Source organism: Tuber melanosporum (genome assembly GCF_000151645.1).
Source record: "Tuber melanosporum whole genome shotgun sequence assembly, scaffold_24, strain Mel28".
Taxonomy (NCBI): domain Eukaryota; kingdom Fungi; phylum Ascomycota; class Pezizomycetes; order Pezizales; family Tuberaceae; genus Tuber; species Tuber melanosporum.
Window position 1 is genome coordinate 151,571 of NW_003298908.1, and position 61,693 is coordinate 213,263.

Here is a 61,693-nt window from a genome sequence, read left to right on the forward strand (position 1 = left end):
CTCGTCATTTTCTGCCGGTGAATCTTCTGTGATCATTTCGCGGATGTTGCTCCTCTTTTAAGCTTGGAAGCAGTTGTTTTTAGCAGCCCTGGCTCCTTGGTATCCACTGTCTGGTCGGCTTCTGCATTCTCATATCTGATGCCCTGCTTTTCCGCACCTCCCTCAAGCAGAGTTTCCCATTCATTCTGCTAGCGTATTCTTCCTTTGACATGTTCAGAGCAGGTTCTGCCTTTCATTTATCCAGCTCTATTAGTTCTCCAGGTAGTAATGCTCTGCTTTTACCTCATGCTGCATGTGGTTTAAAGGTTCCATCTACGTTTCTGGATGATTGGGCCACCCTATGTGCTATGGTGTTCTCTGAGGTGTTTTGAACCATGTTTAGTTTGCTTTCCTTATTGATCTCCCATCTTGCAAATCATTCTGCTGTTGTTTATCTCGAGTCGGGGATTCCCCATGCCTCTCAGAGTCTCTCGCTACAGTTTCTTAGGAGGATGATGTAGAGGGTAGCATCATCAAATTCTGCCTCATATTCCAATAGTCGGCATTCATTCCGATATGCTGAAAAGGTTTGTTTTCCTTATTAGAGTTTCTCCAGCTTTCGTCTTACTGTCTCCTTAGTGTTTTGATCTCCGAATTGTTCAAAGAGTGTCATCTTGAATTCCTCGTACGTGACTCTTTCCCTCTGTTTCCTTCTATCTTGGAAGGGCATGATCCACTGTCCCGCAAGTTCTCTGAGTAGAGATTCCACATAGGGAATCTTGATCTCATCATGGTGTTCTCCATATCTCTTGACGGCAAAATGCACTTCGCATTGTGCCAGGAATATTAGTAGCTTATCTTCAGCTCCTTCGTATGTGTTGGGTTCTTTTGGTTTTGGTTGCTGGATATTTCCTTATCCTGTGTTTCGTGTTGCTGCTAGAAATGCCTGAAACTGATTCTCAGTTATTCCAAGTATGCTAGTGCCCGGTACAGTAGCAGTCGGACTGGTGGCACAGGTGCTGCTGATCCTGACATTCTCTCAGGTCATGGGGTTCCTGCAGGAGAACTATCAACTAGTGATCCCTGCTCTGAGGTTACTGGGCTTGCTGCCCTTGAGGGATCTGCTGAGACGTGATCTAGGGCGTCGGTAAATCCCCCTTGATTAAGCTTTTGATTGTCGATATCAATATCTCCTTCCCGATCTGGGTTGAAGGATGCCATCTTGTATTGTTTGAGGTCGAACTACGTGACGCTTTGTAATGTAACAATCCCTCCTCAGATAGTTAGTTCGTCGCGACGGAAAACAATACTTCTCTTCTCTTTTTTTTTTTTTCCTTTGTCTTATGATAGCACTAGGCCTCTGCCTATGTTACCGATAGTAGAAGACCTTTGTCTTCTATCAAAAACGCCTATCAGTAAGCTTTCTCTAACTTTTCTCTGTGAAGAGCTTTCCTTGATGTAACGATACCATTGTAATAAAGATAAAGATGGTAGTGGTGTTTTATATTCATTAAAGTAATATATAGGAAAAGTACTTAGAATTCAATTAAATTTTATTTAAACTCGTACCACCCACACTGGCATACGACAAGCCCCAGGTCCGGGCCCCCAAGTTGTCGCATCCCGGATACCACTAACAAAGAACTAACTAAACCTCTAACCCCATACCTCAAAAATGCTGGCACCATACCCTACCACGAACACTAAATACAAAGCCATCAAAGGTCAAGAAAGGTCTTCTTCAGCCCAGCCTACCCGCCACCCAAGTTACTCGTACAAAATACAAAAATTCCACTATCGCCACTTGAATGTGACCCCGCAAAAACCTCTACCACAGTAGAAATCCACCCAAGCGCCCCCACTCAATAATCCCGGGATACCCCACTGACCACCCCGGCACCTGTCTCTATTCCCCAAACAAAAGAAATATCCAACTCCCAAGCACGTAGACCCGAGAGAAAGCCAACTTACAGGGCGAAAGGCTCGCTAGCCGAGGGGGTACAAACCATAGTAGAGAATCAGGAGGGCACCGCACCGGCATCGCAGCCCAAAAACCTCGACGGAAGCAGCCAGAACGAGATAGTCCCCAAGCTACCGGCACTTGACCGAACAAGTCCAGGTATTCAACTCTTCCTCTAACTCCTCAGCTCACTCCGCAGGTGGTGAACCCACCACAGACTCTGTAGTAGCCAGTTTGCTACGGTGAGCCGGCGAAGGCGATGACCCTTCCAAGTCGGGAACAAGTGGCACAGGTGAGGTCTGGTCTTGTTTGACCCGGCGCTTCTTGTTCTTCTTCCTCTTCGCAGCCCCAGGTGCAGGTCTAGTAATAGGAGTAAACAGTCCACCCTCATCACCACCCACTGCCACAGGAGGGACGCCACCAGAGGCGTTACCCCGACCAGCCAGAGGCTCAGCCCCAGAGGACTCAGGCACCCGCCCCCATGAAGGGGGTGATACCACCGCAGCTGGTGTCACCACACTGGGATCCACTCCACCCAGACTAGGAGCAAGTACCTCAACCGGTCCTAACGAATCAGGACCCAGTCCACCCACACCACTAACCACAACCGAAGCTGCAGAAGAGGCCGGGATAACTGGCGGCACAACATTCCCCTGAGGAAGCTCCTCTGCTGGACCCTGAGAACTCACAGGGTCTAGCCCACCCCCTCCAACCGAGACTACCGTAGTAACCAAAATGACTGAGGGGACAGGCAAAGAGGTGATAACCTTGGGAACTTCAGCCACCAACATCGTAAGATAATCACGATTAATAGCATGTTTATTCTCTAAGGCAGTTGACAAGGCAGTTATCTCTTTCCTGGCATGATCAAATTGTGGAGAAAGAATGGAGATGTGATGCCGAAGGTGAGAGACTTCAGCCTCTAGGGCGAAGTTCTTCTTGACGGCACGAGACAGAACCACCGACGAACGTAGAGCAGACATAGTGCAGGGGGCGGAGGCTTGCTTAGCCATTGCGACTGTGAGGCGGTAACCGTAGTGAACAACCGAAAGGATAAGTAGAAGGAAGAAAAGACTTCCAGCAAACGTAGGAGGAGGTATAACAACGAAGTTCCAGAAAGGTGTTCGAAGTTAAAGACTTGAAGCCTATAGTGAGATAGAAATCAAGGGCTCTAATTGGAACAACACTGAACCTTCACTACTGACACGGGGTGAAAGAAGGAGGAAAAGTACTCCGAATTCAATCTAATTGTTATTTAAACTCGTACCGCCAACACTGATATATGACGAGCCCCCGCCGGCACAGGGATACCGCTAACTGATATATCACTAATCCCAAGCTAGCTAAGTCTATGGCCCCGCACCTGCCATTTCCGAGTCATGCCCACACAAGAACTGATTACAAGACCATCAAACAACCCAGCACCGGCCCCGGTCCAAGTCCATACCCCCTCTGGTATGAAGCCAACCAGCACTAAGTGTAGCTGAAGCCGAGCAAAAGATCAACCCGACTAGGTTCCTCATCCAACATAAAATCACTACTACTCAGTCCAAAAACCATCCCACAAGCCCCCCTTCATAATAGAAAACCAACAAAATACACACAAACTAATACTACAGGCGATACAATGGCACGGAGGAGGCAACCAACATGTCAACCTCTCACACACAGATGCCCGGCCGTCGACCCTATGAACCCACTTTACCGGTTGCCTTCGAAGAGTGTACCAGTGAGGAGGACCTGTACCAGCTACCTGTCCCCTAAACAAAACACCATCAACAATGGAAATACAGAGAGGTAGTAATAGACCAAAAAAAGAAAAAAAAAGGTCAGTGTGGCCTATCTCCCATCCATGGTGCCATGCCTCTTCCTGCCCAACCCATAGCCCAACTAAAGAAACCAAACAAACTCCACAAAACCCAACGCACAAGACTCAAGCAAGTCCAACCAGGTGGTCACAATGCGCTATCTGCACAGGTGGCCATCAGCCAACTGGTCTGTCAGGGAGCTTTGCAGCACTCAGCAGCTTCGCCCAACAGCCCAAGCCGGACTAGAAACACTTAATTAGACCTCACCCAACCTGACGCAGGCCCAACCGGTACTCGCAGATGCCTCTCCCCCCCCAATCAGCCCCCCCCAAGCCCCACATACCAGACGCCGCAGAGCCCATCCAGCACCCCAGCCCCTCAGACAGACCAATAATCCAACAGCTACAGGACAGCCTATAACTAGGCCCATCAGGCAGCCACTGGTCTTGGCCGCGCCAATAGAGCCCAACCCCCAACATCATATAGTCGAGGAGGACCCACCAGCTACAGCTGCGAGCCACAAAAGAGGCAGCACCAACACCCGACGGCATCAGCACCAGCCACACTGTAACGTATTGGCAAGGTACTAATCACGTTATCGGTAAGGAATACGATAGTTGGCAGGTGGCCTGCTCTTCCGGAGAGGAGGTGAGAGCTGAGAACTAAAGGAGGCTTCGAGTGTGTACTGAGAAACAAAGAAGTAACCGCTCAACCAAGTATATTGAAATACTGTCTGTCGAAGTCTGCCTTTTCTATCGTAGAAATAGGCGTTCTTTAAATACACAAATCTGTTCATGTCTAGCATGAACGAAACTAATCAAAGGTATCAATTGATACTCTTTGGTAAAACTAATTAAGTATCAAAGCGATACTTAAAACAAAACATAAAACAAAACCAAGTATCAAACGATACTTAAAACAAACCAAGTATCAAAGTGATACTTAAAACAAACATAAAGCAAAACCTGGTATCAAACGATACTTAAAACAAACCAAGTATCAAAGCGATACTTAAAACAAAACATCAAGCAAAACCTAGTATCAAACGATACTGAAAACAAACCAAGTATCAAAGCGATACTTAAAGCAAAACATAAAACAAAACCAATAACCAAGTACCCGTACTGGTTACATTCCCCAAAACAAAACAACAGTTTAAACAAACAAAACCTAATAATCATCAAAAGCGGAGTCTGTGAAACTAAGGGCATCAGTTTCCGCTAAAAATTCTTCATCATAGGTGTCGCACCAGGGGCAAGAAGAAACCCTAAGGAAACATTTAGACTTAAAGAAAGGTAAATCACAGTAGTCACGAATACCAGATTCGCGCTGTACATCAACCCAAGCGTGATCGCAATCAGGACAGTAATCTATCCAGAGGATTTCGAAATAGTCTTCAAGTTGGATAACATCGTGGTTCAACAACAGTCCAACAACCTGTTGTCACAGCCTCACAGTGAGCTTAACATAGTTTGACATCGTTATGGTATTCGAATGGTGATTGGTGACTAGATAAAGTTGTCGAGAGCCTGCTCCATAGCTTGATTCTCCTTATCGCTGCTTTCGAACTCCGACTCAAAGTGTGGTGCCCAAAATCCATCTCTAGTTTCGAGTTCCGCGTGCCATCGCTCAGTTTCTGGCATTGTAGGTGTCCAGCACATGGTGATATAATTGATTGTTGGGGGGAGGGATTCGTTTGGCATGTTGTCTTTCCACCATCCGTTCACCATATCCATAGCGTGCTCAAGTCCTTCCAGTGGTTCCCAACTGTTTTCGCTCGTTAGATATCCTTTCCATTTGACTAGGAACTGATCATTTCCATGCCAAAGGCGGTGGTCTCTGATTTCTTCAACTTCCCATTCATCCTTCTTATCGATGATGATAGGTGCAGGCTGAGAGTGGGTTCTTCCAGGAAACTTGGAGTCGTCATTTGGATGGAATCGCTTGACAGCTGAGGTGCGGAAGACTGCAGTATTGCGGCGGTACATGCGTCCATCCATCTGGACAGTGTAGTTCTCTGTATGCTCGTCAAAGAATACGACTTTGAAGGGTCCATGCCATCGGGGTTGCAGTTTCTTGCTACGTCCGACATTGGTAATGAACATGTTACCGTGTACCATGAGCATGTCTCCTGGTAAGATGGGGACATGTTTGCGTCGTCGTTTCTGGGCAGTAGTGGTGCTTCGGAATCGGGCAGCCTTAACAGCTTGGAAGGCATCGTTCCGAATTGCTTGGTGGCGGTTTAGATGGTCATCAGAGGCAGGGACTGAGGAGTTCTTAAATAGTGTTGTAGGTAGGAGGGGGTATTGACGGCCAAAGACTGCCTTGTATGGTGACATCCCCAAGGTATCTGAAAATCCGGTGTTGATATATGCAGCGAGCTCAACAAGGGCTGGTTCCCAGTTGGTTTGTCATTCATTGATCATATTCCTAATTCCGGTCTTAACTTCGCGAATCTTTCTTTCTACTTGGCCATTTGTCTCATGATGTCCAGGGGCAGCCATAATGTGGTTTATTCCGAGAGAGGTCAAGGTTTGCTTCCAGAATCTGGCGGTAAAGCGGGGATCAGCATCACTGACAATAGACAAGGGGTGCCCATGGGGGGTAAACAGGTATCGTTGGAGGTTATTCCAGGTGTCTTTGGAGGAATCGGTAAGCTTTATTGGTATGAGCTATGTGTATCCAGAGAATCAGTCCACAGCTACCAAGATGGTGTCATATCCAGTGGATTTATTGAATGGTCATGCAAAATCGATGGCATATGATTCGAATATTTCACATGGTAGTTGGAGGGTCTGAGCTTTTCCTTCAGGTAGTTGTGTTCGCTCCTTGTTTGCCTGGCAGAGTTCACATTGTTTGACAAAATCGCGGAAATCCTTACGCATCTCAGGCCAGTAAACATATTCTGAAGCATATTGAAGATTGCGGTTCACACTGTGGTGTCCTTTGTTGTGAATCTCGGATATGACATATTCTCTAATAGTCATTCCATTGAACATATGGCCCTTTGGTATGTATAGGCAATGTTCACCGTAACGGGTGCTGGTATAGACCATTCCGTTTGATATGTTGTAGGGAGCAAGATCTCCATGCCTGGAGCTACCCATGGCTTTGAAGTAAATTGGGTCATGGTGATATCCTGCTATCATTTGACTTCGGAAAGAGGAGGTTAATTCTTCTGTGGTTGATCTAACATCTCGTTCATCCTCGATTAGGGATCCTCTTGTTGGTTCGATAGGAGCTTCCTCTTCCTCAAAGGTTCCGTAGAGTTGATGCCGATGCTGGGGAATAGTAGGGGGTTTGACCGAGACAATGGTTTCATTGTTGTATACTCGTAAGGGTCCACCATATAGTGGTCGTGAATCGATTATGGGAGGAGAGGATGGCGGGGCTGATTGTGGGAAGTGTAAATAGGATATTGCATCCACGTAGACTGCTGCTTGTTCGAGTTCTTCCAGACCTTGGTATCGTGTTGGTGCAGGGTTAAGGATATGAGGAGATTGGGTGGACTCATTTTTATCGATCATCTCTTCTTCTCCTTCTGCGGTGTCTAAGCTGGCGTCTTTGGAATCATCAGCAGGCATATAGTACGGTCGCTGGTATCTGTTTCCGAACTTAATCTCAGTCTGGTGAAAAGGGCAGGTGTCGTGGTAACAGTGGGACCAGTGGAGTCTGCTTTGTTCAAGTTCGTGAGGAGGTGTACTGCAGAGCGTCCAATTGTCTTTCCATTCTTCATCAATGTCTTTTCCTTATTCTGTTCCGGCAGCACTGTACATGGTGTAAGAGAAAGGATTGAAGGGAGTGGCAGAGCTGGCGGTAGCCATCGATGGTTCTTGTTCATAGGAGGTGTCGTCAGGGCTGTCCTCGCTTTGTCTTGTGTGGTCGAGAACAAGAGGAGAGTTTGCGAGGTCTTGATTCTCATATAGGCGGGAGAGAGCATCAGCTAAATAGTTCGTTCTTCCAGGGGTGTAGATGATTTTTGCATCGTATTTGCTGATTTCGCCTATCCATTTTGTTCTTCTTCTTCCAGGTATTCTTTCTGTTTTAAGATTAGTGAGAGGTTGGTGGTCGGTAACAATAGTGAAGGTATTTCCCATTAGGATGTGGTTGAAAGTGGCAAGAGCATCAATCACAGCAAGGGCTTCCTTGTCTGTTGTTCTATAGTTCATTTGTGAATTAGGGAACTTCCTGCTGTGTAATGACGCCGGTCTTGCCGTTTCATGGGAGGCCCCTTGCCCAACCCATGCTCCAACTCCAACATCTGATGCATCAATAATAAGCCATATCGGTTCTGGTTTACTATAGTCGATAGGTTGGATAATGTTGGCGCTTTTAATTAATTCCTTGATGTTGGTAAAGGCTTGGTCATGAGTGTGGGTCCAGACAAATTCTGCATTGCCAGTAAGGTCTGTGAGCGGCGCTGTTACAGTCGCGTGGTGTGGGAGGAACTGGGAAATATAGTTGACTAGTCCTAGGAATCGCATGAGTTCCTTTTGATTCTGGGGTATTGACCATTCCGTTAAACAGGCTATTTTTCCAGGGGCTACGCATATTCCTTCATCATCTATAACATGTCCTAGGATATCGAGTTTATCGGCAAACAGAATTGATTTGTTTCTGCTAGCGTAGAATTTAGCTTCGCTTAGTTTGGTACAAACCAATCCTATATAGTAGGCATGCTCTCTTTCGGTGTTCGAGAAGACGCGAATATCATCAATGTAAACCCAAACAAAATAGTGGAGGTATGCGCTTAGGAGGTTTTCCATAATTTGCATAAAGATGGCGGGCGCATTCATATCACCTTACAACATAACTCGGCTAATGAAACTTCCGAAGGGTGTTTTGAAACTGTGGTACCGTTCGCTTTCTAGGTCTAACCTTGTTTGGAAGTAGGCATCACTTAGGTCAATCTTACTTCAGAATCTTGCCCGTCCAACTGCATTTAGAATCTGGGTTTGGTTTAGGATAGCGGAGCTGTCCATAACTGTGTTTTCGTTCCGTAGCTTGAGATCAACCCAGGGGCGGATTCTTTTGCCATCTGCTTTGGGTTGAACAAACATATGAGCGGCACCTGGGGCTTCTGCACGGTAGATGACTCCTCTTCTTTGTTGTTGGTTGATCCAATCACCAAGTGGACTTTTGTATGCGTCAGGAATAGAGTAGGTGGATTGGTTCTTGAGATTAGAGGGGTCTCAGAGGTGGATGTGGTGATTCACCTCTCTCATAGGCGGTAGTTCTTCCGGTATTTGATCAGGGAAAACATCAGAGTACTCACCCAATAGTCGTAGGGCAGTTGCTTCACAGACTGCGGCTCGGTACTCTCCGCTTGTTGGCTTGCATGAGACTCTAACCTTCTGCTCTGGGAAATCGATAGTTGATTCCCCACACCTGATTATAGCTTTGTGGCGATTCAGGAATGGCATGCCTATTAGGGCATCGTATTTGGCTAAATTTCCAACCAACATTTCCTGGGGGGGTAGGACTGCAGAACCAAGTCGTATGTTCGCACTGCAGGTTTTATAGCTTGTGGATCGTGATCCTTTTACTGCCATATTTACTGGTATGGGTTGGTTAAGGTCTCGAGTGGGGATTCCATGGACAGAGACAAAGGCATTACTAATCATATCTCTTCCGATTGCGCCAGTGTCGAATAGGACTCAACCCCTTTTGCCATTGATCAGGATAGTACCTTCTAGAGCGGTGTGTGCTTTGAACGTAGCCGGAGGTCGAGCACTGTTGCATTCCACATCGATATATCCGATATGGATCTCTTCATATTCACTGGATTGGGTGTTATCGCTTTCAACATTGTTGGCCGACGCCTCTTGCTTAATTGCCTTTCCTTTTCTTTTCTTCGTAGGACAGTTCTTTGCCATATGTCCTGTTTTTCCACATTCAAAACATTCTCCTTTTTGTCCTCTCAATTCTTTGGAGGATTTTGTTTTCTTCTTGAAAACCCGTGGGGTATCGTCTTCAGAGTTGCTGGAGGCTTTGTGTCGTGGCTGGCTGTTCCTACTAGAGGATGTCTGTGTTTTGTAGGCCTTGGTCTCATGGAGAATGGCGTCCTTTCGTTCTGCTCTTGCAATTATTACTGCAATATCATCGCCATCTTCCTCAAGTGGTTCTACTTCTCGCCAGAGGGTAGGGTGCATGGTGTCGTAGAATCGTCGCTTCAGGATGTATTTGGAGATACTTCCTCTCTCCATCCGGTCCTTATACATCATTAGGTCCGTAGCCACATCAGTGATTCACTTGACATGCATTCGGTTAACTTGCTGGAGCTGGTTGAATTTGTTGTATAGGAGGTCGTTAGTTATAGAGGATTGGAATCGTCCTTTCAGGTAATCGAGAACTGTAGTTCCTCTTAATCTTACATTCACGCCAAAATCCTTATAGCATTGGTAGTATGCGTCGGTTGCCTTTCCTTCGCAGAATGATCCAGTGATAAGTCCGGTTGTAGGATCTTCCACATCTTTTCCTTGTAAGAGTAGGAAGTGTGAGAGTTCCGTCGCCCATCGGTCAAAAGCTTCAGGTTTGAGGTCTTTTCCTTCTCCTGTGAATTTCACTGGGAGGTGGAGTTTAAACTTAGGGGGTTCAAATGCTGCGGGTACCTCCTCTTCTTCAGGCCTTGCCCAAGATTTCCCTCCTCCAGAAGGCCCTCCTCCTGTACTAGCCATATCTGATTCGCTACTGGATTCGTGGTCGATTGGAGGTTCAAAGGAAGGCTTCTTTGCTGGAGTAGAAGGGAATTCTCCAGGAGGTTGTGTGTCTTCGGTGTTTGCAGGATCGCCCGGCTCTTTAGCAGAGCGCCGGGGTTGTTTCTTTCTTGTAAGGTTTCGCCGCGGGATTTGCTTCCCACTCCTGGTCGTCAAAGACTCTATCTTGGATTTAAGATGAAGCCGAATGTGCCGTGATTCTGCCGCTTCTCTCCGCTAGGGTTCTGAGGTGGATATCGATAGGTTGATCAGGCCAAAATCCGGGGACAGATTCTTAACCACTTGCTGAGATTAAAAAAATGTAACGTGTTCGCAAGGTGCTAATCACGTTATTGATAATAGATACGATAGTTGGCAGGTGGCCTGCTCTTCCAGAGAGGAGGCGAGAGCTGAGAACTAAAGGAGGCTTCGAGGGCGTACTGAGGAACAAAGAAGTAACCGTTCAACCAAGTATATTGAAATACTGTCTGTCAAAGTCTGCCTTTTCTATCGTAGAAACAGGCGGTCTTTAAATACACAAATCTGTTCATGTCTAGCATGAACGAAACTAATCAAGGGTATCAATTGATACTCTTTAGTAAAACTCTTTAAGTATCAAAACGATACTTAAAACATAACATAAAACAAAACCAAGTATCAAATGATACTTAAAACAAACCAAGTATCAAACCGATACTTAAAACAAAACATAAAACAAAACCAATAACCAAGTACCCGTACCGGTTACATTCCCCAAAACAAAACAACTGTTTAAACAAACAAAACCTAATAATCATCAAAGGCGGATTCCGAGAAACTCATGGCTTCAGTTTCCGCCAAAAACTCTTCATCATAGGTATCACACCAGGGACAAGAGGAAACTCTAAGGAAACACTTAGACTCAAAGAAATCTAAATCACAGTAGTCACGAATACCAGATTCGTGCTGTACATCGACCCAAGCATGATCACAATCCGGACAGTAGTCAATCCAGAGGATTTCGAAGTAGTCCTCAAGTTGGATAACATCGTGGTTCAACAACAGTCCAACAACCTGTTGTCGCTGCCTCACATTGAGCTCCACATAGTTTGACATCGTTATGGTATTCGGATGGTGATTGGTGACTAGATAAAGTTGTCAAGAGCCTGCTCCATAGCTTGGTTCTCCTCATCGCTACTTTCGAACTCTGACTGAAAGTGTGGTGCCCAAAATCCATCTCTAGTTTCGAGTTCTGTGTGCCATCGCTCAGTTTCTGGCATTGTAGGTGTCCAGCACATGGTGATATAATTGATTGTTGGGGGGAGGGATTCGTTTGGCATGTTGTCTTTCCACCATCCGTTCACCATATCCATAGCGTGCTCAAGTCCTTCCAGTGGTTCCCAACTGTTTTCGCTCGTCGGATATCCTTTCCATTTGACTAGGAATTGATCATTTCCATGCCAAAGGCGATGGTCTCTGATTTCTTCAACTTCCCATTCATCCTTCTTATCGATGATGATAGGTGCAGGCCGAGAGTGGGTCCTTCCAGGAAACTTGGAGTCGTCATTGGGATGGAATCGTTTGACAGCTGACGCGTGGAATACTGCAGTATTGCGGCGGTACATGCGTCTATCCATCTGGACAGTGTAATTCTCTGTATGCTCGTCAAAGGATATGACTTTGAAGGGTCCTCGCCATCGGGGTTGTAGTTTCTTGCTGCGTCCGACATTGGTAATAAACATGTTACCGTATACCATGAGCATGTCTCCTGATGAGATGGGAACAAGTTTGCGACGTCGTTACTGGGCAGTAGTGGTGCTTCGGAATCGGGCAGCCTTAACAGCTTGGAAGGCATCGTTCCGAATTGCTTGGTGGCGGTTTAGATGGTCATCGGAGGCAGGGACTGAGGAGTTCTTGAATAGAGTTGTAGGTAGGAGAGGGTATTGGCGGCCAAAGACTGCCTTATATGGTGACATTCCCAGGGTATCTGAAAATCCGGCATTGATATATGCGGCTAGTTCAAATAGGGCTGGTTCCCAGTTGGTTTGTCGTTCATTGATCATGTTCCTAATCCCGGTCTTGACCTCGCGGATTGTTCGTTCTACTTGGCCATTAGTCTCATGGTGTCCTGGGGCAGCCATAATGTGGTTTATTCCGAGAGAGGTTAAGGTTTGCTTCCAGAATCTGGCAGTAAAGCGGGGATCAGCATCACTGACAATAGATAAGGGGAACCCGTGGGGGGTAAATAAGTGTCGTTGTAGGTTATTCCAGGTGTCTTTAGAGGAGTCGGTAACCTTGATTGGTATTAACCAGGTGTATCCAGAGAATCGATCCACAGCTACCAATATGGTGTCGTATCCGGCGGACTTGTTGAATGGTCCTGCGAAATCGATGGCATAGGATTCAAATATTTCACATGGTAGTTGGAGGGTCTGAGCTTTCCCTTCAGGAAGTTGTGTTCGCTCCTTATTTGCCTGGCAGAGTTCGCATTGCCTGACAAAATCGCGGAAGTCCTTTCGCATTTCAGGCCAGTAGACATATTCTGAGGCATATTGGAGGTTGCGATCTGCACTATGGTATCCTTTGTTGTGAATCTCGGATATGACATATTCTCTAATCGTCATTCCGTTGAACATATGGCCTTTTGGTACGTATAGGCAATGTTCTCCATAACGGGTACTGGTAAAGACCATTCCATTGGATATGTTGTAGGGGGCGAGGTCTCCATGCCTGGAGGCATCCATGGCTTTGATGTAAATCGGGTCATGGCGGTATCCTGCTATCATTTGGCTTCGGAAAGAGGAGGTTAATTCTTCTGTGGTTGATCTAACATCTCGTTCATCCTCGATTAGGGATCCTCTTGTTGGTTCGATAGGGGCTTCCTGTTCCTCAAAGGTTTCGTAGAGTTGACGCCGATGCTGGGGAATAGTAGGGGGTATGACCGAGACAATGGTTTCATTGTTGTATACTCGTAAGGGTCCACCATATAGTGGTCGTGAATCGATCATGGGAGGAGAGGATGGCGGGGCTGACTGTGGGGGTTGTAAATACGACATTGCATCCACGTAGGCTGCTGCTTGTTCGAGTTCTTCAAGGCCTTGGTATCGCGTTGGAGCAGGATTAAGGACATGAGGGTGTTGGGTTGGCTCATTTCCATCGATCCTTTCTTCTTCTCCTTCTGCTGTATCGAAGCTGGTGTCTTTGGAATCATCAGCAGGCATATAGTACGGTCGCTGGTATCTGTTGCCAAACTTGATCTCGGTTTGGTGAAAAGGGCAGGTGTCGTGATAACAGTGGGACCAGTGGGTTCTACTTTGTTCAAGTTCGTGAGGAGGTGTGCTGCGGAGCGTGCAATTGTCTTTCCATTCTTCATCAATGTCCTTTCCTCGTTCTGTTCCGGCAGCACTGTACATGGTGTAAGAGAAAGGATTGGAGGGAGCGGCAGAGCTGGCGGTAGCCATTGACGGTTCTTGTTCATAGGAGGTGTCGTCAGGGCTGTCCTCGCTTTGTCTTGTGTGGTCGTGAACAAGGGGAGGGTTTGCGAGGTCTCGATTCTCATATAGGCGGGAAAGAGCATCAGCTAAATAGTTCGTTCTGCCAGGGGTGTAGATAATTTTTGCATCGTATTTGCTGATTTCGCCTATCCATCTTGTTCTTCTTCTTCCTGGTATCCTTTCTGTTTTAAGATTAGTGAGAGGTTGGTGGTCGGTAACAATAGTGAAGGTATTGCCCATCAGAATGTGGTTGAAAGCGGCGAGGGCATCAATCACAGCCAGGGCTTCCTTGTCTGTTGTTCCATAGTTCATCTGTGAGTTAGTGAACTTCCTGCTGTGTAATGCCGCCAGCCTTGCCGTTTCATGGGAGGCCCCTTGCCCAACCCATACTCCAACTCCAACATCCGATGCGTCAGTAATCAACCATATCGGTTCTGGTTTACTATAGTCGATAGGTTGGATAACATTGGTGTTTTTAATCAATTCCTTGATGTTGGTAAAGGCTTGGTCATGAGTGTGGGTCCAGACAAATTCTGCATTACCGGTAAGGTCCGTGAGCGGCGCTGCTACAGTGGCATGGTGTGGAAGGAACTGGGAAATATAGTTGACTAGTCCTAGGAATCGCATGAGTTCCTTTTGATTCCGGGGTGTTGACCATTCCGTTAAACAGGCTATTTTTCCTGGGGCTGCATGTATTCCTTCATCATCTATAACATGTCCTAGAATATCAAGTTTGTCGGCAAACAGGATTGATTTGTTCCTGCTAGCGTAGAATTTAGCTTCCCTAAGTTTGGTACAAACCAAACCTATGATGGTCAGGCGTGTTCTGTTGCGGTGTTCGAGAAGATGAGAATATCATCAATGTAGACCCAAACAAAATGGTGGAGGTATTCGCTTAGGAGGTTTTCCATAATTCGCATAAAGGTGGCGGGCGCATTCATATCACCTTGTAACATAACTCGGCTAATGAAACTTCCGAAGGGTGTTTTGAAACTGTTGTATCGTTCGCTTTCTGGGTCTAACCTTGTTTGGAAGTAGGCATCGCTTAGGTCAATCTTACTTCGGAATCTAGCCCGTCCAACTGCATTTAGGATCTAGGTTTGGTTCGGGATAGCGGAGCTGTCCATAACCGTATTTTCATTCCGTAGTTTGAGATCAACCAAGGGGCGGATTCTTTTGCCATCTGCTTTGGGTTGAACAAACATAGGAGCGGCACCAGGGGCTTCTGCCCGGTAGATGACTCCTCTTCTTTGTTGTTGGTTGATCCAATCACAAAGTGGGCTTTTGTATGCGTCAGGAATAGAGTAGGTGGGTTGGTTCTTGAGATTGGAAGGGTCTCGGAGGCGGATGTGGTGATTCACTTCTCTCATAGGTGGTAGTTCTTCGGGTATTTGGTCAGGGAAAACATCAGAATACTCATCCAATAGTCGTAGGGCAGTTGTTTCACCGACTGCAGCTCGGTATTCTCCGCTTGTTGGCTTGCATGAGACTCTGACCTTCTGATCTGGGAAATCGATAGTTGATTCCCCACACCTGATTATAGCTTTGTGACGATTCAGGAAGGGCATGCCTATTAGGGCATCGTATTTGGCTAAATTTCCAACCAGCATTTCCTGGGGGGGTAGGACTGCAGAACCAAGTCGAATGGTCGCACTACAAGTTTTATGGCTTGTGGATCGTGATCCTTTTACTGCCATATTGACTGGTATGGTGTTGGCTTAAGGTCTCGGGTAGGGAGTCCATGGACAGAGACAAAGGCATTACTGATCATATCTCTTCCGATTGCACCAGTGTCGAATAGGACTCGAGCCTTTTTGCCATTGATCAGGATAGTGCCTTCTAGAGCAGTGTGTGTTTTGAATGTAGCTGGAGGTCGAACACTGTTGCATTCCACATCGATGTATCCAATGTGGATCTCTTCATATTCACTGGATGGAGCGTAATCACTTTCAATATTGTTTGCCGACGCCTCTTTTTTTATAGCCTTTCCTTTTCCTTTCTTCGTAGGACAGTTCTTTGCCAGGTGCCCTGTTTTTCCACATTCAAAGCATTCTCCCTTTTGCCGTCTCGATTCTTTGGAGGATTTTTTCTTCTTGAAAACTCGTGGGGTATCGTCTTCAGAGTTGCTGGAGGCTTTGTGTTGTGGCTGGCTGTTCCTATTAGAGGATGTCTGTGTTTTGTAGGCCTTAGTCTCATGGAGAATGGCGTCCTTTCGTTCTGCTCTAGCAATTATTACTGCAATATCATCGCCGTCTTCCTCGAGTGGTTCTACCTCTCGCCGGAGGGTAGGGTGCATAGTGTCGTAGAATCGTCGCTTCAGGATGTATTTGGAGATACTTCCTCTCTCCATTCGATCCTTATACATTATTAGGTCCGTGGCCACATCGGTGATTCGCTTGACATGTGTTCCGTTAACTTGCTGGAGCTGGTTGAATTTGTTGTATAGGAGGTCGTTGGTTATAGAGGATTGGAATCGCCCTTTCAAGTAATCGAGAACTGTAGATCCTCTTAATCTTACATTCCCGCCGAAGTCCTTATAGCATTGGTGGTATGCGTCGGTTGCCTTTCCTTCACAGAATGATCCAATGATAAGTCCGGTTGTAGAGTCTTCCACATCCTTTCCTTGTAAGAGTAGGAAGTGTGAGAGTTCTGTGGCCCATCGTTCAAAAGCTTCAGGTTTGAGGTCTTTCCCTTCGCCTGTGAATTTCGCTGGGAGGTGAAGTTTAAACTTAGGGGGTTCAAATGCTGCGGGTACCTCCTCTTCTTCAGGTCTTGCCCGAGATTTCCCTCCTCCAGAAGGCCCTCCTCCTGTGCTAGCCATATCTGAATCGCTACTAGATTCGGGGTCGTTTGGGAGTTCAAAGGAAGGCTTCTTTGCTGGAGTAGAAGGGAAGTCTCCTGGAGGTTGTGTATCTTCCGTGTTTGTCGGATCACCGGACTCTTTAGCAGAGTGCCGGGGTTGTTTCTTCCTAGTAAGGTCTTGTCGTGGGATTTGCTTCCCACTCCTGGTCGTCAAAGACTCTATCTTGGGTTTGAGATGAAGCCGAATATACTGAAATTCTGCCGCTTTTCTCCGCTAGCGTTCTGAGGTGGATATCGATAGGTTGATCAGGCCTAAATCCGGGGACAGGTTCTTAACCACTTGTTGAGGTTAAAAAAATGTAACGTGTTCGCAAGGTGCTAATCACGTTATCGATAATAGATACGATAGTTGGCAGGTGGCCTGCTCTTCCAGAGAGCAGGCGAGAGCTGAGAACTAAAGGAGGCTTCGAGGGCGTACTGAGGAACAAAGAAGTAACCGTTCAACCAAGTATATTGAAATACTGTCTGTCAAAGTCTGCCTTTTCTATCGTAGAAACAGGCGGTCTTTAAATACACAAATCTGTTCATGTCTAGCATGAACGAAACTAATCAAGGGTATCAATTGATACTCTTTAGTAAAACTCTTTAAGTATCAAAGCGATACTTAAAACATAACATAAAACAAAACCAAGTATCAAACGATACTTAAAACAAAACTTAAAACAAAACCAAGTATTAAACGATACTTAAAACAAACCAAGTATCAAAGCAATACTTAAAACAAACCAAGTATCAAAGCGATACTTAAAACAAAACATAAAACAAAACCAAGTATCAAACGATACTTAAAACAAACCAAGTATCAAAGCGATACTTAAAACAAAACATAAAACAAAACCAATAACCAAGTACCCGTACCGGTTACAATCAAAGCGATACTTAAAACAAACCAAGTATCAAAGCAATACTTAAAGCAAAACATAAAACAAAACCAATAACCGAGTACCCGTACCGGTTACACACACCGTCCAACCCAGCCGAACTGAAGTCCAACCGAGTTGGGAAAGAGTAAGCAGAGCCAGCTAAAGCCAGCCCTACAGGTCTCGCAACAGGCACGGACCAAGCGACGTGCAAGAGGCATCCCCAACTGATGCGACAAGAAGGGTGAGGGTGAATGAACAGAAGCAGACAAACAGAAGGCAGACCCCACGTGCAATGGGTGAAGCTACCAACCACAGACCACAACCAAACCACCCAAACGCACAGACAACGCGAGTATTTGGCAGCCAATCATCCCACACCACCCCAGGTAGCAATGTAAAACCACACCAGGGGGTAAGATTATTCAGGGTCACAGCCATCCCCACTGCAGTGAGGAGGAGACACCTGACTGAACCACCGTATATGCCGCGAAGACACAACTTCCTAGGGAACGGTGATAAACAACATAGTAGGATTCCGACTGTAGAAACGAAAATGTAACGAGGAGGGACTGGGCGGGTACCACCCTGCCACCTGAGGAATGATGTGGCCGGTACGACAAGTTGATATTTGGGAAGGTCATCAGTCTAACCCAAGGGCATTTTGTATCGTGAGAACTAAGGTCTCTGTTAAAACCCAACAAAAAACATGAGCTGGCCCAAAGAACAACACGGGTGATCACGCTATATACAAAGTTCAATCCTCCCCAATCGAATGCGAACCCTGCGAGTAGACGATAGACAGGAAGCCAAAGAAACTTTACCGAAAGGGGCTCATACGCGACTATGATGAAGAGCTCGAAGTGACAGCATCGTGAGAAGCCATCAGACCATGAAACGAGAAGCAAACAAGTAATCCGCCACGCAATACCTAACAGGCCTCAATACCAAAGACCCCAGGAACTACTGAGCAAACTCAGATATCTCCCCCACAATCCAAGGCATCAAGGCCCATCATGAGTGCAAAAGAAACGCTTGGGGCGAAGCGATGGCATGAAGTTGGAAAAGTACTTAGAACAAAGCGTGAAGAACCTATCTCCCTCGGCCACATCGGCCTCTTTATATAGTGTTCTTCGCTCCCGTAGTCATGTGATCCAAAGTGGTCACATGTGCAAAACCAAATCATAACAAACTAGTCATGTGACCAAAGTGGTCACCTGCTCGAAACCCATGACCTCATAGCGAGGTCATGTGCGAAAGCTCATAAACCAATCATAACACAATAAACAAGTCATATGACTCAACTCAGTCATATGCGTGAAACCCATGAACTTATAATGAGGTCATGTACAAAACATAAATCATATGCGCAAGGCATACCTGTAAGGCACACTCGCAAGGCATACTCGCCAGGGGTACGTCCCATGACTCATATTTGAGGCATGTGCAAAAGCATCATAAATCCCACACATAATAAATCATATGACTCGAATGAGTCATATGTGTGAAACAATAACATACCTGTAACTCATAACCATGTGTCACATGAAAACCTGTTCCATGCCAAGCCATGTTCGTGACAGACATCTGTGTTTGTAGATTCTTCTGGCTCTTTAGCACCGTATCGGTATTGTTTCTTCCTTATAAGGTCTTGCAGTGGGATCTGTTTCCCACTCCTGGTCGTCAAAGACTCTCCAGTACTGTTGAGATGAAGCTGAATGTACTGTGATTTTGCCCCTTCTCTCCGCTAGCATTCTGAGGTGAATGTCGATAGGTTGATTAAGCCTAAATCTGGAGACAGGATCTTAACCACTTGCGGGATTTAAAAACATGTAATGTGTTTGCAATGTGCTAATTACGGTATCTGTAATAGGTACAATAGTTGGCAGATAGCCTACTCTACCAGAAAGAAGGCGAGAGCTGAGAACTAAATGAGGGTTTAGAGGTGTACCGGGAAAACTTAAAGAGCAACTATTCAACTAAGTATATTAAAATACTGTCTGTCGAAGTCTGCCTTTTCCATCGTGGAATCAGGCGGTCTCTAAATAAACAAATCTGTTTATGTCTAGCATAAATGAAACTAATTAAAGGTATCAAGGAATACACTTTGGTACAACAAATTAAGTATCAAAATGATACTTAAAACAAAACATAAAACAAAATCAAGTATCACAGTGATACTTACAATACTTAAAACAAACTAAGTATCAAAGCAATACTTAAAACGTAAAACAAAACCAAGTATCAAACGATACTTAAAACAAACTGAATATCAAAGTAATACTTAAAACAAAACATAAAATACAACCAATAACCAAGTACTCATACCAATTACAAACAGTATTTACGGTTTCAACAAAGGCTTATAGGAGAACTTCCAGTCAGGAGACGGCCTTCCAGTACTCTACAAGTGCCATCCCCACTTGGTAGACCTCGGGATGACACTATTTTATTGGAATCCCCAGCCATTCCATCTGCATCTCCAGCAATTATGCTTGAGGACGATGATATTCTCTCACCGGAGGACTTTGAAAGGGAAGCGGGCCACTGGCTGAATGACATGCCCAATCCCATGTTACAAGATGAGCTTGATGAGTATTTTATTTGGACACTAGACGATTTGTTCGATCAGCATTCAGATTTGGTGTACAATCCCACCTGGACACATGGGCAAGAATGGGTTCAGGATGAGGAGGATTTCTTTTCCGTTATTGCAGAGTTTTTGAAAGGTGATAAAATCAATGAGGTTATGCAGCGTGAGGTTCTTCAAGCAACCAAAGGATATTTGCGGGATATTTAGGAATTTTCTACTTTCTTACTGTATTTTAATTTGTTTCTTTGCCTTCAACTCGCTTCAAATGTCATTGTTTTTTTGTTTTGTCAGAAGGGGTTCTATCTTCTTGTAACCCCCCGGTTCGAAAAAGCGCGTTCCAGCCCTTCGATCGTTTTTTTGATCCAACCCCCCCTTCCTTGCAACATTGCATAACACCACAGACGACTCCCACCGCCTCAGCCCTATGCAAATCACCAAATAGGGTGCTGATACATTCCAGTGCGCCAGCAGAGGACGCAGAACAACCCTCCCACACTTCGACCCTCCAGGACAGGCGCTGCACACACTTGGCGATAAGGAAGTACAAGTATGGTATCATACGCTGAGGCGCGCGCATGTTTCGTGCATCTATCCTCAATCAGCCTAATACTCGTTCTCGTACTGTAAATAAGATCGCCGAAACAGAGTGGGGAAGAGGACTGGATGGAATAAGCTTCGCGCCAAACGAGGTGTGGTCATATGTAAGGGTCTGGAACTATTTTTAGGTGGGGTTAAGCTTCATGGGATCTTGGCTTGATCTGGAGAAGGGTCCCGTACCGGTATTCTGTAGAAAATTGCTAACCGTGCCAATGTTAGTATTGCGAGAGAGGGGTATGAAGAAGTACTGTACGGTACTGTAAGGGCAGGGGGGTGGTGTTTCCTTTCTAGCTTCGTTCCCATAGTATGATATTTACGTCTCCACGCTGCGTACCGTGTTTGGAAGGTAGAAGCCGTTGGAAGCTGGTATAGTATCATACAAGTATGAGGTTGGTGACAAAATGGAGAGCAGTATGGCGTGTATCATGAGAGCACAAACGATGCGACTTCACGCTCTTAGTGCAATACGTTTTGAAGCTGTAAAAAAATTGGGGGGAAATTGGCTGTATGGTCTAAGATCCTCCCCAAGTGCTCACAGATTATTACAATATTTTGGCATACAATGATAAAGTTGAAGTTCGGAACGGGGCCAAGTCTCTCGCCATTCCGCAAGCAAAATTATCAGAAATTACGCCAAGACTAATGTGCCAACCATGGCTCTCTTGATATAACAGATGAAGATTTGGTTTGAATTGCCCCACTGGATCAGTGATTGGGAGGTTGTGAATATGGCTGTTTTCAGTGGAAAACATTTAAGTTACGCTGATCATCTTTCCCCAGCGCCAGCCCCGTGCGCTGAGGGACATAAGAATCCCCATTCCAAGAAACCTTACAGTAGTAGGCTGGACCCCCCGTGACCATTGTACTCACAGCGTGGTCGCCTTTTTTCCAGTATCCTATTTGTAAAGGAAAATTACAAGTCTTCATGATGTAATTGACTTAAGACATCCTCGCTAAGGGTACCGGTAGCACGCATTCCGCACCTCTATCGTATCTCTCCTCACACCCTGGCGGAGCACAGTAAAATTAAGCTCCGCCGGGGCAGGTTGGGGGGGGGTTCGGCGGTGGGACAAGGGGCGCTCGTGTTGTGCTCATGCAGTAGCTCTAACCAGAGCAACATTGGCAATTTACACTGATCAGGAAAGGAGGAATAAGGTACATGTTCGAACAAGATTTTATTCCTGTTTTTGATCTCGAAATCGCTGTAAAGCTCCATACACCAACTCTGTACCGTATTGTAAAGTCTCGTACCGGTATATAATTGGCCATCTCTGTAGCAGGGGTTAATCTCCAGTCCACCCACGATAGGTCTAGTTTGATAGGTTGCTACTGTAGAGTTGGTATTACAAGTTGATAATTTAAGATCCAACCAACTCAGCAAACTCATGACTTCACCGCGTGAGGAAAATACTACCGATAATCCCCAATCCTTAAGGTGTTTTGTCTCTGAATACGGATATTACTGTAACCCCTACCACGGGGATAGCCAATTATACAAAGATTTTACGATGCTGTAAAGTCAAGGCTAAACCTTTTGGGGATCAGATTTTGACGCAATAGTAGGTTTCACCTCAGCCGTTTCTTTGTCTCATGGTAAAAAAAAATATGTGTCTGTTCTCGCCATGCAACTGGTAATGAGGGACTGTCCTGGGGTTTGGTAGAAAGGGAGAGGTCATATCAAATAAAGTATCTTGTATCATACCGATGTCTGTGCGACACGAACTCTCCACTTGACGTTTTTTTTAGTGGGGACGCTCCTACCGGTACCACGCATGGGTACCGATCGGTGATACGGGTAATGTCGTAGCTGCAAGCAATGCCAAGTTGTAGTATGACAGCTTCCACTCGAGTACCGTACCGGTATTTCTGCCCCTAGGTCCTTCAATACTCTGGTGATTTGGGGCGGGTTGGGTTTTGGCTGGCCCCTACTTCAATTGTCAGTTCCGTGTCTCGAAGGTTTCCGTGCTCTCTCGCGCTTGGTACCTCTTAAGGGATTATTGCTCCGCTGCCGGACCTTTCCTACCGGTGTTTAGACGGTGGGAGCGCGAGAAAAGCGGGTGAGGTTCCATCCGTGTCTCCCGGTTAACTATTACGGGTATTCTCTCCCATACAGGTACCTTTTTGCCTACCGGTATCGCACGATCCATGATGCAAGCCGAGTCACGGGCCCTGCCCCAAAATAGCCCTGGCAAGCTCACAGAAGGGAGATGGGGATTTCGCGACCTCATGACACTGTGCGGCACATAATGACAGATAGCATAATATTATCAAGAATTTGGAATAGCATCAAAAGAGTTCAGAGAGTCGCATGTAGAGTAGTTTCCCGATGGGTAGATTATTAACTAAAGATGTTTCCATCGCAAGAACCTAAAGTCGTGGTAAAGTAGTACGTTCCCATTCCCCATCCCGTCAATAAACAGCGCTCTAACAAAAAAAGATATATCTATCAAACAGACGATGTATGATAGACGAGAAAACATGCCAGAATCCAAGCCAATTCAACTCGATTCAATCTCAACTACAATCGTTTATCCCCCCACATTTAGATCAAGAACGCGACTGCCGCTGCGCCAACAGCGCCGACGGTGGTGAGTTGCGCGACGTGGTTTGGCAAGCCAAAGCTTGGTGTTCCGGACGCTGGAGAATATTGTCAGCACTTGTTAAGAGATCAAGGATCTTTAGAGATGGAATCAACCTTGTGCTCCCTCCTCCTCAGTGCTGCTGCTCTTGCTAGACTTGGTCTTGCCCTTTGGCGAGCGAACGACAATATCGGGCTGTCCCTCGAACAGTGCACGACGGTCGATAGCGGACGCGACGATCGGTGTAGTCATGAATGCGATGATGGAAATGAGGAAAGAGATGAAGATGGCAGTTCTCATTGTGATTGATTGGTAGTGGGACTCGTGAAAACTGTGTATCGGGAGGATCGGTGAGTTTGGGTCGTAAGGTGTTGGACTTCCCAAGGTATGAGGTTCTGCAAGACTGGGTGGTTGAAAATGGGACGAGAGCTTGAAAGGGAGGTGGTGGATATTTAAGCTTTCATCATAAATTTTTTTTTTTTGATCCAGCCAAACACCCAACACATTTTAGGCTCATCACACACCCCATATGCGCCCCGTGAAACATAACGTACAGGGAGGCCGTAACTTGAAAGAAAAATAGATTTAAGCCTTTGCTTTTCGATTTCGGGCGGTGCACGGTGCCAGCAAAGTGGTTGCCCCTCCATCCATTCCTCCTGAACGAGTTATGGAAGGACTTGTCAGTTGGGGGCGCTCGCTCGCCTTCCCCGGACCAATCCTCCATAACGTAAGGGATGCAGGGAAGTTACCCTATGAGACATTCACTGATATCCCAAGTGTCCTAAGTTAAGAATAGGAAAAAGGAAAGAAAACCTGTTATCATATCGTCTCATATTGAACCATCCATTTATGCTCCAATCTCCCAACCATGCGCACTGCCATCCGCCATCACCTCTACTCGAGTATGATACCGGTGCTCGAGTAGCTAGCCGGGGCTGAGAAAATGAGGGGCACTCCATGAAATCAACTTCAGTAACTAAGTTAGTACCGTACTCGAGTATTGATTTCGAACTCGCTTATTACACGTGTACTCGAGTACGGGCATTCAGCCCCGGGCGAAAAGGTCCCTTTTTCGAGTGCAGATACACGAGCACAAAAAGCCATTGCTCGCACGGTCCTTTAACCAATAAAGCTTGCATAAACGTTTTTTTCAACGCTGGGCTGATGCCTCCCTGCTCGACCCGCACTAGAACAATAACGGTTATGATACCGTTAGCTGAGTACTCGAGTGCCGGTTCTAAAACGAGTCGTGAGGATTCCCCTCAAGCCACGGATTGAGACAAGTAAAAGGGAAAAAAAATACAATATGCCTTACTCTATGAGGCAACTCCAACGTCCTTGCAAGATTCTCAGTTATTCCAGTCTTTACCGTCCTCCACCGCAGCCCGCAGCAGCAAGGGTAGACAAGCCTTGCCAAATCAAGATTCAGCTCAGTGCTCATTTTAACTTGCTGTGAGTACTCGAGTGGCGCATACCGGTACTCGAGTATACAAGTAGCACGCGACCCGCTCGCACGGATCCATCGAAATTGATTAGAAATACGGTACGAGTACTTACAGGCTACTCGAGTAGCACGATCTTTGGTTTCAAGGTCCATTATCCTTCCCCTCAGTCTTGCTGACTGGGGTGGCCGATTGATGCTGTGAGAAGCATAATCACTCCGGAATCGTTCCTCGAGCAGTAAGATTAGGCCTCCGGAGGCCTTGGCTGTCCTGTCGCCAACGTCCCTTGCCCTAGTAGGCTACCGGCATTTCAGCTTGGCACCAACCAAGGGCAAGCTGGTTCAGATTGGTCCTGTTCGGGATTCTCCTTGGCTTGTGGTGGGTTGGGGGGCCTGCGGTTGGTACGAGTAGGAGATTCGGAGCACGAAGGCATGCATAATGTGCCGTACTCGTATTCCGTACAGTACTCGTGAACGGGTAACTGTACTAGCCGATTTAAAAAGTATTCGGACACCAGCCGCGAATTTGTATGAGGCTTAGCGCCAAGGTGTCCGAATACTTTTTAAATCGGCTAGTAGTACCGTACCCTACTCGTATACTCGAGTATTAGACCTGCGGTGTGGGCCTTGAAGAATGCCTTTCCTCATTCCCGTAATTGTCCGGTTCGGGCACGATAACAATTTGCGATGAGCTTGGCTAACAAGCCTGGTTAGTCAGAGATACGGTGCAAAAGTCCCCAACAATGATTCTGAATTGCCTTTTCCCTGGATTCTTATTGGCCACCGTGTTACTCCTCGATACGAGGTTGGCACTGTGTCCTGGCCATGACCGGTGTTACCGGTATGGTGTTATGGCATTCAGGTAATTTCGCAAATCAAAATGCACCGTACCTACAAGTACTAGCGCATCCACACTCGTCCAATCAATTCGGTGGGGAGCACACCAGGTGTCCAGTCCAACAATGAACCCTGTCCGGCTGTCTATTGCTCCGAATACGGTGTCACAGCCCTGACCGCACACCATCAAACACCACAACACTTTGGGGTCAATCAATCCTGATTTTAACGCTCTGATTAAATACTAAAACAATCCGGTAATCATACAGCGCTACGGTACTCGGGAATAGTAATAAAGGGCGGAAGAAGGATCAGCAAGATCCTATGCGGTCGCGGGCAACTGTTTAATATCAGTGGAAAGGAAGACAAGGCCTGGTTGACATGAGTAACCGGGAGGGATACCCAGTGAATTATCTTACGAACAGGCGGAGGATGCTCAGGTAGTGTGAGGTAAGAATCATGAAGTTTGGCCCCATAGAAATTGTTTGCAACCCTGAGCAGCCCTTCAGAACCTTCAATTCTCATCTCGGGAGGGAAGTAAGCAGAATTGCCCTTTATGACCATCCCTGAGTACCGGTACTACCGTGGCGGCGACAATCGAATAGGACGGCTCATCGGAGGTCGCTGTTAAGAATATGAAACCACCTTTGATAGCAGCGATCCGTTCTATCGAGCTGTGAACCCCCCATAGGGTAGCAGTGCTACGTGTAATCGCTTGGCGAGGCAAATACGATACTTTTACCATAAAACTATTTGGTCTACCGTACTGGAATACTTGAACCTCACCCGAGGACGTTAGACTATCCTTTGCTAGTGGGGTGTGGCACATTTTTACGTTTCTTTGTCTTTCGCTGAGGCCGAGGAGATTGGCTTTACAAGCCGCAGTGCTTCCGCCCCCCCTGTCCAAGAGAAGGGGGATTCTGGACGTCTCAGCGCGAGGTTCATTTATTCCGGTAAATACGATAGGCATTTGTTTTAACAAAATGGTGAGGGCAGGGCAGGGAGAGGAAGAAGGGGGGGGGTGCTGCGGCAGAGATATGGTGGGGCAGGGAGAGACGGGCGGGAATGTGTGGGAACACGATGTGTGTTGATTTAAGCTTCCATTATCGGGATAGGAGGGTGTGAGCCGGACTCTACCGCCCGAGTGGTGTGCTGCTGTGGTGCTTGGTGCCAGGGGTGATTTTTTGATGCCGGGTCGGCGATACAAGGATAAATAAATTATATTGAATTGATGCGTGAAATGTGGCCAGGGGACTTTGGGTGAAGTATTCACTTTGTATAAATTTATTATCCTTGTTATGCCGACCTGGTTTTAACAAAGGAAAGGCAAGTTGGTACGGTACCGGTATTCTCTGTAATTGGATATCTTATGCTGCATTTTTCACATTGATATTGCGATTAGAGCGGCATCGTGGGCGGTGAAATAGTTCAATTTCAATACCATAAAAATGATCACCGCCTATCACTCCAAAAGAGCGGTACCAACTGCTGCTTGCCAGATTCAAAAGTATTCTGGGATTGGGTCGGTGGCCTTGGCGCCAATACGGTAGCCCCGAGAAAGTGCAGGTGGTAAGCCTTCCGCTCGCTTCACCCCCACTTCTTGTCATACCAAGATATGATGCACCATTGTGCGTGATAATAAGAAGAGGTACGGTAAGGAACCAGACAGCGGAAGCAAGATTTATTTCCGACTAAATATATAGTAGATGGGATAACTCCACACCACTAAAATTAATCCTGCTTTACTCGAGTACCGTACTCTCTTTTTGTCTCCATTAGTCAGTCAGCTGTTTCCTTCCCAACCATGCATGAGCTCTCGGCGCCAGGCCCAATGACCATTTCCGAATACTTTTGAACCTGACAGGTACTATACTCGAGTAGTGCCCACCCGCATCCGATTCTCCTGATTGCGGTAGACTGTTCAGCACAATCATATATCTAGCGGATAGGTGCCGATGTCTAGATGATTATCCCGCCTGGAAAGGTATGTCAACCAATGGAATAAGCGGGAATTGCTGAGTGTATACCGGTATGCTAACTTACATCTTAGAACATACCCCCGAGGCTCACTCGGAGCGGATAGCAGGCAGGCCTGGATTCCTGTTGGAAGTGTAACCCCCCCGGTGGCCGGGATTTCGTTTCCTGGGCAATCCCGAACCACGAATAGGAGCCGAAGTGGCATTGAAGAGAGAGTGGAGGGGGAGGCCTTAACTTTGTGCCCGTCCATAATTTGGTGGGAAAATGCAATGAAGAAACACATTTACGGGTATCAGCTCACTTGTGCTGTCTTTGTGTTACTTCGTTCCGCTGTGCTTGGGCGGGTACAGCTGCATCCGTAAAGTTCTCGTACCTTTCCTAGTGCTCCGGCCCTTGGAAACGCTTTGCTAAACCCTCTCTCTCATTATTCGGCAAAGCAAATTGCGATAAAACTTTACAGTATCCCTAGAAGCTTATCCGAGAGCAGTCATCTGGAAGCTCTTCTCTTGTTGTTAATAGGTACAGATCTTGGGGTACAAGGGAGGGCATGGAAATTTTACGAATGCGGCTGTACTACTCGAGTATGGAGGTTAGTGATGAGGCCAGCGGGGTATCATACAAGTACAGTTGGCCGAAGACGTGTGCAGGGCACAGGAATCTGTGGATATGTCCCCGGCAATCCGTATCCCTGTCCATCTCATCACTAACCTCCATACCCTAATACATGTACACCTTTCATTTCGTTATGGACTTGGACAGGGTGAGGCCCCAGGCACAAACTATCACTCGCGCTAGTTGGGTTATGGTTGTCAAATGCATGACTTCAATGTGATAGAAAGCATGCATATGTCGGGGCACCTGCCGTGCTACTTGGGGCATTGGGATTTGGGAGATGACAAGAGTCATGTTGATATTGACGCCACTGGTTACTATAAACAGGGCAGTTTCAGGTGCATTCGTCGTCTGAAGAGCGCAAGAAATTCTCATTCTTTCCCAAAAGAACGCTGTCTCATATACTCTACTCGAGTAGATATGTTCGATCTCCGATTTCTTGTTCGCAAACTCCGAAAATAGCGCTCACCCCACATTCCTGTCGAACCAGGCGCTTTCCAGCATCGCTCCTCCTCCGATATATACATTCGCATGACTTGATGGTTGGGGATGGCCTCCAAACCTCATATTATAACCAGCCAGAGGGTTTCCGAGGATATCGTATTTCAGAACACTTCTGGGATACCGGCATCTCAGGATTGCAATGGCCTCTAAAGAGTTGCAAAATTTCTTTCGCCCCGGGTATTAACCTAGCTCAAATGGCCTGTCTCTTAGCTCGCGCTGAACGGATACAACGCCCCACTACCCTCACCGTTTCATGGATTGAGACTGCTGCTTCGGGTCTCACTATAAATTGTGAAAGTGCTGATATCTTGCATAACTCTTCCGTGAGATGATCTTAGCCTGTTGAAGGGCTAGCTGCCATTCCTTTTGTGAGATGATTTGGCTAGGCTACAACTGTATTAAAAGACTTTAACATGACCTCGGCGGGAATTGATTGCGACAGAAGACTGTGTAACATGACCGTGAATGATAAAAAGGGATGATGCTAAACTCTTTTGAGGTAAAAAAGGGATGCAGCTATTTGTTTCTAGTCTGGAGATGATTGTGGTTTGCTTCTATATTCCCCCCTAATAAAATAAAGTTGCGCTTACAAGGTTTTCATATATCCAGCTACAGTATTATCATACCTTACAGGGAATTATAGCGCATGAGATATCCTATGGAACGAATCTTCAGTAACCCCGTCTAATCAAGTATGATAATTCAAAATTGACAGCTGCTGTGGGTTGCAGGAAAAGTATTCTGCAATGCAATCACGTGGCCCATTCTTGGAATGAATCATTTTGTCCAACTGCGCAGGATCCTTAGTCAGCTCTGTCGCGTTGCTTCCAGCCAATGTTGCAAGGAAGGGGGGGTTGAATCAAAAAACGATCGAAGGGCTGGAACGCGCTTTTTCGAACCGGGGGGTTACAAGAAGATAGAACCCCTTCTGACAAAACAAAAAACAATGACATTTGAAGCGAGTTGAAGGCAAAGAAACAAATTAAAATATAGTAGAATTTCCAGTGTTCTCCTGGAATGGGAGGCATGTTCGCGTGAAATTTGCTGATACTAAAACAGGTACGATCAAACTGGTACGATAGGATTCTTGGTAGATTTTTTTGCTAATTTACTTCTCTTTCCCTGCTTCTGAGCAATGAATATTTCCCCCTACTTTTGCTTACTAAGACATTATTGAACCCCCCCTTTTATCCCCATTTTCAGAATCCCCGATTCAAACCCCCTCCCTTCTAACCCCCCGGGTTCGATCACCGAAGGCCTTCTTTTCAACATTGCTTCCAGCGCCATTGGCCTCGCTGCTAGCTGCCAGTGAAGCGCGATTTCCAAAACACGTGTCACTCCACTTTTCTCTTTGATTACCACACCTATACGCACATTTAGTCTTTACGTTTTCTCCACGACATTGTATTTCACCTGATATCCCATGGACAAAGCACTTGGAATCGGACCTAGTTGAGTCGTATAGACTTAATAGCGAGTATGATGAGAATCTGTTACGGTATTGGGAATATCCACAGGGACGGCCGATGGAAAGCTGGAGTGTGGGTGAGGTTCTTGGACGTGGCGGCCACAGCGTTGTTCGCAAGCACCGGGAAGAATTGACGGGTAGGGTACGAGTGGTCAAATCTATCGTGAAAAGTGAATACCCCTTTCACGCTCGGGAGTTTAATATAATGGCTATCTTGAACAAGGTTAGAACCATTGCTTTCTCTATAAATAGGCTATCTACTTATTATCATTGATTATCTTAGTTTGAGTATCGATCATTGTTTGTTGAATTTTTTTGGGTGGTTTGAAGATAGCGACCGGCTCTATATCGCGATGGAATATTTTGAACAGGGAGATCTTCGAAAGCATCTGAATGAGCCACTGCCTGAGGAGGTTGTGCAGCAAATCACTAAGCAAGTGCTCAAGGGTTTACAAGTGATGCATGAGAATGGAATTGCCCATCGGGATTTAAAACCAGACGTATGTTCCTCCTCACCGCTATGGGTTTCCGGCTTTTAGGGTAGGGGCTAGACTAACTAGTGTATATACAAGCACAGAATATATTCGTTGTTTCCATGTCCCCTGTCTGGGTGAAACTAGGAGACTTTGGAATATCAAAACGAGTACACAGCGATACCGCTTATCGTAGCCGGGTGTGCACTGATTATTATGCGGCACCAGAGGTTCTCGGTATTGACTCTACCTCCGAGAGTTCGATTTACACAAATGCTGTTGATATGTGGTCCCTCGGTTGTGTTGTCTATGAGCTTTTGGCTGGAGTGACACTGTTTGGCTCACTCGGGGATATTATGCGCTACTACTACAAAAAGGGAAATCTTCTGGCGGAAAAGTCAAACACGTTGATTACGCCAATAAGTGACATGGTGGGGTCATTTATCCAAGCCCTTGTGGACCCGGATCCAGAAGGACGTCCAAATGCGGTGGAAGCGGCCAGTGATGTATGGCTAGAGGAGCTTGAAATCGATCAGAGGGGAACAGGCTTGCAGTGTGTGGATGGAAAAGAAGCAGGAGATCATGCCACACTGATATATATCCCATGCTCTTATATTCCGTCTTTTGATATCCCGTGGGATTTCAAAAGGTGTAACACCCTGGGTCAGCGGGGCACGAATGGCCCCGCCTCTGACACGGGAGCGACCTATAGCACCCCACCTGCTGCCTCAGTATATAATGACCCCGCCTCCGGCGCCGGAGCAACCAATGGGCCCTTATCCACCGCTTTTTTATATTTCAGTTTTGAGCCCAGTCGTCAAAGCCCTACAGTTGAGTTATCCCAGAGTTCCAGTGAACACTATCCGTTCACATACTTGCCGGGCTCTTATGAGTATGCCCATCCCTCCCCCGTTATGCTACTGATTCTCGGTTGAAACTAATAACAGCAAGTAGTCCACTTTATTTCGACCCGGTTTTACCTGAACCTTCTAGCCCCTGCCCACATCCGTCACTGTACGGACTGTATGGTCTGTGGCCGTAGGGTTAACAGGCACTATGGGAGAGTGAGTGAATGGAATGGACTTGGAAACGCCTTAGGAGATGGTGGAAGAGCCCGTTCATAGATTTGCAGTTTAGAATACGTGAAATAGTCTATTCGTAAGTGGCCTGTTCTGCTAGTGGGAGCGATTTGGTGATCTATCAGGACGGTAGCCTTTAGGGCCAGGTGGCGGGCTCTATGGGGTGGAATAGTGGTATCTAGGGCGGAGTTGGGACTCTGGGTCTCAGCGAAGGACAGCTTGGAAGATGAGTGAAGATACGGGATGTTGACACAAGGATTTCTTTGTGTTATCAAATGCTTTCTTTCGGTTTTTACTTTACATGCCAGTCCTGATTAGTGCTGACTGTTCTTTTTTTAATTCCTTTTGGCTTTTTGTTCTTGAGGGTTCTTGACCACTGTCTGTTTGCTATTGGGGGGTATTTGATAAGTCATCTTGATATATCGCTCGACTATCCTTGTATTGAGCTCTGTCGACCAAGTCATTAACGAAGTCTTTACCTAATCATCAAGCAACTATGCTTCGCTATATATACCTTTACTGAGTCATCAAATTATCAAGTGAGCTACTCTGCATTGTTGTGAAGGACGAAGGGGATGGTATGAGTGATATTTCATGAATTTGGCTTTTCGGTAGGAATGGTAGGGGCTCTAGGGACGGAGGGAGCAAGTGGGGTGGATGCCATTGGGAGAAACCTGAAGGTTAAATTGTGAATGGGCCTTCTGCTCAGAGGCAAAGTCCCAAAGCATATCTGCTGACTGAAATGATTGCAACTTTTGCCGCGTTCCACTGAACACCTCTGGGAATTCTGGTAGAGTAATCATATTCCATGATTCTACCGGATCACCGAGCACAACCTAGGAAAACAAGATATGCCGATCCCGGATAAATGGGTTTGCAATGAGAATGCGGACCGGCAGTCCGAATGATATACAATAAACGTGGCTTGTAAATGTGGGAGGAAACAATTTGTTTTGGGTCGCGCATTATAAAGGATGGCGGGATGCTGTAGTTGTTTGGCGGGATTTACATCATCATGCAGGACGCCCAGGTTTTTAGGTGAAGGAAATGTCTTCCGTTTTCCTACCAGACTCCTCTACGATCACAGGAATCTAAACTCCTTCTGTACCCTGCGACATATATTATACTTTTTTCTCTCCCACATCCACATACCCACGATACCCCTTCGATGACAATTTGCACTCGCCCAAGTGAAAAGTCTCCCCTGGGTATAGCTATCAGTGCCAATGCGGTAATTACTCTCGTCCGGGAGCATTGACTATCCCAGAGCCATGTTGACAGCTGCCGCTCCTGAATCCAAGATTCCTAGGAACATGTTATGTATCATACACCAAACATGGCTCCTTTTTTTTTATGATAATTTTTATGAATGAGAAATGACGTAAAAGTGGGAAAATGCCATTTTTCTTGCGTGGGAAATAGGGCTTAATGTATCTAATATTTTGGGCAACCAATATCAGCCCAGCTTGGGCTCGACTCAACCCGGGAAAGAAAATCTCCGGCCAGGCCCAACCAACCTGACCTAACCCAGTGAGGAACTCGGGTTAACCAAATGGCCTCGAGAGCAGAATGTTATTACTAGTTGCTCGGAACGATGTATTATTCAGATCCATGTTGCTAGTGTGGAACTCGTAGCAGACAAGAAGAATCCGGAAGCAGGGATTTGGAAATATATAGCAAAGGCTCTGTGCTTAGGACGAACTCTCGAGGGGTATGATATTATCGCATGCTTCTTGCCTGCTACAGGTAGTATAGTATGGTATTCAGTAGGACTTGTCATTGTGAATTGCCGGCGCTCAGTGGCATGACCAGGGAGTGGTGGGAACCAGCCCCATACGTCCCGAATTTATTATCTTTCGCACAAAGGGTAATGAGGAAGAATCTACAAGTCTGGGAGGGTCACACTTAGCATGGAGAAGAGAAGAGAAGGTACGGTAAAGGAAAGAGAAGGGAAGGGAATGGAAGTGAAGGACTGGAAGAAATGAGATGAAGAGAGAAGGAGCGTGGTTAGTGTTATCAAAGGGGAGGAGAGATGGATATGTAATCCCAGTAGGTATGTTGATGGTTAGCCAGAATGGTCATGGTCATGGTTTGTCTTTTTCCTGTTATGTGGGTTTACCCTGATGTGTGGGAGTTTTCCCTTTCCTGTATTTAAGCAGGAACAATTCGGTCATGGACCACTATACCGAACACATACACTCTCGCCTCCACACAAGTGTTTTCCTCCTCACGACTTGAAGAACCGCTGCGTACGCTCGCTATAGGAGAGATGATGAGATAGTGAGAGAAGGAACATCAGAATGTTAAGGTTCATGTATATAAGGATTGTTGTTTGCCCACAGTTGAAGAGAATAAAAGATCAAGACAATATCCTCAGACGAAAGGGCTTCCACTGCACGTAGAAAGGTCAACGAACAATTGCAATTAACGAAACCTGTTCCAATTCCATAAAAATGACCACCCCCTATCACTCCGGAAGCTCGGTGCTGAGTATTCCCTATGTTCTAAAATACCAGCTTATTAGTTCATTTCAGCAAGCGAAATACGCTTTGAGGAGCCATGGCTCCCACAACTAGTGCTCACCCGTGTCCAATTCTCCTAATTGGGACAGACTGTTCTAAGTCACAACTATAGATCTGGGGGATGCGGGTAACTGCCGGCGGTCAGATTGCATCTGCTAACTTACATCTTAGAACATTGCCTCTAAAACTCGCTGAGGGAAGACAGCAGACATTAGCCCTAAATTTATGTTGGAAGTCTAGGGCCCCCCGCTGGCTGGGATTTGATTCCCAGTGTAATCCTGCACAACATGTAGGAGCCGGAATGAGATTGAAGGGAGGATGGAGGGAGGGAATGGCAAGCCTTAGATTTGGGCCTGTCTATACCACCTGGGAAAACACAAGTAAAGCAACGCATTTACGGATAATGGCTTGTTCCTGCTGTCTTTGTGTTGCTTTGTTCGCTTGTTCGCTTGTTCTTGTACTGCACCCTTCCCTTCGATATGGACCCGGTCAGGGGTGACCACTTCACCACAAACTACGACTCGCGCCAGTTGGGGGTATAGCACCCACCCCATCCTTCTATCAAACCAGGTGCTTTTTCCAGCATCGCTCCTCTTCCGATATATTATCACTAATTACCTGATGGTTGGTCCTCCCTATAATTATACAGCGGTTTCCGAGAATATATTGTCTCAGAAAACCTTTGGGATATCTCAGGATTACAATGAGCTCTATGCAGCGCTTCTTTCACCCTGGATATTAACCTGCCGGTAGCCCAAATGGCTCGTCTTGTAGCTCGCACTGAGCAATTACAATATACCTTCCTGCCTTCACCATTTACTTGATTGAGCGGGTTTGGCTCGTGGTGTGGCTGTGGACTGTGAAGGCGTTCACTGATGGTACTGTAACCCTAGTAGTATAAGCGTGAGTACGTCCGGACAGCGTGCGTGCGAGAGGTGTGCGTATGGACGAGTGGTGCCTGGAGGGGAGTTTTGGGTTACAGTACTAGTTTTGCTTCGCTCTCAACAAGCAACCTTTTTTCATAGACAGTATACAGCTCTTATCACTCCCAGCAGCGCAACTGAGCGATCCATTTCACCACCATCGCTGTTGTCCTGCATAACTATTTTATGAGGTAACCTTTGCCTGTTGAAAGTCTAACTGCCATTCCTTTTGTGAGATGATTCGGCCAGGATGTGACCGTGTTAAAAGACTTTACCATAAACCTCGTGGTATATGAAGGGTTTTGGTGCGCCAAAGCTATTATCATATCATAGCATACCGGTATTACACACAATCCGAGAGCATGTGATATCCTAGGAAACGTATTCTCAGCCAACTCCGGCTTATCGGGTGACCAAAAATTGGGAGGTACAGTACAGTACTGTGGCTTGCGGGAAACCATTTGGCAATCAAGTGGCTCTCGTCGTTGTACCACGTATTCCATGAAGTTGGATGGCCGGCATCCACAAGAACCTTTCCGAGACCTGCAGAGTGCTGACAATTGTAAGTTACTCGAGTATTGTGGTTGCAATCACTATCTATTATACCATTGTCTAAACCAATGCAATACAATCTCATGGTCCCGTTTGTTGAATGAATCCTATTGTCCGACGGCGCAGGGCACTTTGCCCAATCATGTTGCTTCCTAAGCGCCATTAGCCTCGCTGCCAGCTGGTTGTGGAGCTCTGCTTCCAAAAGACAAATTTCAAAAACTAATCTATTAGCATCGCACTGCGCGTCTCTAACAACTACACTTATAACCATACTAGGCCTTTTCATTTCCTCTACAATATCGGATTTCCCATATGTTATCTTATGTCCCACAGACAAAGCACTTGGAACCGGACCCAGTTGGGTTGTATAGACTTAACACTGGGTACGATGGGAATCGGTTAGAGTACAGTGAATCACTAGCAGGAGGGATGAGGGAAACGTGGAGTGTGGGTGAGGTTCTCGGGCGTGGAAGCTACAGCATTGTTCGCAAGCACCGGGAAGAAAAGACAGGTAAGGTACGGGCGGTCAAGTCTGTCGAGAAGAGTGGATACCCCTCTCACGCCCGAGAGTTTAATATAATGGCTATCTTGAACAAGGTTAGAATCGTTATTTTTTGTATGAGTAGACTAAAAACCTATCATTGCTGATTGCCTTAGCCTGAATATCGATCACTGTTTGTCGAATTTTTGGGGTGGTTTGAGGATAGCGACCGGCTCTACATTGCTATGGAGTGTTTTGAGCAAGGAGATCTCCGAAAGCAGCTAGATGGACCATTACCAGAGGAGGTTGTACAAAGGATAACTAGACAAGTGATCAAGGGTTTACAAGTGATGCATGAGAATGGGATTGCCCATCGGGATTTAAAGCCAGACGTATGTTTCTCCTCACCGCTATGGGTTTCCATGTTTTAGGGTAGGGGATAGACTGACTAGTGTACAAGTACAGAATATATTCGTTGTTTCCATGTCCCCTGTTTGGGTGAAACTAGGAGACTTTGGAATATCAAAACGAATCCACAGCGGTACTGCTTATCGTAGCCGAGTGTGTACTGATTATTATGCTGCACCGGAGGTTCTCGGTATTGACTCTACTTCTGAGAGCTCGATCTACACAAATGCGGTTGATATGTGGTCCCTCGGATGTGTTGTTTATGAGCTATTGACTGGAGAGAAATTGTTTTGTTCGCTTGGAGATATCATGCGCTACTACTACAAAAAGGGAAACCTTGTAGCGGAGAAATCAAGCAAGTTGACCACACCAATAAGTGGCAGAGTGGCATTGTTTATCCAGGCCCTCGTGGACACAGACCCAGAAGGACGTCCAGATGTGGTGGAGGCAGCAAGTGATGTATGGTTAGAGGAGCTTGGAGTTGATAATCATAGAGGAACAGACTTTCAGTTTGTGGATGAAAAGGAAATGAGAGATTGTGCTTCACTGATCACCCCTAACAACTCGCAGAATCTCAAAGGGTATGCCCACCCCTTCCCCTTTGCTCTACCTATTCTCAGCTGAAGCTAATAATAATAGTAGTATACGTAGTCTTGTGTATGTCTATCCTTTCCCTCTTACACTATTCTTGATAAAGGCTGATACTATAGTAGTCCGATTGATCCTGCCGGTCTCTCTGCACCCCATAGTCCCCTTGCCAGTTTATATTCCCGTGACTATGTAGCCGGTAGCCGCAGGGTTAGCAGGCAGGATGAGGGAGTGGATAGAATGGACTTGAAAACGGTGTCCCTAGGGCCGGCGGTGGCGCCCGCCTACCTTACCATCTCGGCCTTCCTGAACGAGTCGTATCCCGGATCTGCACCGTTCAACGAGGAAGCACTTTGGCCATCGAAACCTGCAGGATGAGGGTAGCGTTGTTTAGGGCAGAGCTGGGACCCCAGATTTCAGCAAGGGACTGCTAAAGAAGAACGAGGGTACTAGATGTTGATACAATGGTTTCTTTATGTTCTCAAATACTTCCTTTTGGTTTTCACTTTCCATACCAGATCCTAGTTAACACTGGCTGTTTTTATTTTGTTGTTCTTGTGGCCTCCGGTTATTTCGCCTTTGTTTGTTTACTCTCTGCTGGGGGGTGTCTGGACAGGTCATATTGATAAATAGTTCGACTAGCTACTTCTGATTATCAATTATCTCTGTGTTGAGTTCCGCAGAGCTCTGGTCCTTAACGAGGTCATTACTAAATCGTCGAGTTCCTATGTTTCTCTACATATCCCTTTACTGAATTATCCAGTGAGCTAATCCGCATCGCTGCGCAGGACGACAGGGATAGGTGGTATTTGCTTTCAGGGATTTTGAATACCTTTTTCTTTGCATTATGAAGGATACGAGTATAGATAATATTTCATGAGTTCAGCTGTTCCTTCGGAATATTAGGTACTTCCAGGGGCGGAGGAAGCAAGTGGGGTGGATGCCATGGGAAGAAACCCGAAGTTTAAGTTTTGAATACACCTTCTACTCAGAGGTAAAGTCTTTTCAGCTTATCTGCTGAAATCAAACAACTTTGGTCAGGCTCTATTGTCCGAAAGAGGACAGGTCTGGATTTCTGGAAGAGTAACCATGCTCCCTGATCTATAAAATCAGCCAACCCACTAGGGGAAAACAAGATATGCAGAGCCCAAATAAGTGGGTTTGCAACGAGAAAAGCAAACCCGTAGTCTGAGTGACGTATAAAAAGCGTTGTTTGCTAAGTTAATGCTGGAGGAAACATTTTGTTTAGGTCGCGTATTATAAAGGATGGATGGAGTGGCAGTTGTTTGGCGGGGATTGCCGCATCATGCAGGACGCCTAAACATAGTGCCGAATGGCAACGGGTGAGGATAGCTCAGGACTTGGTCTTCCTATTTTCTCTATAATATTATAGAATATAGCGCGACCATTTCTATCCTTCCATCGATCACCACACCTGTCATCCTTCTTCTATACATGCCCGTCTTCTCGTGCCTCCTTGCATGACAACAAAAGAGAAGAGCATTTTCTGCGACTTCTGAACAAAAGAATCTGGAGCAAAGAACCCCGATTCCCTAGCGTCTTCCAATGGTACTTCTCAAGTGTTGGAGAATATTCTCCCATCTCCTCCATGGCTTCTATGGCATTCAATTGACCTCTCTACATTCCTAAGTCATCACTGATATTCGAGACTTTTGCCAACACAAGGAAAATATCACATGGGCATGCTGAGGAGCATTCCCCAATTCCCAACACGGGATCATAGTCCATCTTCGCACCTGGTCGGCAAGGAGGCTTATTCTCACGGTTTCATCAACAGTTTATTTTTGTTTGATTGGATTCTAACTTTGAGCTCCATTGGCCTTACTCTTTTCTTTTGACGATTATTCTATCTCAGGAAAGTCCCCTTCAGGTCGGACGGTGACTCTAGGTCTCAGCAAAGGAGCGCTGTGGAAGATGAGCGAGGGCGCAGGATGTTGATACAGGGATTTCTTTGTGTTCTCAAATGCTTCGTCTCGGTTTTCACTTTTCATGCCAGGCTCTGGCTACCACTAGCCGTTCTTCTTTATTTTATTCTTTTCGTTCACTTTTTGTTCTTGAGGGCTCTCCCTCAAGCTTTGATTGTTCTCTGCTGGGGAGTGTCCGGAGGAGTCATATTGATATATGAAGCTCCACTATCTACTTTCTTATTGTCAATTACCTTTGAATTAAGCTCTCCATCGGTCAGGTCATTGACGGAGCCTTTATCGAATTATCCAGTGAGTCACTCTGCATTACTAAGCAGGGCCGCGGATAAGTGATGTTTCATGAGTTTAGCTATTCAATAAAAAAAAAAATATAAGCCCCAAGTTTTCGCCTTCCTGCGCCGACCTGGGTGGGTGCGCAATATCAGCTGTGTTTATGAATACCACCCCATTACGAGTACAGGCTTCTTCCCCTTTGTTTAGCACCCTGATTGGATCTGATATGGATATAGAGTCTGCAGTTGTTTCCTTACAGGGGATCCCCCTCCACACCCTTTTTGTTCATGCAACTCGCTGGGGATTGGGTTTCTTGTTTGCCCCGTGCGAGTAAAGGAGAAAGTAGGACAACGGCATTCCCACCAAAAAACTGGGGTATTCGGGATAACCATCAGCCTAACAAAAAATATACAAAATTCAAGACACTGCACCGATAGACATTGCACCGATAGGCCTAATTACCTCCTGTAATCACTTACACAGGTTCTAGAAAGTTATTGTCAAACGGGCCCTAATCTATAACTGCTGCATTTGAAATTACCCTCCAACAGCATGCCTGACAGGTTTTTTGGTGCGGCAATGGGGGAATCCCTGAGCCTCGAGCCTACTCACAATAACCGGTAGAGTAGAAATCATATCTATATTCCCAAAGCAAGGAGGAAGGGGGAGATCCTGGAGACCAGTATATGAAATTAACTTCACCCGGGTTCCAAACTCAAGGTTGATATTAATATGCGAAACTCCCAATTTTTGTAAGGCCCGTCTTGTTCCACTATTTTGCCTTTCCCCAGAGGTAAGCTTTGAGCTTGCCCAACTAGCGGATGTGTTTTTTCCCCGCTCTGTTTTTTTTTTTTGATGAGCGGCATCAGCACGTATGTGATGATGTTCGCCTTCATACACTATCACACTTTGATGGTGCGCAACCACGATCAGCGAAAGTCGGTGTAGAAACCGTGTACCTAGATGAGAGATTTGCCCTGTATCTCAGTATCACCGGTCCAGGCTCACGTGGCGGCTGTGGTTGCGGGCTTCGGAAATGACAGGAATGTGAGATGGGATTTTATCGGGCATGTGAATTTCTTTGTCCTATATACCGACCTAGTTTGCATTGTGATGTCCAATCACCGAGCCCTTGTCCTGCTATCCTCCTTTGGTTTTGGCTGTCCTACGCCTTTTGGGATGTAATACTGGAGGAGGAAATGTCTTCAATTCCCCTTACCAAACTCCTTAGGGATCACGGGAATCTGGACTCCTTTTGTACCCCATGACTTGTACTATAGTCTTTTCCCTCCCCGATCCGCTAACCCGCGATGCCTCTTTAGTGACAATTTGTACAAGTACTCACCAGGGTGAAAAGCCTCCCGTGGGTGTGGCCGCCAGTGCCAATTTGGCAATTATTCTCATCCGGCTGGAGGTGTGTAAAACAATTTTGGAGATCGCAAGTAAATGATGAACGGTGGGGCCTGTGGTTAGTGATTACAATAGGATCGAAACATGTTAGAAGACTAGACACACTACTGATGCGGTGGTTTAATGCCCGAACTGACAGCATTGAGAATATAAACCATCGTCATGGATACCCTACGAAATGTATCCTCAGCACATCTGGCTAATCGAGGGAAAGTGACTCAAAAATTGGAGGCTATTGGAGATTGCAGGAAACTACTTGGCAATCAGGAGGCTCTTGTCGCTGTGTCCGGTACTAGTATTCTGTGATATAGGATGGCGAACATCCGCCTAAATACCTGCACAGTAATCTACTTGTCCTGGTCTAAATTCTAACCAACTCCCAGCCAATTACCTTTCCCATATCTGCAGATAACTATGGTAAATTTATTGTGTCCACCACTTTTTGCTATTCTTTCCTCGATGTTATCGTTCCCTGTCAGAATGAAAGCTACTTGAAAGCTAAGAAACGGTATCCGGTATTATTATCGCTAAGCCCCAGCACGATTAGAATGATGCAATCCAGCACAATAGAATCACGTGATTCTATTCATTTTAACGAATCCCTTTGTCTAACCACACAAGTTCCTTGGTCGGCCTAATCAAGTTGTTTCCTCAGCGTCACTGCCAGCTGGCTGGGAAGAGCGACTTCCAACGCACTTACTCGTACAGGCGTCGCTCTGCGATTCTCTCTGATAACCATACATATACCTTTGCCTTTCCTCTATGATATTGGATTTCACTTATGTTCCATTATATTATCGTAGCCGGCTGTGCACTGATTATTATGCGGTATCAGAGGTTCTCGGCATTGGCTCTACCTCCGAAACCTCGATCTACACGAATGCGGTTGATATGTGGTCCCCTGGCAAGGAGCGAGGCCGTTTTGTTCACTTGGAGATATCATAAGCTACTACTACAAAAAGGGAAATCTTCTCGCGGAAAAATTAAGCAAGCCGACTACACCAATATAAGTGAGACCGGGAAATGGCTTATCCAGGCCCTTGTGGATACAGATCCAGAAGGACGTCCAAGTTCTGTGAAGGCAGGAAGTCATGTATGGTTAGGGGGACATGCAATGGATGGGAGAAGGGTGAGAGATCGTGCGTTACTGAACTCCTTTGAGTACTGGTCGGACTATAGAGGTTACGACTTCCGGAACCAGCGGGGTATGAATATGGCCGGAGAACCCTATGGTACCCCGTTTTTTATACCCAATGGCCTGGACACCCCAGTTAATCCCTTTCACCTTAAGCCCACGTTGGAATCGAGTTACACTAGGTATGCTTATCCCTTCCCTCTCACAATGCTAATTCTTGGTTAAAGCTGATAAAGACAACCTTTTCACACAGTGACGTTCCGCCTCTCCTTGAACCCCGCTACCCTTCATGGCATCTTGGTCACGCCCCACTCAGCAGCCACGCGATCGGTGGGTATCCTAAGAGAGTGGTTGGAATAGGTCAGGAAAGGGCGCCTCAGGAGATGGCGGCAGAACCTGTTAAAGAGTTGATCGACATAACAACCAAGCCTATTCGCAAGTCCATTCCGCCCGGGAATACTCCAGGAATTGGCAGGCGCCCGACGTCGCACGAGGCGGTCTTCACTCGGCCTGGGGCAGCGACACATCAGGACGATGGTCTCCTGGTCGGAGGGCGGGCCCTACGGGATGAGATAGTAGCGCTTAGGGTAGAGCTGTGACCCTGATTTTATCATAGCAAAGGACTGCCAGGGAAGATGGATGAGGGTGCGGGAGAGCAGGGGAAGTGTGAGTCATGTATTATGAGTTTAGCTATTCAATAAAAGCAATAAATATGATACCATGAGAATCCCGGAAGTTTAAATTGTGAATACACCTTCTGCTCAGAGATGAAGTCTTAATGCTTATCTGAAGACCCAAACAATGATAGCTTTGAGTGTCTTCCACTATCCGAAGAAGAGAACACCTCTAGGTTTCTGGCAGAGCATGGTAACCATACCGGTATTCTGTGGTTATAAGATCAGCAAGTGCACCCCGGTAGAACCAGATGTGCGGAGCACAACTAAGTTGGTTTATGATACAACAAGAATGCAAACCGGTATTCCGAGTGATGCATAAAAACGTGACTTAGTATGATAATCAGCGATGAAACATTTATTTTGGTGTCGTGTATCGTGGGGGGAGACGGCGGCTGCTTGGCGGAGCTTACAACATTATTATGCAGGACGCCGGGGGCCCAGGGTTTGCCCTCTTCGCATCTGATTGGGCGAAAACATATTTTAATAATAATTATTATCTTCATTAAATTTTGATTGAATTCCAGCTTCGAGTTCCCCTAGCTTCACTCTATTCTTCCCGAGATTATTTTGTCTCCTTTATAATTCATTTTTCTCTGCCTTTCCTCTGCTCATAGTGAGTTAGCATTTGCGAACACGGCCCTACTGCATACAGCCAAATTTTTGCCTTCCCGCGCTTACCTGGATGGTGCGCAATAGCGGCTGTGTTCATGATGTCAGCCCATTACATACACACACTTCTACCTCTTCGTCTGGCTCACTGTACTCGAGTAGTTGTTTCTTTACAGGAAACCCCCCCTTCTCTTCCCCCTTTTTTCTTTCCGATGTATGATATCGGGAATTGCGCCTTCTCTTCTGCCCCATACAGGTGGAGAAAGAAAGTACGACAATGACATTCCCTACTAAAAAGCTGTGGGATTCGGAATAATCACCAACTTCCTATAAATATTTAAAATTCAACGCATTGGATAGATAGCGTCAATCACCCCTGGAATTTTCCTACAGATATTAGAAAGTTCTTATCGAGTCGGCCCCCCATCTATAACTGCTGCATTTGAAATTACCATTGGTAGGAAATTTTCGGTGCGGCAACGGGAAAGTTTGAGTCCCAGCACTACTCGCAATAACCGGTAGAGCAGAAACGCTTTCTACATTTCCAAAACAAGGAGAGGAAAAGCGGAGCAGCAATAAGACCAGTATATAAAATTATTTTCACCCCAATTTCAAACTCCGGGTTAATATGAACGTGCGAAAACTCCATACCCCGGTGTGAAACCGGGCTTGCCCCACTATCTTCCTCACTCGTATGCTCCCATCGCCTAGGAAGCCCAAGCTCCGATCGGGTCGTGTCGGTCCTCACCTGGCCCCGGAGAGGGTTAGCTTTCTGATATTCCTTACACTAATTTTAACCGATGGGCAAAGACCCTCTTGCCTTTCCCGGGACGTGAGCTTTGGGCTTACCTAACCGCTAAATGTGTTTTTCCCTTCTTTGTTTTTGATGAGTGTCGTCAGTATGCAACCTGCCAAAAGAAGCGTGGATTGTCCCTAAAGCCATTAAACCTTAACGCATGGTAACAGTCGAGGATTCGTATGATACAGTGGTTTCTACAGCCTAGCGGTTTGCTTAGATTCAGGGGCAATCCAGACTTTTTTTTCAGTATGTATGATAATGGTATTCTCCTTCATACACTATCACTCGTTGAGTGATGTTGGTGTTGAAACCCTATCTAGATGCGAGATATCCTCTGTATCTCGGCATCGCCAGCCCGGAGTCACATGGCCGCTGTGAAATTACAGAATTCAGAAATGACAAGAATGTGAGAAGACGGTTTTACCAGGGATATATTTCTTCGTGGATCCGTCCTCTATATGTACTAAATTAGCTTGAGCTGCTTTGTCTAATAATCGAGTTGTTCCGCTATCCCCTCTTGGTTTCTAAGCTCTTCGCCTTTTGTGGTATAATACTGGAGGAGGAAATGTCTTCAATCCCCCTAACAGACCCCTCGGAGATCACGGGAATCTAGGCCCCTTTTGTACCCTATGACTTATATTGTACTCCTTTCCCGCCCTCCCAGATCAGTGACAATTTGTACTCGTCCTAGGGAGGAAGTTTTCCAAAATACGAGCCGCGATTTTGTGACTAGGCGCTCACGCACGCACCCGCTTTTTGCCATATATTTGCAAACATCTATTTCCGATGCTTCTTGCCCGGGACAAGCACTCGTTGGGGTGAAAAGTCTCCCGTGAATGTAGCCGCCAGTGCCAATGTGGCAATTACATTTGGCGATAGGAGAATTATGTTGGCAGTTATCGTTCATAAATTAAGGATTCCTAGCAACCGGCTTCTCGAGGAGTGTCGGGAGGTTATAAGAAGAAAACGAAATCCCTTTCAAGCGGGGTGCGGTGGAACGGCTGTCTGTAGACAGGTAGAGGCAGGGGGGAAGCTTTCTGTTTCACAAACCTATCATACAAATGGTTAACTTGGGTCGAGAAAGTGCCGACCCGGCCCGACCAATGGCCCAACGAACATTCGGCCAAGCCAACCCGGTCCAGTGAAGCGCAGCCCGGGTTCGCCCAGCGAACTCGTTAGGTCTATGCGACGAATGGGCCATAGTAAAACGTCAAAGAAAAAGCTCAAACCCCATAAGAATGTAAATGATGTGAAATTAAGTGTCAAAAGCATACACATTGAGGGGAGGAAAGTGACCCGGGTTGGCCGCGCCTGAATCCAACTTAACCCAGGAAAGAAAAAAATCTCTGTCCCAGCCCAACCAACCTGACTTAACCCAGTGAGGAACTTTGGTTAACCCCATAGCCGCAAGAGCGCAATGTTATGATACCGGTATTGCTACGCTCTGCAATGCAACTCACGACATCTATGATATAGACGCTAGCAACTTTCGGAAAGAAAAGGTTCAATTCATAGCCACCCCCCCCCCCACACACCACTTAAACTACATTAGAAACCTGACGAAAGGAAGTAAAAAGAAATAAAAAGGCGCTGTCGTTGCCGTATTATGGTATAACCCAATTCCTATTAAAGCTCAAACTAGTAGTAAAAAGTAAAGAGAAAACTTGTATATATCCCACTTGTGTAACCCCGAAGCGATTCCCCCTGTTTCTAGCCAGCCATCCGTCCAATTCAACCGTCCAGCCCTACGAATTCCAAGTACAATATGGGAATAAAAAATGTAGAAATAGAAATACCCTACCGGTAGCTGGTGAAATCCTCGCGAAAAACCACACATTAAAAGGAAATTAATGATTAGTGAACGAGAAAACGTAGGAAAAAAGCAAACTCCAACCCCCAAACACCCAGACAGATGAAACGAAACAAATGAAACGCTTTACTTAAAATAAAAAGAAATCAAGAATCATCCCTTCTTAGCAAACAGCCTTTTGGTCCCCCCCGCCTTTCCAATTTCTCCCAACCTACCTCCAAACTCCCTCCCACCATAATCCCCCCCTCCTCCGCCTACAACCATGGACCCCTCGACAACCGCCTCTTCTGCCCCTCCTTCTCCATAATGCCCCGTGGCAGCGAGTAACTGCGCTCTCCTGTCCGCGCTAGCCTTCCTAACCTGCCCTAACATGCCTTCAACCCAAGCTTGATTATCCGGGTGCACATACTTTCCCTTTGGACCGGCGAGACCAAGTGGTTGTGGCGGGGGAAGTAGTGACGGCGGTGAGCACCCGTTTGCAGAACCGCAGTCGCCGAATGCTGATTCCGAGAAAGAGAGTCGGGAAGTGGGTCTTCGATAGCCAGCAGATGAAGATGAGCCTGGGCGGGAAGCTGGGCGACTAGACGGCGAACTACGGTTCGGTGGTGTTAGCTGGGGGGCTGTGAGCGGATGCAGTGGGAAGGCTTCGTCGGGAGGGGTTGTTGGTGATGTCTTATTATTCCCAGGCAAAGTGCCGTTATGCCCACCTCGCATTGTTGTTGGGTTGATCTGTAGTGACGGGTTTTCGCTTTCTGATCGCTTCATCAACATGGGGCTTTCTGGGCGCCGCATGCTGAGCGATGTTGATGGACGATTGCCACCTGGAGAGCTGGGTCGACTACCCATAGGCCCGGGGCTCACGCTCCGGAAGGAAGATATAGACCTAGATGGATGCAATGTCCGGCCGTGGTGACTATGGGTCGAAAGATCTTGAATCTCCACTCTGCCCTCTGAAACAACCCTTCTCTTTGACCCATGGTGCGTTACATACTCCTTGAGATATTCCGCCAAATCCGCCCATCCACCACCAACACGTACCATCACTCTCTCACCATTTTCTCCCACCAGACGAATGTAAAGTTTAATAGGTGTTTGGCCATCCGTACGATGGAGATGGTAAAGCTTGATATCGCCAGGGCTGCTTGAATTGTGTCTTCTAGCAGACGGACGAGCATATGAAGGCACCTCAGATGCAACGGATGGAGACGACCCTACAGACTTTGGACCCGGAATCCCGGTAGGAGACGACAGGTCAAAGGGCTTTATAGGGGGTTGCCGGTTGGTCGACTCGCTGAGTTTCTGTAGGTTCGAAGCTGTCAAGCGGACCTTGGACGGTAGGCTACCCAAAATCTCGTTGATCTTATCATCGAGATCCGCTGGGAGTATCGGTGTGGTGGGAAGAACCAAGGTGGAGCCTTCTGCCGCATATGGGCCCGTGTTGAATCGCGAACTCTTCTCCGGAGTCACTGCGCTTGTAGGGTTCGAAGGCTGTCGAGCATGTCTCTTTGAAACTTGTAGCTTTGGTGCCCTAACAAAGTCTGGTGAATTATTCATATCAGGGGTATCCTCGCGGAGGAATCGTCGAGGGTCGTCATCGTCGTCAGAGTCAGCCCCAGTGGTTGATACCGTGTCACGGTGTAGTCTTCGCATAGGTCTTACCGCAGGAGCGGGTGTCCCAGTCGGAGTCGAAGAGTTCGACCCGTCATCAGCAGGCCCACCAGGTGTCGACAAACCTGCTCTGGGTGAGGGTCTCGATACCTTCGCATCCTGTGCTCTACTTGGCGGACGAAATTCTTGTGCTCTGCTTGAGGGACGATTACCCTGTCTACTAGAAGGCCGGGCCTCCGCCCTACTTGTTGGCCGCTATTAAAAAAGATCAGCGCCTATTCTCCCAAAGCCAGGGACAATGCAAACCTTATATACGGTAGTAGCGCTAGGGGTCACAGAGCCCGAACCCAGAGTAAATCTCTGCTTCTGATCCTTCATAAGACCTTTACCTAAGGTTGGCGTACTACTACATGGAGCAACAGACCGATTTTTAGAGGCCGAAGTCGCGCGCGTAGGATCCCTCGAGATCTCCCTCTCGGTTACCTTCTCTGGCAGCTCAATCGGCAGCATTTCTTTCCCCAGCCCCTCATCCGGAATAATCGAGGAGGAAACGCTATCCTCTACAGCACTTGCTCGCTCACCAGTCCCAGAAAAGCCACCAAGACCAGGGCCGTCATTCCGGCAAACATCGGATTTGTCAAAGCATTGTCCCCTTGTCGAACGCGGTGTCAGGACTTCTACAATACTATCCAGTCCAATCGAAACAGTAAGTCGTCGATTCCCCTTCGGAGTTGAAGTAGCAACGGGCTTAATCTCAATCTCAGAACTCTCCTCCTGTTCGAGGTAACTCATACTGTCCGACATATCTGCCTGGTCACCCTCACCCATCGAGGTGCAAGAGAACGAAATATCAAACGATCCATTTCGGGTATCAAGAAATTGAGAAGACATGCCACTGCGCCGGGGGGTAGCCACAAAATCATCGTGATTGTATTCTCGGGAATCCCCCTTCTGAAGAGTATCTCGTTTCTGGGGTGTAGATGGCGCGAGAACAATTGAAGGCGTGTCAAACGAATAGCCACGCGAAAGCAAAAAGTCACCGTCGTCATAATGTCGGATATCCACTAAGTCTTAGTCAGAATAGTATCAAATCCCTTAAAACCAATACATACCTATTGATCTCGAGCCCTCAGGGGTACCGATCACAGATTGGCCTGGAGGAGACAGATTAGGAATGTTTCCAAGTCCTTTAGCTGGAGTTTTGGGCTTGACAAATGCCTCGGGTGGTAACAGCTCACTGAGCCCAGTGGGTTGAACATCTTCACAGCCCATCATCAATTTCACTGGCTCACCGCCATCCAAAGCCATATACCCATCGGCCGAATCATCTGCAATCAGTAGCTCGTCAAATGCCAGTGTAGCTTCTTTCTCTCTCTTGCCTTCCTTCTCGCCATCATCAGAGCTGTCTATATCAGAAATAGTTTGAGAAATTTCCTCTTGGAAATGCGCCAAGTTGGAGGGCATCTCAACAAAAGGCTTGACACCCACTTCATCCGACAATTTGTAACCTTGGTCATCAGAATTCGGGGGCGAAGGCAGCTTAATGGCGGCAGGCTGACCCATGGGCATTGATGGTGACGGAGCTGGAGATTCAGAAGTAGCCATAACACATTCTAAGCTTCGACTAACTTCCCCAACCAGAACGCCTTCAATAACCGGCCCCTGGATCGCACGAGGAGTCTCGTGCCCAGTCTGCGCCTTCCATATATCGGAATAGTCTAAGTTACCTCCCGACCCGTCCGACTCGGCTGCAGTATCGAATACATCAGAGGCCAAATCATCTTTAACTGTAGCCGCAGGACTCGTCTCGATGCCCCGGAACCCGCCCGCTCCGGTGTCCGAGGCATCAACTCCCAAAGTGTTGTTTGCCTCTTGCGCCGAAGCCTCCCTCTTCACCCTCTCCTCGATCTCCCACTCGCGCTGTGCTCTCTCAGCTTGTTGCCTAACCTCTCTCGCCTCCTCCCGCTCAGCCAAAGCCATGTCCGCCAATCTCACCCGCTCGTCCTCAGCAAGTCGTCTTTGTCGATCCAATTCTTGGAACTTGTCGTCAAATCCGGCCTGTTCGTTAACAAAGACTTGGCGAGCAGCCTCCACTACAGCAACCCTCTCCGCTTCAACAACCCTCCGCTCCTCCAAGGTTTTTGCCGCAGCCGACTCCTCCTCATGGCGTTGGGCATCGAGGCGTTGGCGTTCGGCCTCGGCAAGCCGCTCAAGCTCCACAACCTTTTCCTTTTCGACGGCCACTTCGGCAAGTAGACGCTCAGCTTCGGCAGCATTTTTGGCTTCGAGTTCCAGGCGAGCCTTTTCGGCAAGCTCGTCTTCTTCGGCGAGTCTTTGAGCTTCCAGTTCTGCTGCTTTGTGCGCCTCAGCCTCAAGAGTCTTCTCTTCGGCTTTTGCAAGCTTTGTAATTCTCTCACGCCCAGCTTGTTCTAGGGCGAGTCGTTGACGCTCAGCTTCCGCCTTAGCTCCTAACTCCCGCTTCCCGTCCACCACTTTTTCGGACTCCACATGTAGCGCTGCTTGCTGGGTCCCAGATTGACCACTTGTACCTTCTGCAGCCCGTGATCGCTCCTTCTTCAACGACTCCTCCATCTCAGCGGTGACCCTCTGTTTGATTTCCTCATCGTCTGTCAGAGTCTCTGGGGATGTAGGTACTGATATTGGAGTAGGCTGTGCGATGGCCTGCCGTACTGGAATAGTGGGTTGCACAGCGACTGGTCGGGATAGCCGGGGTATGGTCCCGCCTTGCAGGAGTGTCTCCATCTCCTCGATGACCTTCCGGCGAATTCTCTCATCGTCATCTGGAGAGATTGCCTGAGGTGCCGGGACAGTTTGAGGGGTCGTTGTGTAAGGCACAGTGATCGCTTGTTCCACCACTTCCGCAACTTGAGAGACAGGCTCCTGCAATGCTGGCTCATCGACTGCAGGAGTAGTATCATGGATCATCATTTCCTCCATCTGCCGAACGATCCGCTGCCGTATTAGTTCGTCTTTATTACCCCACGCAGGAGTAATGACAGATCGGGGTTCAGGCTGCAATATACGTTGCTGCGGCTCCAGATTCGTTGGCCCAGACGGAGCCGCAGTGTGGGGCACGTTCTGCTAATATATTAATTATCGTTCATTCATACTTTGGAGCTAACATACATTTTTATTCACGAATTGTTCCATCTCTGTCACAATCTTACGCCGTATCTGGTCATCATCTCCAATGATAGGTGGTGATGGATGTCTAACAGATCTCGGTGGTGTTGAGAATGGAGACTTCTCCTCAGCCGGCTCCTCGACTGTCTTCTCGACTGGCTCGTCGACGGCAACAACGGCAGTAGACGTAGAAAGGGTGCCGCCAGATTCCAGAAGCCTTTGCATCTCCTTTTGGATCTGATGGCGGACCGCCTCGTCGTCCTGAGGGGTATTTAATTGAGCTTGAGGCCGCTGGGTCGGGATATCACCAACCGCAGGCACAACGAAGGGCTGTACAGAAGAAAGAGACATTTGCTGACTCTCTCGCTTAATTTCAGACTGCGCGACACATCCTGTTAGCGTAGACTGCACCATCCCCCCGGTAGTTGCTTGTCGAATCTCCTCGCCCTCGGTAGGAAATTGAGACCGCTTTGGAGCAGCGACCGTTGGTATGCTCAACACAGCGCTTGGGGTGGAATGGGAAGCAACAGCCGGCTGTGAACTTTCAACAACCCCCCCCTTCTTCTGCTCCGGCTGGGATGCACTGGTTCCAGCAAGGGACCGCTCCATATCTTGAGTAATTCTTTGGCGAATCTGTTCATCATCCTCTGTCAGAAGAGCGCTCTGTGGCTGTGATTGCGGTTGTTCAAATGTCCGCGCTGGCTCTGGAATAGAAGCCACTGAAATGGCCCCAGCTTCTACTTGCCGGCTCCGAGCGAAATCGCCAATCACCAATTCCCCCATCTGTTGGACTATTTTGAGACGAATCGCCTCATCGTCCGCGAAGGTGCCTTGTAGCTCGTTCTTACCCTCCTTCCCTTCTCTATTCTCTTCCTCCTCTGACTGTCCTTCTCTCTCCTCCCCTTCCTCCTCCGGCTTCTCTATCTGTGCTAGTGAGGAAGAGGCTGGAGGTTCGCCCCACGCGCTCTGTCCTTGGTTTAAATTCTGCTCCATCTGTTGGCTTATCGCGCTTCGGAACCTCTCATCCCCATCCTGTTTCTGCTGCGATAGTTGTGGGCGAATTGTCTCTTCAGGGAGAGTAGAAGACAGATTAACAGCATGCTCTGAAGCAGGTTCCTCAGACATACCAGGTGGAACTACCGCCGGCAATAGATGCGCCTCTTCACTAGTCTGCTTCGCTTTACGTAACGGTGTTTGTGGAATCCCCGAGAAAAGGCGCGAGAAGAATGTACCATTCGAAGCAGTCGGAAGCTCGTGTTCTCCTTCAACAGGGAGGAACTCATTCTGATCCTCCCCAACCACTAATGGCTCGCTAGTAGCGGGTGGTTCCGAGGGATCTCGGTGGTTACCCACGCCGTGTAGTGAAGGTGCCGTGCCGATGCCCCCGTCCCTCTCCGTCCTTCTCCCTCTTTCTTCATCCTCTTCCGGTAGCGGTCTCTCCTTTTCGACATCTTCCAACTTTGAAAATAACTCTTCAAGACCCTCCCAGTCCCTACCAGGTTCAATCCAGTCATTCTCATCATCATCCGGTAACTCAATAGCTTCGGCGACGATGTCATTCGTCTCAAGAGCCTCCCGCAGTTGCCTATCCGTCTCTTCGGCCTTCTCCATAACGTCCATTGCCGCCCCCTCCTCTGCCCTTGCTTCCTGTGCACTCCTCTCCTGCTCCAAAACGAGCAAAGTCTTCTCCCTCTCGCGAGCCTCCTCCTCTTGACGACTCTGGCGCATTCTCATTTCCTCAAGACGCAGACGACCTTCTAGGACAACTCTTTCTCCATCCATCTCCCAACGGCCAACACCTTCCTCCACATCTTCTAGCTCGGCTATCCACCTTTCTGGCAACACGTCTTCACGGCCTTCCAAAGCGTCCAACATGGTATCCATCAATCTACCAGCCGTAGCCACCTTTTGCGTAATTGTTTCTTGCATGAGTGTGTAGCTTTCCTCTTCCAAGCCACGCCAGTCTCTATCCACCGAACTGGACTCGGGGTTGATGGAAGGGTGGTTGATAGCAATATAACCCGCCCCGAGAGCATCCTTGGCAATCTGAAGCCAACGTAGGAAAACGGGCACAACGCGAAGGACGCCGATACGAACAGCCCAGATCGAAAGAAACTTTGTCAGACGTGAGAGTGGTGGGAGCAGTTGAAGAGTTGTAGCAGCCATTATAGCAGAAGAGTCAGTCAATGGATTAGCTGTGCCGGTACGATATGCTGAAAATAATGCCTACAGTTAGCACCCTGTGAGCCAGAGAGGGAGTGAAGAGCTATTCTTACACAAAACCCTGTCCTTAAGGCCATCAACGTCCAATTCTTCAATTTCGGACTTTATGGCTTCTATCCGGGCTTCATAGCCCTCCACTACAGATCGCTTCAAGCTCCCCCAGTACTCTACGCCCTCCTCGAGTTCGTCATCTTGACCGTCCCCCTCCTCTTCTTCCTCCTCCTTCTCTTTCACATCGATCTTCTCTGCGGGTTTGACCGGGGTCTGATACGGCTCTGATGTCCCATTAACTGGCATCAAATACTTTTCCGCCTCCGCGGCTTTCTGCCGCTGCACCTTTAATTGGTATGGTGTCAGCGGTTTTCCACCCCGCCCGGGACCCGGTGAATCCGCCTGAGGTTTCGGAGTTTCCACAGCCTCAATCTTGGGTGTATCATCCTTGGCAATCACGCCGCCATTCCTGCCAGTGCTACTATCCTCGGAAAAGAGTCTCCGCCGAACAGACCTCGGACCATCCAGCAAAGCGTCTTCCTCTTCCTCCCGGATACTGCCCATGCCCGTCTTCCGTCGCTTTTTAGGCCTATCCGTGGGGGGTAGGTACCCATCTCCGGCATCTTTGTTCCCCCGGTAGGACCGCCGCCATTCTCGGTTCCAACCCTCTAGTTCGCGCAACCATTCGTTGACCTTGATTGTACCTTCAACGGCACGTAGAGACCATTCCTTCTCTCCCGGCTCAAAATCAAAGGCTCCGGAAGTGGATAGGTGGGTTATCGTGACGGGAGTCAGATGGGAGAGCAATGGATCTGTAGCCAGGAGCGATCGTATCCGAGATTGCCGGGAAGTGCGAGTTGGTGAGTGGGTTGGTGAAGAGATATTGGAGCGAGTCGGCGACGTCAGGCTAGAGCGAGGCGGTCGATAGTAATGCGAGTTTGTGGTAGCCACTGAAGTTTCCAATGGCGAAAGTGACGCAGAATGAGGTGACAACGGTGATGAGGTTGGCGGAGCGTATGAATTTTCGGATAACGTCGCCCGGCGGGGGCAGAATGTGGAGAGCGGGGTTAGCGATGGCCGGCCACTAGAAGGGGGTGGAGAAGTCATGGTGGCCCTATCGTATTCGCAGTTTCGTAGTGTGTGTGGGGGGGGGGGGGGGGTAAATCGTTTAACTGAACGCAAGTGACTAGCTAGAGCATCAACAATCTGCAGTAGAATTGTTGCTGTCACAAGACTCTCAAAGTAAAGTTAAGGGGGTAAAAAGAGCAGTTTCTAGAAAGAAAAAACCAAGGAAAAGCCTAGTAATAATATACTGGATGCGGTAGACGAAAATGCTATGCCAAGTAAAGTAAATTCAAACAAATATGAAGGAAGAAGGATTAGAAGGAAAAATTAAAATTAAAATTAATGTTGAAGAGCGGTTGTAGTTGTTGTCGAGAGTGAACAATCTGGGAGGGGAAGAGGGTGTTGGAAGTGATTAATGGTGGTGGTGGTGGTGGGACTCTGTGGGAGTGTTGCGTGGTCGACAGTGTGTGGATCTGCAACCAAGTGATGACGATACGCTGATGACTGGGGCTCTCCAAGAGTGGTAGGCAAGATAAGTCAATGCGAAACCTGACAGACTATTGGCTAAACAACGGACAACGGACAAGGAGATGGACGACAAGAGCAGGAGGGTGAGCGATTGAGAGAGATACCGCAATAAGAGAGAGGGAAAGAAATAGTCTAAGTGAAAGCGAGCTGTGATAAGACAGGACAGCTAACCTGCAGGTAGCCTACTCGAGTGGAGTAGGTCTGATCGGGAAGCGCGAAAGAAATGTCAGGCGAAAGGATCTGATAAAAATAATAAAAGCGTGAAGAATAATAATAATATTATGATTGGATGTCGGGATGCACTTTGGTGACTCTACTTGCTGCGATAGAATGAATTGGTGGCACTGTGCCCTTTTCCACAATGATTCCTTTAAACTAAGGTTATGGGAAAGAAGAGATGGTGACAGAGATGGTAGAAAGGGCAACGCAGAAAATGAGGTATTTTCCAGCTTCTTCATCATGGTACATGGTGGGTGTATATCCAAGCGCGTTTCTCACATACCCGTGCATCAGGAAGAGAAGATCCATGTGTTTTGTTTTGTATAGCCGAGTAGAACTCTTCGCTGAGTTGTTCTCTGGCGCCAAGACCTTTGTTGCAGGAATGCAGGAGGGAAAAAAGGGTGCAAAAAAGAAATGCCTCCAATGAGATTTGAACTCATGATCTCAGCATTGCGATCCCGATGGAAATACAAGTGCTGCGCCTTACCCCTTGGCCATAGAGGCATGTGTGCACTTTTCTCCCATAGCCAGAATTTCTTTCGACGCCTAAGAAACCCGTCGCACAGCTTGAGAACTAAGTCCCAGCAACAATGCCGCGCCATATGCAGTATCATGCTCTTACCCAAGCTTGACCCACCCCAACTGAATCGTCCGACACGAAACCCGTTCCGTAAGGAGAGGAAACAGAATAAAGAAAGACAATGGTTGGGCAAAGTTCGACGCATAACGGTATTCAATCTTACCAATAGCGAAAGTGGGCGGGATACGAACAGGGATCAGTAACGAGTACGGGTAATTTTCTTGCCACCCTACTCGGGCAAGTTACAGGTATGATACTTTGACCATGGCCCTTTCTGCCCACCAAATACGATACCGTACACGTAAAGTCTTCACGATACCCACGGCGAAACTGGGCGAATGAGGAACAAGGAAGGGCATTTGGTCGGCAAAGAGGGAAATCGTCTACAGGTAGTTTCGTCGTGGGTATCAGAAAGGGGCACGGGTTATTCGTGACCAATTTGGTGATTCTCCTTGCCTGTTTGACGCAAGAACTTACGCAGGTGCGATTCCACCGAGTAGAACAGCAGCGCGCGAGCACCCTACTCAAGTAAACTAAGAAGATGCTTTAGGGTAAACAGCTCCAAGCTGTCATCCCTCGCAAAAGTAAGTTGAGGATTTGCATATCAAATACGGTACGTCGATACCCGTACGGGAGGGCGCTTCAATAAGCCCGGAATCTTCAGAGATCTCTTCTCAGTATTAAGTCAAATCCTTATTTCGGGCTTTTATCCGCCTGTTATTAAAGCTAACATTAGTTCGAGCGAGGAAAGTGGAACTGATTTCGCTAGCCCCAGCACAAGACTTGCTAATACAACCTGTTGTACCGGCACTGTTTTTTTTTTTATGGAACGGTTAGACTAACCTTGAAGATAATTTTCCTAACTGGAGTCCTGGCACCCGGTAGGTGCTGACTCCCGATCCTATGGCTTCAATCTTTGATAATAGTACGAGTACTGTACACAGTACCACAAAATTTTGAACCGTGTGCTATGTCGTTGAGCTTTCCTCTCCCTGCAAGGTCTGGCAGCCTCCTTTCTTGCACCCATTTTCCAGAGAAGGGAATTCTTGACCACACATGATACAGTATAGTAGCAGATAGCACACGTTTCGGTTATTCATGTTTCTACCGTATACCGGTATTGTTTGCTCTGGCATGGGCGCAGCCGCGTACCTCTATATTTAAAGGCCCCTGGTAGTCTAATCCGAGCAAAGTTGAAAAGAAGAGGATCCTCCTCCCTCAGACCTACATCAGGCCATGTTTCAACTGATTTACAGTAATAATGATCTCTGGATTATTATTTTTACTGTATCTAAGTTCACCTGATCAACAAGGTTCCAGATGGTGGAGTTACCCCGCAAAAAGTTAGTGGCATCATATCATATTTGAGTATCCGGTGCAGGAGGTTCATAGGGCTTCAGCCTCCGTGATTAATTCCCCTAGCGTGCCATAGCCCGATCCGGCCCCCCTCCTCCTGCGAGTACTATTTAATATCCTCTCACCACCACCGAGAGCGACTCTTGGTTTCGTTTTCCTGCCCGCTACGCCAACAGAGGCGCGACCACAATACAAGTATACCCCCCCCCCCAATGAAGTGCCAGGTACAGTACTTGTACTCGTACTGTACTACTCGTAGTACATCACTCAGCATAAAAGTTAATAGGAGAATGCCGTCCCCCGGGACGTCGGAGCACTAAGCCAGTCCTTGTGTCAGGGTATAGTATCGGCAGCGCTGACATACCGGTACTTGACCCTAACAAGACCGGTTCCATTTCCGAACACTCAGAATAGCATCATACGGCATTTCCCAGGTATGGTACTCGAGTAGATAGATGCTGTAGGTGGCGTCCCTTACTCGCAATAGGGCTTTTGGGGCTTCCCAATTTTTAGGCCGCGTAATGCATACCGGGCGCTCACTACTAGCATCACAGTAGCAGCAAGGGAACCTTTTGGATAACTGCTTTCGGATACCTCTAGGGACTTGTGATATTTTATCACAACCTGTTCAGCTGGCGGCAAGAAGAGTGGGGGTGGGGCTGCGGGGGGGCGCTTCCATGGGCACTTTGGTTCTTGGAGGGGTTTTGGGGGACTTTGGAGGGCTGCATTATCTGTATTCCCTGGTCAGTCCTAGTGTAGTTACACTGTATTATCAGGCACCCTGGGGTGTTTGTGGCGGCTCAAAAAAGAAGCTTATTTCTTCAAGCTTCATGTTTGAGGGTTAAACCCCCGCCTACGCCCGATGGCGAGATACGGTACTGTTTTGGCTATGAAGCACTTTTGGTTTGATCCGGCAGCAAGCATGGCGGGTCCAAAGATACCGGACAATATCTGGTGCACCAAGATCTTGTTATACATTGTTGGTGTCATGCATTGTGCAGTGAGATTTCATTGAGCAGAGGGCTGACCTGCGAAAGTCAGGTTTCTGGAGGAGTGTACAGTACTGTACAAGTAAAAATTTAATCGAGAAAGCGAGTGATGCAGTAGTCGTGATTTAGAGGGGATTACTCGAGCACGGGTAGTGGATGCCTGCATGCTGTGAGTTATGCATACACGATCGCCCAAGGCGTCTTTATGCGGCATAGTGTTCGGTGTTCGACTGGGAGCCGCCAACAATCGACCTCAAACACTCAACCGTCCCTCTCCGTCTCGCCTTTTTTTCTCTCCTTCGACTTCTTATCTGCCACCGTACCAATCCTCTCGTTTATGCAGTGGTACGGAGGTGATCCGGCTCATCATCCATCATCTACACACAAAGCCAAGCTCTTTGAAGTGGTCGATCCTCAAACCTAATATTTTCCATTCTTCCTGGGCCCTGCTGCAATGACCCACGTAGGTTACGAACCGACTCCGACTAGGGATTCACTTGAACTGGACTCGCTGGTCTCATCGTCAGCTTCTGCGTCACCGCGTTCCTCGACATCCTCCCGCTCTGGAATCTCGTCCTCCCGTCGACTGTCGCTTGCTTCTGGCGATGAGGATGTTGAACCTGGTCGGCCACGTGCTTACCGCTCCTATTCCGTGTCCTCTGCTTTTGACTTCAATACCCATTTAGTGCCCCTTACCTCATCGGCGGAAACCCGATATCAGCAACTAGGCGTGACCAACACTCCTGGCTCGAATCCTGTGGGTACATTAGAGAAGCAAAAAACTCTCACCTACCTCAACGGATTATCGTTACTGGTTGGCCTGCAGATAGGCTCTGGCATATTCTCCTCACCTAGCCAGGTCAACAACCATACACCCTCTCCGGGAGTGAGTCTGATAGTCTGGGCTGTTGCCGGGTTATTGGCGTGGACGGGTGCTGCGAGCTATGCTGAGTTGGGTGGCGCTATCCCTTTGAATGGTGGGAGCGGTGTGTATCTACGGCATTGTTTCGGGGAGTTGATTGGGTTTTTGTATTCATGGACGGCGGTCATTGTATTGAAACCAGGGGGCGCAGCTATTGTCGCCATCATATCGGGAGAGTACATTAATAGGGTTATCACGGGGTCATTTACAGCAGACGCCGATGCAGTGCTCCCCTCGGAATGGGCAATCAAACTAGCAGCCTTTTTGTGTTTGTCCTTGGTTACAGCACTGAATATGCTTTCGACGAGACTCACCACCCGATTATCTGATTCACTGCTGTTTTTGAAGGTGGGGAGCTTACTGGCTATCACGGTCATCGGTATCGTCGTTGCAGCGACGGGGTTGAACGGGGACGGGAAGGGAGCTACCACTGAATGGAAGGACAGAGGGTGGTTCGATAGTAGAAAAGGGGGTGTATCAGGGCGGGAAAGTGAGTCTACGGTTGGCGGGCTAGGGGAATATGCAATCGCCTTGTATGCAGGATTGTGGGCCTTTGATGGATGGGATAATGTTTGTTTGACACCTGGCCGTCCGCCTTGACGCACGCTGATTACTGCGATAGGTCAATTTTGTTGTGGGGGAAATGAAGAATGCCCAACGAGATCTCCCCCGGGTGATCCACAGTGCCATGCCTGTTGTGATTGCGTCGTATCTCCTTGCGAACGTGGCATACTATTTGGTGCTTCCGGGGGAAGTGATTGGGAGAAGCAATACAATCGCTGTGGTATGTGTGCCCTCTTAGATCTTGGTGGGGTTGGATTAACGAAGAATACCGGTAGGCATTTGGTACCAAGGTATTTGGCACAGCTGGTGGTGTTGTTTTTGCCCTGGCCGTATCCCTTTCCTGTTTTGGTGCTCTCAATGCTGCCACCTTTACCTCCGGCCGCCTTGTCTATGTTGCGGGTAAAGAAGGCTACCTTCCCGCCATCTTCGGCACGTTAGGCTTTCGCGGCAGAGACAGCGAGTCTAGCCGACGCTCTGTGGGGACTAACAAGAGATCGATCTTGGAACGCATCCTTTCGATTTTCGGACGCGGTGCCTCCAACGGTGAACCGAGTGTCCAGTCATGGAACAAAACTCCGATATATGCTATGCTACTGAATTCCTTTCTTACGGCACTTTACATTTCTGTTGGCGAATTTGGAACACTGCTCACATTCTATGGGGTAGCCGGGTATACTTTCTATTTCCTTACAGTCCTCGGCCTAATAGTTCTGCGCGTCAAGGAGCCAAGCCTTGAAAGGCCATACAGAACCTGGATTACCACTCCCATAATTTTCTGTTGTGTCAGCCTATTCCTGATATCCCGAGGGGTGTTTAGTAGCCCTCTGCAGTCACTTGTGGTGGTTGCCTTTGTGGTGGCTGGGATACCGGTTTATTACTGGAGGGTTGGAGGATGGAAGGGCTGGAAGTTGCCTTGGAGGAAATGAATAAATGAATGACCCGAGATGGTGAGCTATTTCATTGTGGAGTTGGGGCATGGGTGGTGTTTCAATTTTGGCTTTCGCTCTAGATATGTCTTTTACGAGGAACGCTTATTGTTGGTTTTTTGTATACTGTATACTGGACCGGAGGGCAAGTAAATTTAGGGTGGGTAGATATCTTATGATAGCTCGATTGGGCATATATGTTTTTTGCAGGATGTAATGTGCGGCGACTGGACGAATACAACGGCACTGTTAGGTTAGATATCGAATTACAACTTTGCGCTGAGTCGATTACGATTCAGTTATCATGGTTCCATGGTATTGAAAGTTTTTGGTAAACAGTTTACTACTCTACATCGCCCCTTCGTGCTCCCTGGACTCGATCCACTGAACCTTAAGGGTGGATAATGAGCGGGTTAGGGCTGGCATGAATAATAGTATTGTATTTATGATACCGGCAGCTTACTTGAGTACTCGTACCGGTACTAGTACTCGTACAGGTCTGCAGTTGCAGGATAGGGAGGTTTTGCTAAGAGAATTCGAGTGCCAAGACCCCCGTTTTCCGTTGTCACTGTGACAACCCGCCACATGCTGATGTGTTGATAACAAAAATTCTGTTCCGGGATTGGTACCAGAGTTAACTTATCCTGAACAACGGTGGTCCAAAATAAAAATAACCCTAGCAACTGCTGTGTATGTCTCAGCACGGCTCAAGTAATTGTAGTACCTAAGAAAGAGTTTTCTCATGACAAGACTGCGGCTGAGATCAGATTTCAACTACTTGCCAAGCAGCTCTCTATTTTTGATTTCCCAATCTTCAATTGGCAAAACCTCCTTGTTGTGACTGTACGAATTATTTTGATTTGGACCGGAGTCTGGTTGTGGCATATTTTGATTTGTGAGTGAAAATTTTTAATTGGATGGGCTGATTATCGTGAGAATTCTGAATAGCTTCATTTTAAAGCTTGAGGGAATAGAAGGATGGCAAGGATAGGGATGAAGAGCGATGGGAATCAGGTATTGCTTAGGAGGATGATAGTCACCTCCTATATGGTACCGGCAGGTATTGGATTGGAATTTGTGCACGAGGAGGAATGTGGGAGGTTGGTGAGTGATGATGGGCTTCATGCCCATGTTAATGTGGCAGGAGCGAGATCGATTTCAGAGTTGAAGGTGGTGATAAGGATGATGTTGGTGATGGTAGGTTGTGAGGGATGTAAGGTGGACAAAGGTAATTCGGCGGGAATTTTCTTTGAGGACAGTTTGCCGGACTCGACATACGTGCCGACGATGGTATGGAGATGGAGATGGAGATGGAGGGTTTGGTGAGGGAGATGGAATTGAGAGGGGATGTAATTGGGAACTTGTCGTCTGGACACTGGGAGATGCACCGGAAGTATACGTCGGATGACGAGAAGGATGAGGACTATGTCCCGGACATAGACATGAACCTGGGAGGAGGGAAGATAAGTGAGAGAAAAGGTTTGGGCGATAGCAAGCATGCTACCAAGGTGAGTGAGTGTTGGACTCTGTGGACTGATAGGGGGAAAGCAGTGAAAGAGGGACAAGTAGAAAGAGGGCTACAGGACCGGAAGAGGTTTATCATAATGGACCTTATGCATCAGGACACAGATGGGGTGCTTTCTATTGT

At 47.3% G+C, this 61,693-nt stretch overlaps 6 protein-coding genes; 3 read left to right on the plus strand and 3 right to left on the minus strand.

Annotated features, from left to right (window-relative positions):
• Nucleotides 1-23,136: 23,136 nt before the first annotated feature.
• On the minus strand, nt 23,137-24,716 carry GSTUM_00006060001 (uncharacterized protein). XM_002838219.2 has 2 exons: nt 23,523-24,716; nt 23,137-23,464 (listed from the first exon to the last, which is right to left on the minus strand). Exons 1-2 carry the CDS (start codon nt 23,704-23,706, stop codon nt 23,370-23,372), a joined length of 279 nt encoding a protein of 92 aa, XP_002838265.1. The 5' UTR covers nt 23,707-24,716; the 3' UTR covers nt 23,137-23,369.
• A 4,421-nt stretch (nt 24,717-29,137) lies between these two features.
• On the minus strand, nt 29,138-29,841 carry GSTUM_00006061001 (uncharacterized protein). XM_052355759.1 has 1 exon: nt 29,138-29,841. Exon 1 carries the CDS (start codon nt 29,803-29,805, stop codon nt 29,581-29,583), a length of 225 nt encoding a protein of 74 aa, XP_052211727.1. The 5' UTR covers nt 29,806-29,841; the 3' UTR covers nt 29,138-29,580.
• Nucleotides 29,842-36,992: 7,151 nt separating this feature from the next.
• On the plus strand, nt 36,993-37,969 carry GSTUM_00006062001 (uncharacterized protein; the record flags this gene model as incomplete). XM_002838221.2 has 3 exons in its annotated part: nt 36,993-37,264; nt 37,326-37,340; nt 37,397-37,969. 3 exons carry the CDS (start codon nt 36,993-36,995, stop codon nt 37,647-37,649), a joined length of 540 nt encoding a protein of 179 aa, XP_002838267.1. The 3' UTR covers nt 37,650-37,969.
• Nucleotides 37,970-41,569: 3,600 nt separating this feature from the next.
• Nucleotides 41,570-42,634, plus strand: GSTUM_00006063001 (uncharacterized protein; the record flags this gene model as incomplete). XM_002838222.2 has 2 exons in its annotated part: nt 41,570-42,217; nt 42,289-42,634. Exons 1-2 carry the CDS (start codon nt 42,114-42,116, stop codon nt 42,632-42,634), a joined length of 450 nt encoding a protein of 149 aa, XP_002838268.1. The 5' UTR covers nt 41,570-42,113.
• A 3,090-nt stretch (nt 42,635-45,724) lies between these two features.
• Nucleotides 45,725-48,429, minus strand: GSTUM_00006064001 (uncharacterized protein; the record flags this gene model as incomplete). XM_002838223.2 has 2 exons in its annotated part: nt 45,725-47,793; nt 47,845-48,429. 2 exons carry the CDS (start codon nt 48,427-48,429, stop codon nt 46,084-46,086), a joined length of 2,295 nt encoding a protein of 764 aa, XP_002838269.1. The 3' UTR covers nt 45,725-46,083.
• A 9,458-nt stretch (nt 48,430-57,887) lies between these two features.
• GSTUM_00006065001 (uncharacterized protein) lies at nt 57,888-60,354 on the plus strand. XM_002838224.2 has 4 exons: nt 57,888-59,125; nt 59,178-59,339; nt 59,395-59,552; nt 59,673-60,354. Exons 1-4 carry the CDS (start codon nt 58,088-58,090, stop codon nt 60,043-60,045), a joined length of 1,731 nt encoding a protein of 576 aa, XP_002838270.1. The 5' UTR covers nt 57,888-58,087; the 3' UTR covers nt 60,046-60,354.
• Nucleotides 60,355-61,693: the final 1,339 nt, after the last annotated feature.

Coding starts and splice junctions, on each gene's coding strand:
- GSTUM_00006060001 (XM_002838219.2), bottom strand. CDS start 23,706: ATGAGAACTGCCATCTTCATCTCTTTCCTCATTTCCATCATCGCATTC. Junction 23,465..23,522: donor TGAGGAGGAGGGAGCACAAG/GTTGATTCCATC, acceptor AATATTCTCCAG/CGTCCGGAACACCAAGCTTT.
- GSTUM_00006061001 (XM_052355759.1), bottom strand. CDS start 29,805: ATGCCTCCCATTCCAGGAGAACACTGGAAATTCTACTATATTTTAATT.
- GSTUM_00006065001 (XM_002838224.2), top strand. CDS start 58,088: ATGACCCACGTAGGTTACGAACCGACTCCGACTAGGGATTCACTTGAA. Junction 59,126..59,177: donor CCTTTGATGGATGGGATAAT/GTTTGTTTGACA, acceptor TTACTGCGATAG/GTCAATTTTGTTGTGGGGGA. Junction 59,340..59,394: donor GAAGCAATACAATCGCTGTG/GTATGTGTGCCC, acceptor GAATACCGGTAG/GCATTTGGTACCAAGGTATT.